The sequence below is a fragment of the Ruditapes philippinarum genome, unplaced genomic scaffold (assembly GCF_026571515.1).
Source record: "Ruditapes philippinarum isolate M1 unplaced genomic scaffold, ASM2657151v2 ctg672_1_1_1_1, whole genome shotgun sequence".
Taxonomy (NCBI): Eukaryota; Metazoa; Mollusca; class Bivalvia; order Venerida; family Veneridae; genus Ruditapes; species Ruditapes philippinarum.
In genome coordinates, this window is record NW_026866363.1 from 3,263 (window position 1) to 75,351 (window position 72,089).

A 72,089-nucleotide genomic window follows, 5' to 3' on the forward strand; every position below is an offset into this window, starting at 1 on the left:
GTTCATTGAAAAAGGGACGTTCCCATGTTAGTTCATTGAAAAAGGGACGTTCCCATGATAGTTCAATGAGAAAAGGAGGTTCCCGTGTTAGGTAAATGGAAAAGGGAATTTCCAATGATAAATCAATGAAAAAGGGAGTTTCCCATGTTAGTTCAATGAAAAAGGGAAGGATCCCATGTTAGTTCAATGGAAGAGGGAGATTCCAGTGATAGCTCAATGGAAAAGGGAGGTACCCATATAATAGATCAATAAAAACTGAAATAAATTGATAAGAATGCAGATTTGATTAAATAGCATAGATTTTTGCAAAATCATTCCCCTTTCTGACTTAGAAAGTTATGGGTTAATGCTCTGTCACTATAACCACTGAATATCAACTTTGTATTGCACATGTTATTCAGGATTAAAATTCTAGACCATAGCTTTATACCCTTAACTCTAGCATGGATATTTACAGTGGTGCCCGTGGCTGAGTGGTTAAGGTCATTGACTTCAAACCACTTTCCCCTCACCACTGTGGGTTTGAATCCCAACAGGGACTTTTGATTCTTTCATGTGAGGAAGCTATCCAGCTAGCTTACGGAACGTCGGTGGTTCTACTCAGGTGCCCGATCGTGCCTGAAATAATGCACAGAAGGGCACCTGAGGTCTTCCTCCACCAGTAAAGCTGGAATGTGCCAAATGACCTATACAGTGTTGGTGTGACATAAAAACCCAAACAAACAAACAAAAAATGGATATTTACAGAATTATTCCCCTTTTTGTGAACTGCACTATTTAAGCCTTTGTTTTGTAATCAGGCGCTGAGAAAAGTTCAATGCCCTTGATAATTTGTTGTCCCTCTTTGTGAACAAGCACTGAAAAATAGTTGAATATAATGTTTGTGTGACATTTTTGTTTGGTACCCTGTATGACAAAACCTGTTGAAGCTAGAAAACAGTTGCTGTAATTGAAAAATAAAAAAAGTTTATCATATTTGAATCATTAAAATTACCTCAATACGTGCATGTGAAAATTATATTACAACTGATCTGTTTCGAAGATACAGTAAAACTTTCATGTGAAGATCTTGCTTTTATCTGATAATCAGTTAAATTTTATTTTATGTCTGTCAAAACTGGCATACATGCAAATGACCTTAAAAGGAGAAGGTTACAATTTTCAAATTATTCATTTTTAGAGTAATGTTTATAACCAAAGTCGGGTTTGAGTAGAGTTGATATGACTAGCTCTGAAATGTCTTGGTCAAAATATTAAAGGCAAATTATGATAAATTTTTCCTTCTTTACAAAGTGCAAACAAAAGAAAATGGCATCAAATCTGAAAGTATTTGTAAAAAAATTGGCAAAATGTAAACAAAGTAGTATTTTGACTTCCATACTAAATCACTAACTGTACTAATTGCAAAAAAAGAAACAGAAGGAATAAACTGCTTAGGCAACTGGCCAATGAGTATCTTTTTGGAAACTATTACCTGACACCAAGAATCAACAGTAAAAACATTTCTTGGGCATAATGCCCTGCCCTGCCCCCCCCCCCCCCTCCTTTAAAAAAAATAAATAAAATATTATTTGGTTTTAACAAGCAATTTTTTATTACATATATATATTCAAAAAGCATAATGATGGAGTATGGAGTATAATGCATGAGACATCATTACTTCTGGCTAACCAAGTGTTAAGCAATAACTGTGTAAATGTACTTTGTAGCTCATTTATTTGATTATGTTTTATTGTAGGTGAATATAGAGTTTGGTTTTCTAAAACATGTGTTGTCATAAATATGAGAAAAATTTTTCATAAAAAAGTGTTAAATATACATGTATCTATTCAAAATAAAAACATTACCCACTATTTTTTAAAATGCTATATATGTGTTTAAAAGGCCTTGCTTAAATTGTTTAAGATGAGAAGAATTGTTTCTACTGTAGAGGTATCATATTAGTGTTAGATTAACTTAAAAGTACTTTTCTGATTCGTATTTCAAAGAAGTTTGATAAAAGGTCATTGAAGCTATGAAAATTTGTTTGAACCCCATGATTATATGGGAAATTACCTTTGCTGGGTTCTAGTTAATTTATTTAATATGACTGTTTCTGTTCACAAAACAGACCTACCAGTAAACATGATTTCCGGTATAATCATGGGGTACAAATAAATTTTTATAGCTTCCTGGTGCACGACTGATTACATTGGAATGGTCAACTTAAGATTGTTTGTACATCAGAAAAAAATCTGCTTTGCTGGGTTCTGGAGAACCAGACTGCAAACTTTGATAATATGAATGAATAAAGACTTTTTATTTTAAAATATTTCAGGTTATAGATGCCACAAACACTACGAGAGAGCGAAGGAAGTTGTTATCTGAAATTATCTGTGATAAAAATGGCTTCCGTCTATTCTTTGTCGAGTCGATATGTGACGATATCAATATTATAGAGGCTAATATACTCGTAAGATTTTATATTAATTTTGATAGTTATAGAAAAAAATATAATCACATTTTGTATGGGACTTATTTTTTCTGTGGATTGTTTTTTCTGTGATTTCTTTTCACTAAGGCAAAAGTTCCTGTCTAACAGTTTTTCATAAAAAAGTGTACATGAGGAATTCACAAAGCATAACTTCTTTATGTACAAAATGAATAACAATGAAAATTAAGGCTGTCATTTCATCACATTCTTGCAAGCCTAACTGCATTTATATTGTTAAAATACTATGAATGCTTCGGCATAAAATTTATACTTTACTACTTTTGTATATCCATAGAAATGACATGTGTTAAATTTATATGTTATACATCTGTTTGAAAGACAGGTTGTATTGCTGGATCACTCCTGGTTTTGGGGTCCAGTTTTGTCCACAGCTATAATGCTTCTTTCATGCATTGGATTATAGTAATACCTGATATACAAATGTTCACAACATAATTATAACTCAGTACAAATGTTAAGTTCACCATTGTAAGGCAAAGTGTAGCAAGCAAAATTCTGGTCCCTGTGTAGAAGGTCAAAAACATAGAGGTCAAAGGGCAGATAAAAATGTATTAACAGATGTCTAGAATTTAGGGATTATAATCAAACATGTTCATTCATAATCATAAGACTGAGTCATACCTGGTAACCTGGTTGAAACAAGTATTAACCACTATGAGATGAAGTGAGGCACACATGTACCAGGTGTCTTGGATAAAATATCAGATCTTAGTCAAGGTGTGGTTGACCTAATATCATAAATTTAAAGTTGGATTTCCCAACAGATTTACATCATGTCTAACTTTCAAATACATTTTATACAAACTAAAGCATTTTGAAACAGTACTAACTACTAAGTGAATAAGAGTGTAGTAACTCAATGCAGTCCAAATATCACAAAAGAAAAAAAAGATTAACATTTTTTTGTTTGCTAGTTTGCTTTCTTCTACAATTTCTATTGATATTCTAAGAACTCAAAGGTCCTGTAACTCAAATTTTTTATGGTTTCATATCATAAATATGATGCTCAAATGAAGGTTCATCAATATTGTAAGTTCCAAAAAGCATTATTTGTAAAGATATTACTGAATTTACATTTCATGTAAATAAAGGGAGATAATTAGAACTTTATTTTCTATAATGTCTAAGCCAAATTTTTCAATAAGAAATGAATGCATTTATTTAAATGCATTACTATAATGCACATAACCATTTGCAGTACATATTTAACATATTCTTGGATGTTGTGGAAATTGTTTTAGAAGAATAATTATATACATATTTCGCTTAAGTGCTGTTTCATCTTTAATTACAACATACAGGATCTTTAAGAAATAATAAGAGTAACATTTAAAAATAAATATTTTTTGCCTTTTCTGTAAATTTAACTTACACACAGTTACTACAGTCTTTTGCTTAAACCATCAATATGATAATTTGATTATCTTACAGGAAGTGAAAGTTTGCAGTCCAGATTATCTAGGTATGGATAAGAATGAGGCTGTGGAAGACTTTATGCAGCGTATAGAACATTATAGACAGAACTACCAGTCCATGGACTATACCCACGATAAAGATCTATCCTTTATACAAATCTTCAACCAGGGCGAAAGATTCCTCGTCAATAAATTAGCTGGTAAGTAAATGATTCTTTAGCCTGCTGATAGCAACTGAATTTACCTGTGATTAACCAGTACAGACCAAAATCTGCCTGCATGTGGTGGTGGTGTTTGTAGATTTCACTTAGATCACAGCATTAAGCCACATTGAATTTACCAGAGCACAGTTCAGCCACTGCATCGTTACTGGGTAGACTGTCAAGCAATTTACCTGTACTAGTTGCCTTCACTTCCGCAAGGAACTGAAACTTTTGTACATACCAGAGCAGAGGTACAGTGCGAATGACTGTAGAAAAGATTTCATGATAAATCACAACGAAATTGACCTGTGCCGTCCAGGAATCGAACCTGAGTTGCCTGATTCACAGTCCAACGCTCTACCTATTGAGCTAACCAGACAGACTCTGCCAGCATGTCGGTTAAGAGTGTGTTCATGGTCTGCACTGTTTGATAGCAGTTAGTACAGATTTTGAAATTTTTCACCCAAAAATACTTATGAATTGTCGTCAGGATGCTTGTCTAGGTGATAGCTTGGATGAGTTCGAACATGGGTCATCCTGGATGAAAAACTAGGTCACAGGAGCTAAAAATAGAAAAATCTTGTTAACACTCTAGCGGTCACATTTTTGACACAAGTGTCATCAAACTTGATCAGGATGCTTGTCTAGGTACTTGCTCGGATGAGTTCGAACATGGGTCATCTCGGATGAAAAACTAGGTCACAGGAGCTAAAAATAGAAAAATCTTGTTAACACTCTAGTGGTCACAATTTTGACTCAATTGTCATCAAACTTGGTCAGGAAACTTGTCTAGGTAATTGCTCGGATTAGTTCGAACATGGGTCATCTCGGATGAAAAACTAGGTCACAGGAGCTAAAAATAGAAAAATCTTGTTAACACTCTAGTGGCTACTGTTTTGATCCAAATATCCTGTAAATTGGTCTGAAAGTTTGTTTTGATGATTTCTAAGTCAAGTTCGAACATGGGTCATCTCGGATGAAAAACTAGGTCACACCGCCCAAATATGGAAAAACCTTGTTAACACTCTAGTGGTCACATTTTTGACTCAATTATCATCAAACTTGGTCAGGATGCTTGTCTAGGTAATTGCTCGGATGAGTTCGAATCGCATGAAAAACTAGGTCACCGGAGCTAAAAATAGAAAAATCTTGTTAACACTCTAGTTGCTACTGTTTTGATCAAAGTATCTTGGAAATTGGTCTGAAAGTTTGTTTTGATGATTTCTAGGTCAAGTTTGAATATGGGTCACCTGGGTAAAAAACTAGGTCACACTGCTCAAATATGGATAATCCTTGTTAACACTGTAGTGGTCACATTTTTGACTCACCTGTCATGAAACTTGGTCAGAATGCTTGTCTAGGTAATTGTTTGGATGAGTTTGATGGGTCAGGTGAGCGATCTAGGGCCATCATGGCCCTCTTGTTTAATATTTTTCAACCATTGGCATTTTATGGAAAATATTATTTAAGATTTAACAATGAATACATGTAAAGGTATTTTGGTTATTTAGACAGCATGAATTAATGTTTCTTATTCACCTGTTAGTAAACCTTGAACATAAACTTCAAAGAACATTTAGTAAAGATAGGTGAATAACTGTATTTAAAAAGACACCGAAGTATAAAAATCAGGTACCCATGTAATAATAGAGCTATCTTTTTTTAACTGTTATGCATATTTAATTGCTACAAGTGTGCGTATTTTATGTATATGTTATTGTACAGGGAGAGAATTTCATGCTTTGTTATCATATGTTGCCACAATAAAACCTTCAAAATTTGATACTTTGCTTATATCAACATGTGTGTTAATGTTTCACATGACTTGTGTTGGTCTTCATAGAAACATAAATTTCATACCCCTCTCCAAATTTTATATTCTCCTACTGATACTACTTATTTTGCATAAAGTTAAAGCCAAATATAGGCTTTTTTGGTGTTTGACAAAACTGTTAATAAAATCAAACAGGATGAAACTAATATCACAAAAGGGTAAGACCATCAAACTGTTCTCTTTCATTTTTATGCCCCCACAATGTGGGAGCATATAGCGTTGCACTTCTCCGTCCGTCCGTCCGTCAATCCGTCAGTCCCGAAATCTTGTGAACGCAACTCCTCTTAAACCGGATGGCAGATTTTGCTTAAACTTACAGGGATGAACAACCTTAATGTGTAGATGGTAGTAAAGGAAGGAATTTTCGCTGCGACCAAATTTTACAGAATTATGGCCCTTTGTTGATTTTTTCACTATATACTATGTAGAAATTTTGTGAACGCAACTCCTCTTAAACCGGATGGCAGATTTTGCTTAAACTTACAGGGATGAACAACCTTAATGTGTATATGGCAGTAAAGGAAGGAATTTTTGCTGTGACCAAATTTAACAGAATTATGGCCCTTTGTTGATTTTTTCACTATATACTATGTAGAAATTTTGTGGACACAACTCCTCTTAAACCGGATGGCAGATTTTGCTTAAACTTACAGGGATGAACAACGTTAAGGTGTAGATGGTAGTAAAGGAAGGAATTTTCGCTGCGACCAAATTTTACAGAATTATGGCCCTTTGTTGATTTTTTCACTTTATACTATGTAGAAATTTTGTGAATGCAACTCCTCTTAAACCGGATGGCAGATTTTGCTTAAACTTCCAGGGATGAACAACCTTAATGTGTAGATGGCAGTAAAGGAAGGAATTTTTGCTGCAACCAAATTTAACAGAATTATGGCCCTTTGTTGATTTTTTCATTATATACTATGTAGAAATTTTGTGAACGCAACTCCTCTTAAACTGGATGGCAGATTTTGCTTAAACTTCCAGGGATTAACAACCTTAATGTGTAGATGGTAGTAAAGGAAGGAATTTTCGCTGCGACCAAATTTTACAGAATTATGGCCCTTTGTTGATTTTTAGTTTTCAACTTGTGGCACATGTAGTCCAAAAAATATTTGACCTAGAGTCATGAGATTGACAGAACAGTGGCGTGTGGGGGCATCCGTGTCCTATGGACACATTTCTAGTTATATGCCATTTGAAAAGGTCACAGTGTGTCAAACACAAAATTCAGGTTCCAATTTCCTGTGACCAAGGTCACATAATTATAGAGGTCAAAGGTCAGATATAAGTATAAGAATGCGCGAAAAGACCATTTGATGAATATGAATTGATGGATTTTAAAACAATTGTTTTATATCATGAGACTGAACATTACACACACAATCCTGGTGCAAATGTGCAAGGTCAAGGTCATTTGAGGTGATGACATGATGATTGTCCAGATTTTGTTTGCAGCATCTCCTACATGCATGGAGAGATTTAAATACGACTTGCTGGAAATTTTCAAAATTAAAGATATTTAACAATCAGGTCTAGGTCAAAGGTCAAGGTCATACATAGATGTCATACAAGTCTTTAAAGTTTTTGTAAAATTTTACTGTATGTTTTATTTGCAGGCCATTTACAAAGTAGAGTTGTGTATTATCTTATGAACATTCACGTGTTACCGCGGACCATTTACCTGACACGGGTAAGTAACTTTTGGTATGTTTAATGAATATGAGATATAAATGTGAGTGAAATTTACTTAAATACATCAGCATTGTTGAAATTTATACTGAAATGTGATAAGAAGATGTGCTTAGACGCCTTTATGACTTGAACATGTTTCATTTTTCGAATATTTTTTGTTTTTATAAATATAAGATTTTAGTTATTAAAATGTTTGATATCATCATCTTAGTTAAGTAGCAAATAAACTCCTAATATAATTTAATAGGAGTTAACCTGTTACTGCACTAAGGTAACGAACAATATGATCATTTTGAAAGATGCTTTGAAAAGGTAATAGTTATATAGCCTATATAATAGGTAAGAATAATTTAATGTGTAGTACATAATTATGTTCTTTCCTAAGCCTTTCCAGTAACAGGTTAAAAAGCATGTATTAAAGTTCTTGGACAGTTAATTATGTAACAAATTACAAGGAAATAACAAAGTTTTTATTATCAAATATCATAAAGCAATAAAATTATGGAGGAATATGGCAGTAGATGTATGATACTCCGTTTCAAGACGGTTCTTGTGGTGCCGCGGCCGAGTGGTTGACTTATAATCTAAGGATTGCTGGCAGCATGTGTTCAAACCCAGTCAGGGGCAAGCCATTGTTTCCTTGAGCACGCCTCCAGATTCATGTTAATTCTCATGAAAATTTTAAAATTTATTTAAAAGTAAAATATTGTAAGGTGAACAAATAAAGCAATTTACATATTGCACTCGGCACTTAACAATCCACGAAAATTAACAAAAAGTGGTCAACATGTGCAAAAACAGCCCTTACTGCCTTAGTAACACAGTAGAAATATGGTGATAAAATAATGCAAAATCAGTCTTTAACTGCACATAACATGCAAAATATAACTTGGATCTTGAATATCTTTACCTTTCTTAAAATTTAAGTACATTTTTCTCAAAATTGATTTTCTTGAGATATTTTGGCTCATCTGGAGGCGTGCAGCTTTAACTTAATTTTTAGCTCGACTTTTCTATGAAAAGGGGAGCTATCCTACTCGCCCCGGCGTCGGCGTCGGCGTCACACCTTGGTTAAGTTTTTCGTACCACCCCACTTTATTTCAGAAGTATTACAAGTATGGCTTTGAAACTTACCATACTTGTTCACCATCATAACCTCCATCTACAGACAAGAGTACATAACTCTGTCAAGGTTTTTGACAGAATTATGGCCCTTTTTTGACTTAGAAAGTGTATTGAGCTTGGTTAAGTTTTTTGTACCACCTCACTTTATTTCAAAACCATTGGAGGTATTGCTTTGAAACTGACCATACTTGTTTACCATCACGACCTTCATCAACAGACAAGAGGACATAACTCTGTCAAGGTTTTTGACAGAATTATGCCCCCTTTTGACTTAGAAAATACATTGAATATGGGTAAAATCCACTTATTGCCTTAACCCTTTGAGATATTGCTTTGAAACTTTTAATGCTATTTCACATCATTACCCCCATCTGTACGCAAGAGAAGGTAACTCTGTCAAGGATTTGTTTTAAAAATTAAGGCCTTTTATCGACTTAGAATCTTGGTTAAGTTTTTAGTACCAGTCCACTTTTTGACTGAACTGTTTGAGATATTAATTTGAAAGTTGGAATACTTGTTTACAATCATGATTCCCAAACATGTCCAGGAGAAGGTAATTCTGTCAAAGATTTTATTTGAATTATGGCCCTTAACTGTCAATGTTTTGACTTAAACATTTCAAACTTTGCTGCAGTGTTCAAGGGTATCACACAATTCAGTAAAATAATTCTTCACTAAATGTCTTAATGCTCATGGCCATTGTTCACTTTAAAAATACAGAGATTCTTGTATTGCCTTTTACTGCAAAAACTTTTTTTATTGGCAAGCAATAAAAAAGTCGAGCGCGCTGTCTTACGGACAGCTCTTGTTATGTCTGTAGTAGATTTTCTTATACTGTATGCAGATTATTTTTGTGCCCCCACAATAGTGGCGGGCATTTAGATTTACCCTTGTCTGTCCGTCCTTCCTTCCGTCCGTCCGTCCGTTCACTTTTGTGTCGCACGTAACTCAAAAAGTATTTGACCTAGAGTCATGAAACTTTACAGGAATGTTGATCAGCATGTGTAGTTGTGCACCTGGGTATTTTCGTCTGGATATTTTTAGTATTTTCAGAGTTATTGCCCTTGACTTAGTAAAATTTTGCAATTTTCAACTTGTGTCGCACGTAACTCAAAAAGTATTTGACCTAGAGTCATGAAACTTTACAGGAATGTTGATCAGAATGTGTAGTTGTGCACCTGGGTATTTTCGTGTGCATATTTTTAGTATTTTTAGAGTAATTGCCCTTGACTTAGTAAAATTTTGCAATTTTCAACTTGTGTCGCTCATAACTCAAAAAGTATTTGACCTAGAGTCATGAAACTTTACAGGAATGTTGATCAGCATGTGTAGTTGTGCACCTGGGTATTTTCGTCTGGATATTATTAATATTTTCAGAGTTATTGCCCTTGACTTAGTAAAATTTGGCAATTTTCAACATGTGTCGCACATAACTCAAAAAGTATTTGACCTAGAGTCATGTAACTTTACAGGAATATTGATTAGCATGTGCAGTTGTGCACCAGGTATTTTCGTCTGGATTTATTTAGTATTTTTAGAGTTATTGCCCTTCACTTAGAAAATTTTGCAATTTTCAACTTGTGTCGCAAGTTTCTCAAAAAGGATTTGACATAGTCAATAAACCTTATGGGCAGGTTGCTCAGCATATTTTAGATTTGCACCTGGGGTTTCGCTTTTGGATTTATCCAGTATTTGTAGAGTTATTTCCCTTGACTTAGTAAAAAGATTGACAGAACAGTGTTGCGGTGGGGGCACCCGTGTCCTATGGACACATTTCTAGTTTTGTAAATATTTCAGCATGGTGAAAGTATGATGAATCTTCAGGGTAGAATAGGGGGAGATAGTGAACTCTCCCCCAGGGGTATGGAGGTATGTACATCTGTTTTAGTATTCTCACCACTGTAGGTTCGAATCCTGCTAGGGACTTTGAAATCTTTCATTTGAGGCAGCTATCCAGCTAGCTTGCAGAATGTCACTCCTATAACTCAGGTGACCACTTGTGTCTGAAATAATGCAAGAAGGGGCAACCGAGGTCTGTCTTCCTCAAACAGTGACACTGAAAGTCATCTACATGACCTATACTGTGTTGGTGTGACGTTAAACCCAATAAAAAAATATTTAAAAAAAAATCTGTTTTGGTATTGTCATCAGAGTAAGTTTGAGTCCTTTCAGAAACTTTGAATTCTTCCAGCTATCTTACTGACTGACAGTGTTTCTACTTATTTATATATGTTTATGCTTTTATGTTAAGTACCATTTTACTTTTTATTTTATGATTTTGTAATATCTGACACAAATGTGTTATAACTTGGTAAAAGCTGAATTGCAAACACTGCAGGAAAGTTGGCTTAGATAGCATGGGTATAAATTGTTGTCACCAGTAGGCTTAGTGTTAATTTTGTTTTTCAGTATGCCAAAGAGCTTTCTAGGTTCGTGAAGAGTGAGAAGATACCCAATCTGAAGGTGTGGACCAGTGAGCTTACGAGAACAATACAAACAGCTCAGTTTATAGACGGCCCAAAAGCTCACTGGAAAGCTCTAAATGAGATAGATGCTGTAAGTTTTGTTATGTCATAACAGTTGTAATGTAACTAAATGAGCTGTGAAAGCTTTTAAATTTCAAAGGTTGGAAGATGTGATAAAGAAGTACATGTATCGATAATGTTTGTAAAGATGTTGGGTATTAATAGAATGAAACTTGAAGTACTTGCTTATCATGACAAGATACTGGTGTAAGACAAGGGCCATTATTTTAAAAGCTCATTTTTTAGAGTTATGCCCCTTTTAACTTAGAATTTTTGTAAAAGTTACATGTTAAGTAGAATAATTTCAAAACTAGGAAAGGTATCAAAATGAAACTTGGAACACTTGCTGAACAATTGCTTGTGACAATGGGCAGTTTTGAGATGAGGGACATTATCTAAAAAATAATATTTTTTGGTAATAATGCCCCTGTTTAACAGTCTATTTATAAAAATTGGTCATTGCCTTCAAAGAACCATGTTAATATCGCATGTAGTGCTCTTTAAACTTAATAGTATATGTGAAGGGTAAGTATTATTTTTTATAGGGTATGTTTTACTTTAAAGGTGATTGTTCAGGGTTGATATTTTATTTAAGAGTATAGTATTTGTGAAGACTTGATATTTTACTTTTAAGGGTATATGTGAAGGGTTTACGTATGAAGAAATTGCCGAGAAATATCCAGAAGAGTTTGCCAAGAGGGACCAAGATAAATACCACTATAGATATCCAACTGGAGAGGTGGGTAAATCAGGTTTATAAAGTTTTTGTAGCAATCTTTATTAAAATCGGAAGAATATTGAATGTTTGTAGCAATCTTTGTGACAAAAAGGGAAGAAAATTTAAAATTGTCCGAAAATCAAATTTTTTAAAAACAAGTGCATATGTTTTGATAAAGAGAGCTTTTACACTACAGGACTATTAGGTCATTTTATTTGTTATTTGTAAAATGATCATAAAGTTTGTTTTGACTCTTTTTTACAAATTTGTTGTTTTGAAGGTGAATCTGAAATTATATCAATGAACTAAAAAAACAAAATAAAGAATAAAGATACTGTGTGGTTTAGGAGACCTTCCTTGTTTAAAAATAAAAATTTATAATCATAATTTTTTTCATAACCTTTCTTTCAGTCATATCAAGATTTGGTTGCTAGATTGGAGCCTGTTATTATGGTAAGTCTATATTCTAATATACAAGATCAACGAATTTAAGGTTTATATTGTTACAACATAGAAGATGAAAAATACAAGTGACTTGAATTTAGCATTGATTTCCGGTAAACTCGGAAGAGACAATGATATTTTCAATTTGTCGTCATAAATTTGCATTTTAAATGAAATCTAAAAATAAAAAATATTGCAAATAGGCATTGATAATTTTTCTTATAATACTGAATGTTTGTAATGCCACTTATCACTGGATAATTGTGACCTTTATATATTTTTATATACACAACTGCTGTCATTTTATAAAAAATCTCACTTTTTTTTCTCTAAAAAAAAGATGCTTGCTGTATTATGAATTTGTTATAAACATTTTTGACTGGTTATAAGGCCCTATATAAATGTTTGTTTGCATTAATTTCTAATAAAACCGTTTATATAGGGTCATATAATCGGTCAAAAATCATTATAACTAATAATATAAATATTTGTATAGGAGTTGGAGAGACAGGAGAATGTAATGGTTGTCTGTCACCAGGCTGTGGCCCGATGTCTGCTGGCCTACTTCCAGGACAAATCCTCAGGTAATACTACATGTATAGTTTTATCACCTTTTACCATAATACTATATTAGGCTTAACACAGCCAATAAGAAAGTGACTATTTTTTTCATACACCCACTTCATAATGTGTCTGGGGTTGAACTGGAATTATATACCTGCTACATAGTGTGGCGGGGGTTAAACTGGTATTACTTTGTCAAGTTGGTCAGTCTGGACCAGTATCAAATAGGTAATGAATGAGCTTTACTCTGTCATTGACCTTAGTTTAAAAAAGGAGACCATATAGACGATCAGATTTAGTGTAGATTTTTACTGGTTTATGTAGAAAAATGGGACATAAAGATCAAAGAAAAAGTCTATAAAGTCTATATTTCCACCTATTTTCCCCATCTTGAATGAGTGAAATAATGAACAGTTATAAATTAATTTGTAAACATGGGTGAAAGATTTCAGGTTAAGAGTTTGTCATTCAAAAGCAATCTCTTTCAATATTGAATTTATTAAAGAAATACTGGATTAAGTATTTTCAAAGATTTTTAAGCTCAGTAGCTAATGGGAAGCTAAAGTTTCAAGTGTTTGGTTTTATTGGCTTTCATTGTGTTACTTTTTTCACCTCGTTACAAATTGTAATACTTCAGATAACTAAATCCTCTGTCTGTATACAAGTGTACGTGTGTCTGTTTGTTCATCAGCAGTGTATTTCTGATGATGTCTTTTTAATGTAATTATTGCAAATTTTCATAAAATCATATGTGAATGACCACATATTGGAGTGAGCAATGATGCATTATACTTAAGTTAATGAAAAGGATAGAGTTTAAATAGAGGATATTTGTTTGTTTTGCATGTAAGATCGAAATATAATTTCACTGAGTGAACACCAGATGCAATATTTTCACGAGTGGCGTAGCCACGAGTGAAAATATAATAGCTGGTGTTCACGAATGAAATATATTTTAATCTTATATGTAAAACAAATAAATTTTCTTTTTATTTCATGCTTTTCAATTGATTTTAAGTATTTTTTACTGATTTTGCCGCGTTACGTCGCGCATTCTCCTTTGTGACGTCATCACATCATGACGTCACATCATTAATTTTGAAATATAGTTCTGTTAAATTTTGTCAAATTTTGTTACATTTTTAACATGATGTATGGTGACATCGACTTTCTTTTCCTAAAGAAGCAAAATTTACGCATGACAGCATTTATTTCTGCCTGTTATTCCATTTGGTTATGATTTTCTATTCATCCGCATTCAGATATAGTCCGGCTACAGTGAAAATTATATTTTATAAATTTCACTAGTGGTTTATCAGAATATAATCATCTGATATATTACAATAAAACACTGAAAAGCATGAAATAAAAAAGTTTAATTTGTTTATTTTAGGGAATAAATCTTAGACAAAAGTTTTCTGGGGTTTTTTTGTTATTTAAAGTGTATATTATCAACAGATTATAACAGTAATTGTATTTAAATGAATGTTTACATTATCATGGACATATTTATATATTTGCAATATGTTATAGTTTGTTGTGCACATACTATATCCTTCACTTTGGGCATATTGACAACACTAGTGGGTATTGCTTGGCACTTTCAAAAATGGGATTTTTTTACCTATAATAAACAGGCTCCCATCTTTGGCATGTTTACTTCATTTTGTATTCATAAAAATATTTTGTTTGGTTGTTAAATTTCTGTAGATAATTTTTGCATTGGAAAAGATTAGATTTTTGTGTACCAGTACTGAACAAGGAGGAAAAAAAAAAAATGTTTGCATCCAAGTCCTGAGCTCAAAAAATATTTGTTTCGATCACTCACAGGCTGTCAGTTTGGCCTATTCATTTTCCTAGTACATGTGAAGTAGTATTTTCAAGGTACCTAACCATAGGAGTGCTTAGATTGTTTCTTAGATTAAAGTATTTAGTTACACTTTTTGAAGAATAATAGGAACTATCCTCATGACTGGCATTTGCAGGGTTGGTGTTGGTTAACTTTTTTGGTTAGGTTTTTGATTATGGTCTTTAACTTCAATACTTATAACATTGAAACTTTATATGCGGAAACACCTTGATTAATTGTATCTGCCACATCCATTTTCTGGTCCAAAGGTCAAGGTCACTGGGACTTCAGTCAAGGTCACTGGGACTTGTAATAACAAAACATGAAATTGCCCATTAAAGCATGTGCATTGATCTAGGAGGTTTAACATTATATTCAGGTCATAAGGTCAAAGGTCAGGGTCACTGGTACTTGTAATATGATAACATAAAACTAGCCAAAAAACCAAAGTGCATTCATAGAGGAACCTCAAACTTTGTATGAAGATGCAACTTGATGACTCAAATCCAACATAGTCATTTCTGGTCAAATGGTGAAAGGTCAATGTGCTTTACACTAAGAAAATGTGCAGTTTACTACATAGCACTTAGAAAAATGCCAGCCTCTACTCAGACAATTCTTTTTTATATTCCTTGTATGTCTGTTTGTTTGTTAAGTTCGTTTCTTTAAATCCCCATCTTTTAAGTTACATACATGTGGACAACAGCTTCATTTTGCCATAAAATTCTGCCACATAATTATAAATTGAATTTTTTTGTATATTTATAACCTTGACTCCTATGTGATTTTGACCATTAAGATCAAATTTTCAAAATTCTGCTAAAATTTCATCATATTTATTAACACATCAGGGATGCGGGCATTTTGTAATGGTTGAACACATCTTGTGTGTTAATATCTGCAAATCATGCAAAGATGTAACACTCAAAATATGAAGAGCTAAATCCGTAACAAAACTTACCAATTTTAAAGAGCTTTGCTGTTAATGTTATCAATTTAACAGATATAGATAAAGCCAGAGTTTTATCTTGAGATATTTATTATTTAAATGTGTTTGTCATGTTTTTTGACAGTAAAAATAAAAAGCACATGAATTCAGTTTTATCTGTTGCTTGGGCCAAAGTATTCATCCTTACCATTATTTGAATTGAAATGTGTTTTTCTTGTCCGCCGTGTCACTAATACCTATGTATCATTCATCCCATAACAGAGGAAATCCCCTATGTTCCTGTCCCTCAACAATCGTTAGTGAAAATGAAGTTGACGGGAAATGGTGAATGTGAAATGGAAATCGTGCCGTTACTCAGGTATTGTCCCCGGAAACGCAAGAATATCTGGATATAGATGTGTATTTATATGTACACATTCTGTCTTATCATGTTACATACATTTTAGATGCAGGCAGTGAACATGGAGTAAAGTACAGGGGACATATTTATAACAGGAAATCTGAATTTTTATGATTTTTTTTCTCCTACCAGATATTGAAATCTAGTGTACCTGAAAACGAGACTTGTTGGTTTTTTACAGAAATTTCTTTTTTTTTTTATGACAGATATTTTCTTCTGACATAAACTCTTTGATGAAAATTTGATTTCTTTATTGTTCTTGTTTATTTCCTGTTTTTTCTCGATCTCTAAAACTAAGGATGTCAAATGTTTGTGTCCTATTTTACACATAGGGCCCTGAGAAGAAAGACATATTAATAAAAAAGTGTGTTCGAACCCATTGCTGTTGTACAAATTTTGTTATTGATGTGACTTTTAATTTTTATTTCGCTTCATTTTTTTTTCTTTTGTCTGTCAGGAAAGGGAGGGCTGTAGTAAATAATCAGTATTTCCTGTCTTAATGTTCAGATGTCTGTATAAAGTTTATACTAAATACAATGAAACTTTACGGGGGCGGGGCACTTTTTACAAATGTTATGTATTAACTACCGCTTGTGGTTGAGGGGTTAGAGTCGATGACTTCTAATCCAGTTACCTCTCTGGCGTGGGTTTGATCCCCGGGAGATGATTTGGTAGTTTAGCACGGAGGAATGTAGTTAAGTACTGGTGTAACTCTCCAGGAACGATGATTAGGAAACTACCTGCCTATATGACTGAAATACTGTTGGGAAAAGGCGTATAAAAAATGAAACAAATTATGTATTAACTCTGTCTGTTTTGATTTTGTAAGTCAAAAGGTATGGCCTTTAATTATGCTTTAAAACCCACACACTATTTTTGGAAATATTTATTGCTTGTAAGAGACCTGTCTTCTAATTAACTGTAGGTATACCTATTAATACAGTTTTTTTTTTTCCAAGTTATATATAATATATATTTCACCACTTTTGATTTGATGTGAGAAGGCTATCTGGCTAGGTTAAGAAAAAAACAGAAGGCCATTGGATCTTATAATATATACGACTCATGTGTGCTTGAAATAATTCATGAAGGGGTACATTAAGTCTTCTTCCTTTTAACAGTAAAGCTAAAAAGTCACTATAATGTGACCATTTACAGTGCCCTTTTAACTTAAAGCCAAGTAAAACATATAAAAACTTTTGGTTTTACAAATTCTTGAACATGAGTGTTACAATTTTGAGTAACTATGGATGGTAAACTGTTATGGAAGAAATAGCATGCCGTTTGAAGACGATAGTTTTGTTCTGTTTTTAGTCACACCAACACTGTTAAGGTCATATGGCCTCTTTCTAGCTTTTCCTGTGGAGAAAGGCTTCAATGGTGCCCTTCTAAGCATCATATTAGGCACAAGTGGGTACCTGAGTAGAACCACCAATGTTCCATAAGCTGGTTGGATAGCTGCCTCACTTCTAAGAATCCAAAGTCCCTGAGGAGAGAGAGAGAAAGAAATGGAGGGTCTACTTCAAGAGTATATTAAGAAAACTTTGTGTAACACTAGAAAATAAATGTCCAGCTGAAATTTTGCTAGCTTTATAAAGATTTCTAAGGATTTAATTTTTATCTTTGTGAATTTATTTTTGAAGACAAATAGCTTTCTTTCTTCACAAAAGAATTTTACTCAGAAATAGAAACAATTGCTTTTCTTTTCTTCTTTGTTTTTACTGTTTTGCTTTTAAGCTCACCTGAGCACAAAGTGCTTAATCTTTCATGATGTTTAGGATTTCAGATTGATATGGGTCAAGGTCATTAAGACTTTAAATAGATTTTTTTCTTATTTTTGCATAGTAAGGTCACCGTTTCAAGCCTTGTTAAAGCAACATCCGGGAGAGTTCAATTAGGTGTTGCTGATATCCTGGTTTATCTTTGCTTTTATCTATCTATATTTAATTTTTATTTTTGCATTTTATGCCCCTACTTGGTGCATGGGGGAGGCATATACATTTACGTATACAAGTCTGTCCGTCCGGCTGTTAAAAACCAGTGGGATATATAAAAAAAATTTTGGAAATACATGTATAGTGAATAGTATGATTCTTCACTGTGCAGGTTTCTTTGTTTTCCTAATAAAACAACAAGTATTATTATATAAAACAACAAAAAGTAGCATTTTAGATGTCAAAAAAAAGAAAAATGAAAAATAAAACTTTCCTTCAGAAAAGACCAGATTATCCAGATATTCTTGTAACAAAAATAGCTATGAACATTTACCTTTCCACTAGACACCCTACCTTCTCTGCATATTTTCACAAGTTCAATAGAATGATTTGGATAATTAGTTTTGTTTGTTTTTTGTGATATTAACACCTCTTGTATTTATGAATAGTTTTTGCACTGCTTCAGTGTAGTGATATGTGTGCTTTTGTTATAGAAACGTTGTTTCAATAAGTTAGCATTTTCAGCTGGATATTTTGTTTCTATTGAACATTTTGGATAAGAATTTTTGAGAGGCAATTAAAGTTAAAAATTAAAATGCTGAATTTTGAATTGCTTACATTCTTTTTTAAACGACGCCGACTGTGTAATGGTGGTTTTTTAATCAAACTATCAAACATATATGTTTTATAGGAAAATGCCCATGCGGGTAGGTGGAGACTCATATATTCATGTTTATATCTATCTCTCTATCTGTCAATTTAATTCATTTGATGTTAATGTTAAGTGAAACCCAAGTCCAAGTCCCATTCATGGTCCATCTATACTTATAGGAACTCCACTGTGTGACTGGACTAGAAATAATTTTTTTCTAGAGTTGCTTACCATTTGATGTTTATTCAGATTTGGTGGTTTGGATATATTGGTTATATGCAATACTTTAGATCATTTGCTTACTCCATTTTCCAGAAAAATCATTTTAATTGAATGTGCAAAAAGTCTTTTTAAGTAGTTAAACCCAAATCAGGCTAAGAACCCCTCACAAGATGGATTTTCAATTTCAGTATATTTCTATCATCTTTTTCACATTTTAAGAGTCTGAGTTTATTTATGAAAGAATTTCAAAATTTTTTGTTTCTAAGTTTTTTTTATGTAAGTAGAGCTCCTTTAATGTCCCATTCCTTTTCTATTTATAGTATACCTTCTTTACTGGAAAGGATAGAATTGCCTATGAAGCAACTCTATACAGTAACTTTCTTTACATTTAGCCGATTGGCATCAATTGATTAGAATCTACCACCCAGTTCTGTCCAGATTGAAAGGTGAACAAGTCCATTTAAGATATTTATATATGGTGAAATGTCTTAATTTTAGATTTCTGTAAAAAAAAAAAAATTATTAATTTTAAATGTACGCTCTTTCTCATTATTTAGGAAATTTCAAAATATGTACTGACTGAATGGCAAACAGTAAAGCCCAAGATCAGACTGCATTGATTTGTTGCCTTATCTAGCCCTGTGTAAATTCAGTCACCAACAGTAGGCTATGGTTAAAGTGTCTATAAAAAAAACGATACAAAAACAAAGTTTTCTCCACACTAGAAAAATTTGCACTTTATAATTTTTCTAATATTTCCAAGTATCTAGACATCATTCAGAAGTAATTAGTGCGTACAAATGATAAGATGACTTGAGCATTTAATAAGGTGTTGTTTTTCTGTGCATGCATGCTTGTTATTTTAATTTCTGCTAGTTTTAAGTTGACAGGAAATATTATAAAGGAGCTGGTATTGTGGAGCTTTGCAACTTTAAAATTTTTTACACTCCTTTTCCATTCCTTTCTTGTGTGTACTTTGTTTTACTGAAAACAATATTTTAGAAAATTGGTAGGAAAAAATAAAACCTTTGATGCCCTGCATATATGTTTTATGGTATCAGGAAGGTATTTCAGCTTTGCAGATTCACGAATTGGAAAACCTAGCTAAACACTTTTCCTTCCTTTACAGCTGTACATTCCAGATTTTAGCTAAGGGGAAAATTCACCTAAATGGTGTGTACTAGTGCAAAGTATGTTTTTGGCCTTTTCCATTTTGGATTAAAATGAAATAATACAATTTTATGCAAAAATCATCTCTATTTATTATATTATGGCAAATGCCACTACGACTGTTTTAAATTTATAAATTTTCATTATAAACAATTTAAATTTTGTAAAATTTGAGACGAACATTGATAGTTTCTAACACATCAAATTTACCACCTTAAATGGTAAAATAATAATAAAAATATTTATATCACGAAATAACGCTGTGTACTTCATTAGGTAATTTTCCACAAAGCTAAATTGGTAACATACCAGAAAACAGTGTTTAGCTACTGGTCTTCAAAAAGGTCAATTTAAAAAGTCATGTATTAAGTGTATTCCCAGAAAATGATATACAGTGTATACAATATACTAGATAATGAAATGTAATGTACTTTTAGGAAATGATTTGAGCCGCGTCATGACAAAACCAACATAGTGTGTTTGCGACCAGCATGGATCCAGACCAGCCTGCACATCCCCGCAGTCTGATCAGGATCCATGCTGTTCGCTATCTCGGTTTCTATACTGGTTATAGAGTTTGTAAGCGAACAGCATGGATCCTGATCAGACTGCTCGGATGCGCAGGCTGGTCTGGATCCATGCTGGTCGCAAACCCACTTTGTTGGTTTTGTCATGACACGGCTCATTTATTGCATTAAGATGTGTTCTCTGTATATAATATATATTTTACAATGCATAGAGGATAATAAAAAGTAAACTTTATATGTTTAGTAAGAATCTTACACTGTCTGTCGGTACAGGCTAAAAGTAACTGTACTGTGTTGTACAGTTATGAGACCTCTGCCTACTTTCTGCTAAGACGTTACCCAAGAACTAGAATTGATATTTGCTTTTGTGACTTTGACTAGTGCTTGATTCTTTTTCTTGCATATTGCATATTGGTCATAATTAAAAAAGAAATGAAGAAACTTGATAATTTTAATTGGCACTTCTTTCTTACAACTATTAAATTTTCTTTAGCAGAATTATGATGTGTATTTTACAATATTATTCCAAATGGTGGAATGATGTCATCCTAAACTCCAAGTCTTTCATAAAGTGGCTGAAATTATGTTAGAATGTATTTTGAAACATGTACCTCAACTTAAAGAATGGGTGATAAAGATGACATTTTCTAGCACCAGTTCAAACACTAAAAATGTCAAGTCTGATATGAAAGAAGAAAAAAACATGTAAAAAAAAGTTTTCTGAAATGATTATTATAGGATATTGTAGTATAATAGATGTGAAAAGTATTCTCAGAAGATAATTGAATGATTATGCCCCCATTTCGAAGAAAAGGGGGTATATTGCTTTGCACTTGTCGGTCCGTCGGTCCGTCGGTCCGTAGACCAAATGGTTTCCGAGTGATAACTAAAGAACCCTTAGGCCTAGGAACTTCAAACTTGGTATGGTGATTGGTCATGACCAGTAGATGACCCCTATTGATTTTGGGGTCAAGGGGTCAAAGGTCAAGGTCACATTGACCTTGTAAGCAAAAACGGTTTCCGATCAATAACTAAAGAACCTTCAGGCCTAGGAACTTCAAACTTGATATGGTGATTGGTCATGATCAGTAGATGATCCCTATTGATTTTGGGGTCAAGGGGTCAAAGGTCAAGGTCACATTGACCTTGTAAGCAAAACCGGTTTCCGATCAATAACTAAAGAACTTTAAGGCCTAGGAACTTCAAACTTGGTATGGTGATTGGTCATGATCAGTAGATGACCCCTATTGATTTTGGGGTCAAGGGGTCAAAGGTCAAGGTCACATTGACTTTGTAAGCAAAAATGGTTTCCGATCAATAACTAAAGAACTTTAAGGCCTAGGAACTTCAAACTTGGTATGGTGATTGGTCATGATCAGTAGATGACCCCTGTTGATTTTGGGGTCAAGGGGTCAAAGGTCAAGGTCACATTGACTTTGTAAGCAATAACGGTTTCCGATCAATAACTAAAGAACTTTAAGGCCTAGGAACTTCAAACTTGGTATGGTGATTGGTCATGATCAGTAGATGACCCCTATTGATTTTAGGGTCAAGGGGTCAATGTCAAGGTCACATTGACCTCTTGGGTAAAAACGGTTTCTGATCAATAACAAAAGAACCCTTAGGCCTAGTAACTTCAAACTTGGTATGGTGATTGGTAATGACCAGCAGATGACCCCTATTGATTTTGGGGTTAAGGGGTCAAAGGTCAAGGTCACATTGACCTTGTAGGTAAAAACGATTTCCGATCAATAACGAAAGAACCCTTAGGCCTAGGAACTTCAAACTTGGTATGGTGATTGGTCATGACCAGCAGATGACTCCTATTGATTTTGGGGTTAAGGGGTCAAAGGTCAAGGTCACATTGACTTTGTAGGTAAAAACGGTTTCCAATCAATAACGAAAGAACCCTTAGGCCTAGGAACTTCAAACTTGGTATGGTGATTGGTCATCACCAGCAGATGACCCCTATTGATTTTGGGGTTAAGGGGTCAAAGGTAAAGGTCACATTGACCTTGTAGGTAAAAACGGTTTCTGATCAATAACGAAAGAACCCTTAGGCCTAGGGACTTTAAACTTGATATGGTGATTGGTCATGATCAGTAGATGACCCCTATTGATTTTGGGGTCAAGGGGTCAAAGGTAAAGGTCACATTGACCTCTTAGGTAAAAACGGTTTCCGATCAATAACTAAAGAACCCTTAGGCCTAGGAACTTCAAACTTGGTAAGATTATTGGTCATGACCAGTAGATGACCCCTATTGATATTGGGGTTAAGGGGTCAAAGGGCAAGGTCACATTGACCTTGTAGGTAAAAATGCTTTCAAATCAATAACTTAAGAACCCTTTGGCCTAGGAACTTCAAACATGGTATGGTGATTGGTCATGACCAGCAGATGACCTATTGATTTTGGGGTCAAGGGGTCAAAGGTCAAGGTCACATTGACCTTGTATGTTAAAACGGTTTCCGATCAATTAACTAAAAACGCTTAGGGTTAGGAACTTCAAACTTTGTATGATGATTGGTCGTGACCAGCAGATGACCCCTATTGAGTTTTGGGTCAAGGGGTTAAAGGTTAAGGTCATGACCAGTAGATACTTGATAACCCTTATTAATTGTTTGATCACTTGGTCAGAAGTCATAATAACCTTATCACATGACTAATTGGCTGCTGATAGGGGGCATACATGTTTTACAAACATATCTTGTTAAACAAGACTTACCGACGAAGGAGGGAAGTTGAAGTTTGATCTGGATTTTATTGACTGCAAACTCCTGAAGGGCTCACACAGAGATGACGTAGCTCATTACTTATGCAGATTCAGTTTTTAGAGTCCTAGTGTCTAGTTTTGTTTCCATAAAACAAAACTAGACATGAAAAAGCGTGTGTACAGAGAAATCAAAATTTGGGTATGGGTGGGTGGGTGTGTGAGCCCTTCAGGAGTTTGCAGTCAATAAAATCCAGATCAAACTTCAACTTCCCTCCTTCGTCGGTAAGTCTTGTTTAATCATTCAATTTTATTGACTGCATAACTCCTGATAGGGCCCCACAGAGATTTTAGAGATATTTCTCTGTCAAAGCTTCAAGTTTTTGTAAAATAAATGATTTGACAAATAACTTCCATATGGTGTTATACTTGTATTTGAAATAATAATTTTTTGAAATCATGTACATGTAAAGTATAACACTGAATACAAGGCAAAGCACATTTTAAAATTATGACAATTTACTAATCCAGTAAGCACATTTGCATAGTATGATCTTCCACAATCTGTTTATTATAAAATTTATTAAATGTTCTAGCATTTTGCCAGCCCGCAGTTTTAAGTATACAAGAAAGAGGAATGCCTCTAGAGTTTGCAGAACTTGCTGCTGCTGTCCTTATACTATGGGGAGTATAATGCTCTAGTACCCCAGCCTTATTCAAAAACATTCTTATCCACCTAGCAACAGTTGACTTAGTTACAGATTTGTGGGGTTTTTGTGTCCCAATCAAAAGTTTATTATTCATTCTTAGACTTTTCGTCCTCTCAATATATTCCTTGAATACTGTCACTATGCACAACCTTTGGTCTGCTGAATATTCGTTTAGATGTAATGGTGCGGGGTGTCTGCCTGGCTTAGACTGTTTTAACATATGGTTAAGTTTAATGATCATTTTATTATCTACAAATATGATATCTTCTAAACAAATTAAATGTAATGTTTGGCAGCGTTGTGCTGTTAGTAATAAAAACAATACTGCCAATTTTCCTGTTAATGTCATCAATGTCAACTCTGATGGTAATTGTTTAATAAAATCTAGAACTGACTGAACATCCCATATATGGTTATATTTTGGTAAAGCAGGTCTTAATTCAAACACACCCTTCATAAATTTATTTATTACAGTACAATACTTAAAATCCAGTCCCGAACACATGTGAACTAACTGATTAATAGCTGATCTCGCTGTATTAATGGCACTGTATCCCAGACCTGAATTATACATAGAGGTTAAAAATGTTATCACATTAGCAGGTTTAGGCGCCAGTGGATTAAAATTATTTTTATCAGTAAACTTAATCCAGCGGTTAATATAAACAGCATATATCTTTTTGGTAGATTTGCGCCATGATGACATTATGATATTTGCTGACTCGTCCACGATGTTTTGCTTTCGTAATGCGTCCCTGATATACGAAAAACACCTAGTCTCAGATGTTTCAGCGGATGTTTGTGCTCCGGTTTGTGCTGAAGTCGCAAGATTTTTCTGGCTGGAGGAAGTATTAGCCAATTCTGGCACAACATTTTTTGTAGATAAGGCCACCAATTCTGCGTTTTCCATATTGGTGCCACTAAGAGAGCCTCTGCCCTGTCTGTCTCTACCTTCTGTAAGATCTTTGGAATGAGACTGAAAGGAGGAAACATGTAAAGTAAAGTTCCAGTATTCCAGTTTAAACTGAAAGCATCAACAGCATAAGCCCCGTGTTCTGGATATCTTGAAATATAATATTTTAGTTTGGCATTCAGCCGTGATGCAAACATATCAATGTGCATATTTCCATAAAAACTTATAAGTTTAGAAAAGATATATTTCTTCAAGAGACCACTCTAGGTCATCTTTATATTTTCTAGATAATGTATCTGCTTCTATATTTTTGCTACCCGGAATATGAGCCGCACTTATGTGGATTTGCTTAGAAATGGCCCAAAACCAGAGTTCTCTTGCAATTTCGTTCAATTGCTTTATTTTGCCCCCAAACTTATTGATGTAAGCACAAGTTGTCGTGTTGTCACTTAAAATCCTTAAATGAATGTTTGACTTGTTTTTGGCTAATGCCATCACTGCTAGTTTACTTGCTTTTAATTCTAAAACATTAATGTGTAAAGCTTGTTCTTCAATTGACCAAACTCCCTGAGTGAAGGATTTTTCAGATATTATTTCCGCGCCCCAGCCTTGCAAGCTGCTATCACATGCTATTGTACAGTCTGGATTTCCTTCAGAGACTGGTTTGAAAGTTGTTCCTAAATTTTTTATCCACCAATCAATTTGATTTTGAATTTCGTGAGTTATTTTCATAAAAGCATTGTAATTTCCTCTTTTCCAATTAAGATTAGTTTCCTTAATGTGTCCTAAAGGTCTATAAAATAAAGGCGCATATCGAACACCAGGCTCACATGCTACAAGCATACCTATTAATTTTGCAAATTCTTTTATGGTTACAAATTTTGATGATTTAATATTTTGGCATACTTGAATGATTTTTAAGAGATTTTCCTGAGTTGGTCTTACTGTCATTGTTTTGTAACAAAAAATAAATCCTACAAATGAAATTTGCTGAGTTGGCATTAAAACAGATTTGGTTGGATTGACTGTAATTCCTAACTATCCATCAAGCTGACTGTTTCTAAAATATTATTTTGACACTCCTCAAACGACTGACCTTGTAAACATGAGTCGTCTTTATAGGCTGTACTTATGTGCCCCTTTTCTCTCAATGACGCAAAAACTGGCTTTAAAACTTTTGTAAACACCCGGGGTGCTGTAGTTAGACCCATGACTAATGCTTGAAATTCATATTTTTGGCCATTGTAATAAAATTTAAAGTATCTTCTATCTTCTGCTACTATTGGAATAGAGTAATAACTTTCTGATAAATCCACAGAACCAAAGAAACAGTCTTTCCGCATTAAGTTTATTGCATTGTGTAAAGTTTCCATCTTAAAATGAATATGCTCTATGTGATTGTTAAATACCTTTAAGTTTAGGATAACTCTTATCTTCCCCTCTTTCTTTGGTCTTATGAAAATGTTTGAGATAAACTCATTTGAATCTTGTAGAGAATTAACTTTCTGAATTATACCACAATCTAAAAACCGAATAAGTTCTTTTTCTATTTTATTATTATCTACCGAACTGAATTTTATTTGGTTAGGCACAAAAGTTTGAAATGGTTCTGTATCAAGTTCTACATGGTATCCAGTAATAGTTTGTAAAATCCATTTATCACTTGTTAATTTTTCCCATTCAGAAAGATAGTTTTTAGTTTTACCAGCTATGAAGTTGTCTATAGTATTTATTAAACAGTAAGATTGATTACCAATACTTACATGCTGATTTACATTGTTCTTTTCTTTTGGCCTGGGGGATATGTCCTTGGTTTCTTGAAATTCCCGAAGCTCTTTTCTGAATTTCTGTATTTTGTTACTGGCTGTTTCCAGTGACTGTGTGATGTTGACTGTGGATGAGAGGGAGGGAATCGGTTCTGTGTCTGTGGCCTTTGATCTGATGGTCTTTCCCCCCCTCGTTTGAATTAAAAATTCTTCTTATTTGATCCTTTAGGGGTCATCTGTACTGATTTAGATGCATCCAGATTTTTACTTTTATCAGCCAAATTATCACCAAATAACCCTGTGGCTGATATCGGTTGATCATCTGTGCAAAGAGATTTAAATCTGAGGAAAACTTCTTTTTTGATGGCTTCTCTTCTTTGTTGGTTAGTTTTATTAACCTCTCCCGTCATGATCTTAACTGCATCACTGATATACGTTTTTAATGTGTTGCTGTCTGGCGCTTTATTCCCAACTATGTGATCCATTGCTCGAAGCAGGGGCACCATTGATTGGTTCAGCACGTAGTTAAACCAGATATTCTCATAAGAATATGTAAGGTTAACCAAACATTCTCAGATCACCAGATATTCTTGTAGAAGATAATGTTAGTTGAACCAGATATTCTCAGATCACCTGATATTCTCCTTAGAAGATTATGTTTGGTGAACCAGATAGTCTTCAAAGATAATGTTAGATAAACCAGATATTCTCAGAATAAATGAGATATTCTCATAAGATAATGTAAGGTAAACCAGATATTCTCAGAAGATAATGTTAGGTAAATGAGATATTCTCACAAGATTAAATTATGGTAAACCAGATATTCTCAGAAGATTAATATAAGGCACACCAGATAATTTCAGAAGATTAATATAAGGTAGACCAGATATTCTCTGAAGATTAATATAAGGCAAACCAGATAATTTCAGAAGATTAATATAAGGTAAACCAGATATTCTCAGAAGATAAATGTTAGGTAAACAAGATATTCTCAGAAGATAATGATAAGTTAACCAGATATTCTCAAGAGATAATGTTAGGTAAATGAGATATTCTCAGAAAATAAATGTTAGGTTAATCAGGTATTCTCAGAAGATAATGTTACGTAAACCAGATATTCTCAGAAGATAGTGTTAAGTAAACCATATATACTCAAGAGATAATGTTAGGTAAATGAGATATTCTCAGAAAATAAATGTTAGGTTAATCAGATATTCTCAGAAGATAAATGTTAGGTAAACCAGATATTCTCACAGGATAATGTTATATGAGCCAGATATTCTCAGAAGTTAAAATGCATCTTCTCCGAAGAGAATAACTTTATAAGATTTCATATCTTTCATTCTAATCCATTTCAACATTGTATTATATTGAATGCATGTATATTATGTACTGTGTATGATTATGAATAAATATGTTTACACTAAAATGCACCTTTGGGATTATCCCTTTCAAAAAATGTCTATTAATTTTTTCAGGAATGAACACTCTGATTAACAATAGGTCTCCATTACTTGTTAGACCTATTACAAACTACATGTACATAAATCCAAACAAAAAAAGAAAGTGTAGTATAAATCTACTAAAAAAAAATTCTTCCATTTTATATTTTTCAGAGGACTTAGCTTACCTGAAAGTCCCGCTCCACACAGTAATAAAGCTAACGCCAGTGGCCTATGGCTGTAGGGTCGAATTTGAAAGCCTGAACATACCGGCTGTAAATACGCACAGGGAACGTCCCGCGGTAAGTTAAAATTTCACGTTCGTAAACGCACAGCATACACAAACCAAATGTTCACCGTCATAAAATTTATATACTAACTTGTAGGATAGCTTAAGAATATGCACATTTAGAAAAAAAAAACTTAAGAAAAGATGCTTTAAAATGCCAAAAAATAGTTTTTTAAACCAAACTCCTATAAAACTAAGGTACTGGTATTAACCCTTTCCCTCATGAGCATATTGTGAAAAATGGCCGTTTTTCGCTGAAAAGCCTCCTGTTACAAGTTCAAACTGCTATGAAACTATGAAAAATGCTTCAATACTAATACAACTTGGCACAAATGTGGACTGGACCATTGCCTTTGTAACCACATGCTCAGTCTTAAATTTCCTGTTACCATGGCAACGAGGGGACATCTCAAAATTGCCAAAATTCACTATTTCAATGCCTCGATTTTTTCCATCAAATTTATTTTAAAGTGCTGCAACTTCTCAAGGGATTGAGATAGAGTCAAAGGCTTTCAGCGTTGGTTACACGTTACCTTATGATCGACCTGGGGTCATTTTAAGCCTCTCACAAGTCAAAATTTTCTTGGCGATGAGGGGGACTCCGCCCCCCTTCAAACCCCCCAAACAAAAGGGGGCACATCCCCCTTCTGGCAACCCCCTGATGTATCTTTTGGATTGGGGTGCCGCCGAAAAAGTGCTCATTTTTTTTAGCAACATTTCTCAAACGAAAACATGTGTTTGGGGCCCAAATAGGACATTTTTTCACTATTTCAGGCCTTAAAAAGGGGGGGGGGGGGTCGAAAGTGCGTTGTTGCGCGTATATATGGGGTTAAGGGTTAAGATTGGTTTCACTTTAAAGTTCACAATATACTTTTACTTTTAATACCAAATATGCTTAAAAAAGACATTTTTCTCCTACAAATTTATGGATGATATTATACACCATGTCTTTGAAGCGTTTCACAAAATTCCACATAATCAAAATTGCAAGTCAAAAATTAAAATTGCGTGTCAATGAGAAATATTTAAGTAAGTGGAAAATCAAAACCATCATCTTATAATGTATCAGACTTATAGGTAAATAAGTATGGAAGTATTTGTTGTAATGTTTGTATTGCGTGTCAAGAATCATTATAAAAGCAATTTATTTGAGTAATGATAATTATGTTGTTTTGTGTACATGTCTGTTGTGTGGTTTTTATGTTTGTTACTGTTTGAAAATGCATGTAACTGTAGACATTGTACATATTTTACCTGAATCTGATAAAGAGTGTCTCAATATATGTACTTGAACTAATTTTTTCAAAATTCTTCTCTATGATGCGCAATTATTTATAACAAAAGTACATGTTTAATGGTTCTTACACTAACACTTTCGTTAACCACATTTCGCGACCATTTTCATTTCAATTATTCAGTGCATGCATTTTTTGTGCGTGACAAAACTTTAAAAAAACAAAACAAAAGGAAACCCAATCAGCGTTTTTCCATTATAGCCAAATATGATAAAAAAATGCCATTAAAAAAAAGGACCAATTTCCATTGTATAAAAAACAGGCTTGAAAATGAAAAAGAAATCTATGCTTTTTATGTATTAATTTATTTTATTTATTATATTATGTGATAAAAAAATTAACATTTTTTTTTAGATGGAAAAGTTTTATTCTCGTAAAAAGAAGTGAATAGTTTTATTCTCATAAAAAGAAATGAATAGTTAAACATGAATTTCTTCAGTTTAATCTGTGATGAAATAGAAAAAAAGGCATTATGGGTAAATATAATGATTGGGTTTGCTTTTGTTTTCAGAAACCAGGGACTGTGGAGGAAGCATTAGTAGACGAGGATATGAGCAAAAAGTGCATGAAATCCCGTGCAATGTCCGTGAATTAGTATTCTTCCATAAAATATGTATGCAAGACTTTCATATGTATATGTTAATCATTCAAAGAATTTAATGATGAATATCAGCTTTAGTCAATAACAAGGTCAGTGATGTACATAAGGTTTTTGAAGTATGGAACATGTTTTGAAAGTCGTGTAACCTGGAAAACACCATAACCTATTACTTTAACAGCATTGAAAACAAAACTGCAAAGCCTTCTCCACTAGAAATGAGCCTAACTAGCTGGCACCTCTATGCAGATTGACCTGAGGATCTATAGTGTGGACAGACCAATATCCAAAATTTTCATCCTGATATCCCTTGAATAGATAATGGACTTTTTCAAAATGGAAGTTGGACAAGTCCATTCTGGAAATTTGGGGATTTATATCAGGATATCTCTTGAATTGACTTTTTCAAAAAGGATGTTGGAGGAGCCCATTCAGAAAATTTAGAAGAGTTAAATTTAGGTTTATCTTTGGAAAACAAGGAAATAATGTTGATTCATGGACATGGAGTGTTTGGGAAGGTTGTTGAAGATGTTAGTTTACCTAGTGTAAATAGTTAGGAATCACATCATACATCATTAAATTGAATAGATCATGAATGAGTGACGATGGACTTTTGATTCAAGTTGAAAGGAAGTTTGAGATGGATTGAGGAGAGAGGTATGCTGGTAGGAAGAGTGTGCTTGATTTATACATGAGTATGAGTACTTCATATGCTGTAGAACATAGGAAAAAGTGCTGTAAGAATTTAGATGTACTAAGATATAGATGTAGATTGTTTAGTGGAAAGTTGAAAGGAGAGAGAATTTAGAAATTTGAAATTGTGTGAAATCTTTTTTATTTGAATATTTTTCTTTATTTCATTGCAATTATCATAAAACTAATTGTGGTTAAAGAGATCTTAAATAAAATGAAATTGTAAAAATGTTGTAAATATAAGTTACATGTTAAAGGAACTCCACTGAGGTTGAAAAGCTTTCATGTAACATAAAATTTTAATTTCTTACATAGATCAGCTGGGGTACTTAAAACAGAAAGATTTGCAAAAGATATACAGGATATATACTCGGATATAAATTGAAAATCGTATTTTTGTACTATTTTTGTCCCAATTTGAGTGAAAAGCATTGCAACTATTTTCATTTATGGGTTGTTTTTTCACAATTTTAATCATTATTCTGGAAGAAAAGAGTGAACAAATGATCTGAAATTTGTGCACAGAAGTTATTGGTCTAGACCAATTGGATCATTAATCTCAAAAAAAAAAATATTACCAGTCTTGTCATGTCAAAAAAACCTCCCTTTAAAATATGTCTTAAAAAAAGTCAATTTATTTTTTTGGAAAATATAGTCAACATTTCATATTTTTGCATCATGATTGCATAATTGGGCTATAAAACTATCATATATATCAATTAACCCTTTACCTGCTGAATTTGTGTAATGGATTGGCCCAAATGGAACGATCCATTCAATGTTTTAGGGATTTTAATTTCAATTACAAAAAATTGAGCTACCAACAGTATAGAGCCTGGTCAAGACTGCACGAAAGAACAAGCTGGTCTGGCTCTACACTGGTGGCAAAGACTAATCACATATTTCAAGGTTAAGGATTAAGAAAATGTTATAATACTGCATAATATTAATTTCGCTTTTCATTGGATAATCATGGTGTTTATATTATTTATATACACGACTACTGTCAATTCATGAAGAAATTTCATTTTTGTCTCAAAGAAGGAAGTTTAATGTCTTATAGATCATTTGTAATAAAGATTCTAGACAGGCTATATGATAGAATTTTAAATAATTATTTGCAATATATATAACCAGTCAAAAATCTTTATAATTCACTATACAAATGACCTTTAGAAAGTTTAATGCTCATACTGTTGAAGTCTCCTTTAGAATAGAGAGTAGAGAGAGCTAAATTGACCTCACCCTGGCCTCAGCTTCACGGTCACATTTTGATACATTTTTGCATTTAAGTTGGTATCTTCAAAACTACTGAAAGAAATGGATTGAAACTTCATACGCCTGATCTCTGTTATTATCTTACATGATGGAAACGGGTCCTATAACTCTTAAGTTACTTTTTTACAGAGTTATGCCCCTTTTTCTTACTTTCAAGCACTGAGAATAGTCAACTGAGCTGTATTACGGACAGATCTTGTTGTATTTTGATATTTAAGTCCCTTAAACTTCATTTGGACTGTTCCAAATTTAAAACAAGGTGAATCCATAACAGAAATTCAGCAGTTAAAGGGGAAGTTTGGTTATTGGAAAATTTGAAAGGTTGCATTAATGACCAAAAGTATCTATTTTGTATATCACATAAGTATTGGTATAAATACCTTTAAATGTTCAGCATTATATATATATGGTTATGATTTTTATCAAAACCTTTGTTTATATATATATTTGTACAATATATATTAAAATTTTATAGTTGTAATTTTTGTCCTATATATTGTTTTGAGGTTCTCATTGTCATTTTATACTTTTGTATTACCAGAGATTGACTACTTAAACAAGAGTTATTTTAAGGAGCTTAAGAACGCTAGAGGTATATGAAGCTTAACAAAAGAATATTTAAGGGGCGTATGTGGCCAAGTAGTTGACTTCAAACCACTTGCCCCTCTCGACAGGGACTTTGAAAAACTGTGTATTTCTTAATTTTAAAGTCAGGTTGTTTTCTTTTGGCATATCAACTTTTGGGGGCATTACACTATTTTTGTTGAGAATTTTGAGAGAATAATTGCACAAGATTTTAAGTTGATAATATAATGCTTGTAGCGTTTTACGCTCTAGATGAAGTTGGAATGACTGCAAAAAATGTTATATTGTTTTTAGACAATTTAACTGAAGAAAATCTTACATTAAAGTATGTTCTAATCATGGTTAAATTTTAAACACAAATAAATAAATTTGCTTTATAACAATTTTACTTACTCATTGGAAATAAAAAAGAAAAATTGTAAAGTTCAGTGCTCTAGGGGCGCTAATTGCAAGTGATAAGGTATTATAAAAGGCCGTGCCCTCGGGGGCATTTATTGGAAATAATACAGTATGTGTGCTACTTAATCGGCTTTAAGCTTATGTGTTTCTTTCCTTGCATGTTAAATATATATTTATGCAAGTTTAATAATATATTTTTTTAATCAACTTAATGCTTGTCATAATATAAAATTCCATCAAGATCTGAAATTATGATCTTCTAGTTACCTCACAACCAGATGAGGCTTATACTGGAATCATTTTGAGACACAAATTGTAGCTTTTTTCTAATATCTGATATTTTTTGTACATAATAATCTTTGAGACTCTGTTTTGAATGTAAATAACCATTTGCTTTTCTACAAATAGCTGACATAATATATAAATATTCTCCTATTTCTTGATGAATTTTTTGTTTCTGCAAGAGAAATATTTTTTTCACCTCTTGCAGAAGCAAAAATAGAAATTAAAAGAAAATTTATTGACATCAATATAGTATATACTTTATTCAGGGCACAGACAAGAAATGTTTTATTGTTATATAGATTTACATATTACCATTTTCTGTCAGGGATTTTTAAGATGACATGTTGTTTATAGTCGTATATATTACCTATGTTAGGTTTCACCTTCATAGAAATATGACACTAACAGGGCTTGTTTTTGCTTAATGTTAAGTAAATCTGTATTTAGCAAAAGTCACCTTTTGTGATTTTTGTTTTAGCTTGAAACCACTTGATTTATTTAAGCATAAAGAAAGCATAATGTAAGTGGATTAATATTACGTAGTTTTTTCCCATCCATGATAAAAACTGCTTTAAATACTTGTGTCCTTTGTCTTATTGGTTTGTCATAAGTTAAGTAGGTCAAGGTCACTTGGTAGTAGGTCAATGTCTTTTGGTATTGAATTAGGTTAAGATCAGAGGTTGTACAGTTTTTAAGACCCAGTGTAATCAACAGAGCAGATAGTCATACTATAGCATGAACCTAGCACTTGTGAAATTGAAATATATGCACAGCATAGGGCTTGTTCACAATCATGATTTGGTTTTTAAGCTACTCTAATTTCTGCATAAGTTCAGCTTGTAAATTTGCAATCGTTTCATCTACTGTGTTCAAATCATAAGTACATCACATTATGTTGTATTTTCAAGCACTTTATTAGGACATACTGAAATATGGCCTTGACCTCAAAATGACATTGACCTTTCAAGGTCAAATTTTCAAAGAGTCAATCAATTTTGCACATGGATTATGGGTATAAGTTTTTGTTATTGTGCAAACAGTTTCTTTATTCTGTTACATTGTTTATAATTTATAGAAAGAGTGCCAGATGCCATATTTATAGAGTGTCATATTAAGATGTAATATGCTTCCAACATATTTTTTTGTTACTGATTAAAAAAAAGACACACTTGTAATGTTTCTTAAACAATAACAATCTGACCATATCAAAACAGTTGAAGGGTATATGTTTCATTGTGCATTATTTTAATAGACAAGCATTAACACCACATGCAGTGCTCTTGTTCCAAGATTTTTAGGGCAAGTGACTTTTAATTTATTTTCTTCCTTTTTTTTAACAGTGAAATTAACTTTATTCTTGGAATTTTGAAATTCTGTTCACTACAATTACATGTATATAACTTATCTTTGGTGAAGGTGAAATTCATGTTTTTCAAATTTTGGTTCAAGGTAGATAATACTGGCATTAGATTATTCCCCTTGCTGTAAGGAATATTATACCAATATATGAAGTTATTCCCCTTGGTTCAATGTAGAAAATACTGGTATAAAATTATTCCCCTTGCTTTAAGGAAGATATACTACAAATATTAAGTAATTCCCCTTCCCCTCCTCAAGGCAGATAGTACTGATATTCGTTATTCCCCTTGATTAAAGGAACATATACAAATATTCAGCTATTTCTTTTAAAGAAGATACATTTGTATTAGATTAATCCCCTTGATACAAGTTTGATATACAGGTATTGGGTTATTCCCCTTTGTTCAACAAGTTTGATATACAGGTAGTTTAATATACAGGTATTGGGTTATTCCCCTTGGTTCACCTTAAAGGTACGGGTATAAGGTTGTTTTCATTAAATATTTATAATGATTTGTCATTTGAAACTGTGTTAAATCTGCCATAGCTAGGTATTTGATAACATTTATACATGTATCAATAGAATTTGTAAACACAAAAAGTGTTTTTGAAAATTTGTTCAGGAATTATTGGATTATATTAAAGAAAACAGTATTGGTTTTATATTTTAGAACATATGCACACTAGTCAGGACAGGGGTTGTAACTCTTCAGGTCCTTGTAGTGTCTCAGATTTATATTATAAACAGATTTACGGAAGTTGTTAAATTGTTGTTGAAATTTTTTTTATTTCTCAATAAAAGTGGTAGAAAATAATTGTAGTTGTTATTTTATTGTTTATTTAGGAAAAAGATAACAATTTTGAGTGCATTGTTGTAGAATAATGCACAGTTTGAGATCAAATGTGCATGACTAGTATAATCTTAAAGGCCTTAAGGCTTGAGTGATTAATCACAAAGCATTTGAACGATAAACCATGCATTATTATACCAGAATACAATAAAAATTGTTTAGCACGGAGAAAGGTAGTCTATTACTGGTGTAACTCTCCAGGAACAGTGGTTAGGAAACTACCCGCCTATATGACTGAAATACTGTTGGGAAGAGGCGTAAAATGAAACAAACAAACAAAACAAAACAAGAAAAATTAATTTCTATTTCCATTCTAACATGCCAATAAAAATGAGAATCGATAAAAATATGCTGAACAACATTGAGCGTATAGGTAACTTTCCTGGTATCATTTGGTTGATTGACATCATATTTGACGTCATATGGGCGTGTAAACATACGTTTTATATGCTGTGTATATATTGTATAATAATGCACTTGACAGGACAATAGTGTGAAATATGTTAGAACTTGTGACGAAGCTACCTTTTAAACCGAGTGATGTTTCAATAATTATGAAGAAATGCTTAGAAACCTATATCTTACTAAGTCTACAAGTATGAAGTAAAAGTAAGTTTAACCTTAACCTGCAACTTTTAGGAACAAAGCCTAATTCCTAGCACTGGAAATACACTGCTTGTGTAGGGCATCCTTTAAAAAAAATATTTAAGCCCACCTTTTCATTTAAGAAACAGTCACACCTGAACTGAAGCCATGCACTGATTTTAATATTATACTGAAATCTTAACACTATAGGTAACCATTTTTATACCGAAAGGGCATATTATGTTATACCCCCTGGCGTCCGTCTGTCTGTCTGTCCGCACTCACAGGACAGTAATTATGTGGCTAGAGGGACAATAGGTAACTGTTCTTTCTCTTTGATGTCATTCATTCCGTAATGCTTTTATGTGGCTATTTTCTTTTGTGTGGCTAAAAAGAACAATAGAGAGAACAATAGAGTAGCCACCTAATTACTGTCCTGTGAGAACATCCGTCCATCCGTCCGTCAGTTAGCAATTTGGTTTCGGGAGCATAACTTAAGTTGCATTTGACCCACAATGTTCAAACTTCATAGGATGATTGTCCATATTGGGTAGAAGACCCCTATTGATTTTGGGGTCAAAAGGTCAAAGTCACTATTACCTTAAAACTGAAAACAGTTTCCGGAGCATAACTTAAGTTCCATTCGACCCACAATGTTCAAACTTCATAGGATGATTGTCCATATTGGGTAGAAGACCCCTATTGATTTTGGGGTCAAAAGGTCAAGGGTCAAGGTCACTATATCCTTAAAACTGAAAACAGTTTCCGGAGCATAACTTAAGTTCCATTTGGCCCACAATATTCAAACTTCATAGGATGATTGTCCATATTGGGCAAAAGACCCCTATTGATTTTGGGGTCACTAGGTCAAAGGTCAAGGTCACAATTACCTTAAAACCAAAAACAGTTTCCGGAGCATAACGTAAGTTCCATTTGGCCCACTATATTCAAACTTCATAGGATGATTGTCCATATTGGGTAGAAGACCCCTATTGATTTTGGGGTCACAAGGTCAAAGTCACTTTTACCTTAATACTGAAAACAGTTTCTAGAGCATAATTAAAGTTCCAATTGGCCCACAATATTCAAACTTCTTAGGATGATTGTCCATATAAGGTAGAAGACCCCTATTGATTTTGGGGTCACAAGGTCAAAGGTTAAGGTCATTATTAATAACTTAAGTATTAATCAACCTACAGCTGTAAAATTTTATAGGATGAACAGCTAATTCCCATGTCTTACAAAAAAAAAACATTTTCGGGCATATAATGCTCCGACTAGCGGTGCTCTTGTTAGCTTTTATTTTTCCATGAAGAGTTTAGCTTTGTTTGTGTATCAGTGGTTGTCATAACAACTTGTTATGGTTTAGTGTGCAGCCTCATATCTTATTAAAACACTAAGAATAAGAACGGTAATAACTTCACACATGACGATATGATAGTAGATTGTTAACTAAAACACTTTATTCTTATTCTAGCATGGCTTATTACTGAATTATTCACCATTATGAATCTGGAAAATGTCTGATAAAGGTTTTGTGTGTTTCTCCTCTAGAGGTATTCACTAACAGATCTTTCGAGTCACTAACTAGGACACATAACTCTAGCAGGAATTTTTACTGGATTAATGCCCTTAATTTGAGCTATAAAAAGAATTCTTGAATGACTTGGTTTATTACAAGCACTGAGAGTTGTCCACATGTCTGTTTAAAAGCTCCTGTTATTATCTTTATTTAAAAACTTTTTTATGCAAAAAATAACTTTCTTGTAGAAAATGACTGACATTTATAGACCAAGTCAATAAAACCTATATTTGATCTTTCTCAAAGACTTTGCTATGCATAAAAACTTCACAAGACATACACTTTGAAATTATATTATACAAAAGCAATAAATTGTGTATTTCGGTCAATATTTTCTTTATTTTATGTTTAAGGAAGGAATGTTAGTGATTATCAATAAGGAAATCAAATTTATGAAATTCTTTATGAATTAGTTACTTGCAGATCAGATTTTTATGCCCCCCTTCAAAGAACTTTGCATTTGTCTGTCTGTCGGTCGGTCTGTCGGTCCGTTGACCAAAAGGTTTCCAAGTGATAACTAGAGAACGCTTAGGTCTAGGAACTTCAAACTTGGTATGATGATTGTTCATGACTAGTAGATGACCCCTATTTATTTTGGGGTCAAGGAGTCAGAGGTCGAGGTCACATTGACCTTGAAGATAAAAACAGTTTCCGATCAATAACTAAAAAACGCTTAGGCCTAGGAACTTCAAACTTGGTATGCTAATTTTTCATGACCAGTTGATGACCCCTATTGATTTTGGGGTCAAAGGTCAAGGTTACATTGACCTTGTAGGTAAAACCGGTTTCAATAACTAAAGAACACTAAGGCCTAGGAACTTCAAACTTGGTATGATGATTGCTCATGACCAGTAGATGACCTTTTTTGATTTTGGGGTCAAGGGGTCAAGGTCACATTGACCTTGTAGGTGAAAATAGTTTTCTATCAATAACTGGACAACCCATAGACCCTTGACCTTCAAGCTTCACAGATGCATTGCTTTTGGTCAGAAGATGACCTCAATGGATTTTTGGGGTTAAAGGTCAGAGGTCAAGATCACATTGACCTTATAGGTAAAAACGCTTTCTGATCAATATCCCAACAACTCATGGCCCCTTTACCTTCAAACTTCACAGGTGCTTTGGTCTTGGCTAGTAGATAACCCTATTGATTTAAAGGTCAAAGGTCAATGTCATATTGACCTTGTAAGTAAAGACGGTTTCTGACCAATAACTCAACAAATCAAGTTACCTTGGTTGATTTTTTTAAAACTAAAAATGCTTTTGGTATACACCTTTCAAGGTCTTATGAAATATAACAACTTGGCTGTCATTAATGAGACCTACATGATTCATAAAATTTATGCATACATTATTTAGTAAGATTTGTTATAACTTTGTCATAAAATTGCTGCACACTACCTTTGCGGTCACAATTACCTAGTGCCTATTCATAACCAGTAGATAACCTTTATAAATTTTTTGGTCACTAGGTCAAAAGTCAGTCATAATAACCTGATCACATGACAAATAGGCTGCCAATAGGGGGCATAGTTATAACATGTTTTACAATTATATCTTGTTTCCTTTAAATCAAGACATTTTATTGAATAATAAACATGCAAAATACATGTATATTACTTTATTCCACTCATAAATGCAACTAAAGAAATATAAATTCAACATTGAGAGAATGGAAAGCTATGATTGACTCTGAAAATAAAAAATATATGTCCATACTTAAATTATGTAGACAAAAATTCCTTATCAGATTCCATTTTAAATGGTAGAGTGTGTGCTAGTTCTATGCTCTGTGTTAATTAAGACTGAAAGGGGCTGATAAGCAAAAAGGTTTAGATTGCTTTATGTCTATGATTCTGTGATTTGATAGATTTAGTAATACAATTTTAATTTATGGTTCATCGGTGGAACTTGTATGGATGTGTGGGTTTAAACCCCATCAGGGGAAAGCTGTTGAATCAAAAAGCAAGAAACTTTACACTCATTGCTCGGTACTTATTGGTTCCAGGAACAGATTAAAAAATGTAATCAAACTAAAAATTAGTTCAGTATAAGCTAAACAAAAATATAACTGGGCCAGCCTACATATCAATCCCTTTGGGTTTTATATTGTTGCACTATTTTATAAGTTTTATATTGAAACCCCCTATTATGATAATGGACAGTTCCATTTTCAATGCAGGACGAGTCCACTTTATAAGAGCAGAAGAGAAATGGAGAGAATGGGTAACTGATGTTGTCATAATTATATATATTTTCAGAATACTGATCTCAACAGATCAAAGGATGACGCCATGGCAACAGTGCCACCTGTAGACCAGTTAGAAGGGGAGACAACTACTTTACAGAACCCGGCAGAGGAGCCATTTATAGAATAGTCATCAATTAAACCACGCCCAACAAATGTCCGGCCCACATTGTTTCTGCATGGATAGGAAACTTCATGCTTGGTTGGTTATGGGCGTAATCTGCATTTGATGATCTTTAGATGTTTGTCATCTATGTTAAGAGATATGATTAGAAATGATCTGCTTGATGTTTTGGCATAACTCAGATATTTGTAAATTTTTGAAAATTTGGTAACATCTTTCAAAGCTAACTAACTTTCATTTGATGTTTGAAATTTAATTATAATTATGGTTATAAGGGAAAGATATCTGTGGTTGCTTAATTATTTTTTCCTGATTTATAATGCATTTCTTGTTCCACTTGCTTCTCACTGCTGTAGGTTCTACATTGTGTTTGTAACGTTGAATGCAGAATGATGTTCTTTGTGTATTCACTAGTCTTGTGACTCAAGAAGAATACTTAGCATTGAATACTAAGCATTTGATGTAAGTGTGAATAAATGGTAAAAATATTTAATTATAAACTAACTTCTGGATTTAATATACAAAATCAAACCACCAAGATACTATGGCTTAATGTAAATACAGCTGGTACTTAATCAAAACACAAAACCACCATTATTATTTTAATATTAATGCAGACAATAAAATAATATTTTATCTAAATTTCTGAAATTGTATTATATTAGTTACTGACTGATTTATACTAAATACTACTTTCATTGATTGTCTATAAGACTATAATTATTTACTTGTTTTGTTGTTGTATTGGGCATTTAGTAAAGTAGTGTAGTATAGGCTGATTAAAACATTTGTTCAATGTTTCTTATGTAATATCTGTTACAGAATACTCGGAGAAAACTGGTTAATAGAGAAATCAGTTAGAAGTTGTAAAATTATTTCTGGTACACAACAGTACATAGGAAATATTGCACGAGTTGCATAGCTCACAAACCCTCAGGGGATATTCCCACAAACCCACAGGGGATATTACAAACCCACAGGGGATATTCCCACAAACCCACAAGGGATATTCCCACAAACCCATAGAGGACATTCCCACAAATCCACCAGGGATATTCAGACAAACCCACAATTTTCCCACAAACTCGCTGAGGATATTCCCACAAACCCACAGGACATTTCACACAAGCCTGCAGAGATATTCCCACAAACTAACGGGTATTCCCACAAAATCTCATAGTTATTCCCACAAACCCTCAGGGGTATTCCCACAAGTAAGCAGCATTATTTAAACTAGCCCATAGGGGTTTTACACAAACCTGCATGAATTACCATATTATCATCAAATTTCTTATAGATATTTATTCAACAAAAAAATCATATCACTGAACAAATGTGTGACCTGGCTAGTTGTATACTGTAATAATTGTTGTGATGCATCTATGAGACCTTGTTGATCAAATACAATATTTTCAGGTATTTACTTTATTTTTTGTGATTTTTTTCTTCCATTGTTAACCTGTTTATTAAATAAACCCTAAGGTGATCGACTGCAATGACTTAAATATGTACTATACAGTCGGACTGGTGTTTAAAACCACCTCTGAAAAAGATCATCCTTTGAATAAAGATCAGTTGTCTGCAAAGCTTCATTGATAAAATAAAACATAGGTTTACCTCCAAATATAGACCATTTGTCTTTAAAGGCCATGTTCAGTCTCTCCCTTAGATGGACTTTGTTCACAGATTTGACTGTACTCTACAATGCATTTTGAACAAATACTGTTTCACCTACTTAAAATAGTAGTTGTATTATATTGTTTGTAAATTAAAGAGACACATTTTGGTAAACCTCTGTCTAGATACATGTATTTCAGCAAATTTGCATTGGCATTGAGTCCCATGGATTTTTTTAAAATCTGCACTGAGCACACTGTATTACCAAAGGAATAGAGAAAATAAGGTGATTGTACAATTTTTGAAATTTTATAATTATAGTGCTAGCTATAGCATAATAGGCTGCATGCGATATAAAGATATCATCACCTTAGTGCAGTAACATGTCAACTCCTTTTGAATTATTGATCTATAAGGAGTTAACCTGTTACTGCACTAAGGTGGCCATATGCAAAATTGTACATTGTAAAACATTGACAAAATGTTTTTTAATTAGGGTAAATAACTGTTGTAGGAGATATACTTTACTGTTATAAGGAAGTCAAACTTTCATATGTTTTTTGTATACAAACTGTAATCATTTTAAAACATAATACCATGGTGTTGACCTCAAAATTCAATACATAATATTATGTGCGCAAGTCTGTTATAGATGTTTTATGTATTATGTGTTAAATAATTATAGGGTATAGTTTTTTATTCCCCTTATGTTTTTTTCTCCCCCTTCTGTGTCATAATATATCTATAATGTTATTTCTTTGTTTGACTGCAATTACTATATAATGTGTTGTTGAGAAAAAATAAAACAATATCAGGGATTATTGTATAACTATCAGAGTGTTATTAAAGGTTGTATTTTATGTACTCTAAATAATGTTATTAATTTTAAAATAACCCATAAAATCACTGAGGTTTATTGTCATGATGAAACTGGAAATATCTTTCTAAGATTTGTGTACCAGTTGTTGTAGGTCTGGACCAGTAAATTGTTTGCACATTTTCGGATCCTTCCTTCACCCGGATTTTCCAGAAGAATCATTTTTATTGTGCAAAATGACCCCAAAATGAAAAGGGGTGCAATGCTTTTTACAAATCACTGAAAAATTGATTTTTATATGCCCGAAAAAATTTCAGGCATATTATGTTATACCCCCGGCGTCCGTCTGTTAGCAATTTGGTTTTCGGAGCATAACTTAAGTTCCATTTGGCCCACAATATTCAAACTTCATAGGATGATTGTCAATATTGAGTAGAAGACCCCTTGTAATTTTTTGGTCACAAGGTCAAAGGTCACTATTTCCTTTAAACCGAAAACGGTTTTCGCTCAGTAACTGAAGTATTAATCAACCTACAGCTGTAAAATTTTATAGGATGAACAGCCATGTCAAATACATGACCCCTTTTGATTTTAAGGTCAAAGGTCAGGGCCACAATGACCTTAACACTGAAAATTGTGGTTTATGGAGCATAACACAAGTTCTTTTTACAGTGTTCAAACTTAACATGATTGCCTTTATCGAATAAAAGATCCATATCTATGTTGGGGTCACAAGGTCAAAGGTCAATATCAAATGACCTTTATATATTTACTTTAAGGGCATATAATGCTCCGCCTAGCGGTGCTCTTGTTAAATAAACATTTTTGGTTCAAGTATTATATACAATTACTGTCTGTAACTGTCTTCTGATAGAAATAAGAAAATTTGTGGTAAAGGTTCTTGCCTTTTCAGTTCTTATCCACTGAAACTTTAAACACTGTACAGGCACATATGTATTTGTAAATCACTGACTAATGCCTGAATTTTTTTACAGGCGTTTTAATACCTACTGGTAAATTAAATGTTCTTAAAAAATTCTTGGTTAAAGTATGATGAATCACCACAACCACTTGAGGTACTCATATGAAAATGCACTTGTGTCTTTTAGGTTGTCTGTAATTGCAGGTCTCCTATTAATCTAGCTCAGATTTTAACAAATCTTTCAATATTCACCTTTGCGAATGTAGAAAATTCTTACACAGCTCTTATTTTATGATCAAACACTGAAAATATTAGTTTCCTGTCATGTGACAGTAAGTGTGGTGTTGTTGTTTTGGGAAGCAGATTTTCATGTTTGACAATTTGTTTTTTAAAACATCTATTACTTGGAAATGGCAATATATTTGTAATATGCATTTAAACTTGTTGGAATGTCAAATTGTATGTTAATGTTTTGTTCAAATTTTTTGGAACAAAGTGAAAAAATTAAATGTAATATATAATTGTGAAATTATTACAGAAACAATCATAAAACTTTATATTTAAATGTGTTGTTGGTTTTACAGTATAGTGAAATAAAATTGTTGACCTTAAAAACATTGTGTTATCTTTTCTCATGAAAATTAGCATTTATTTTGAGGCATGCTGCTTAAAAGTAACATACCGGTAGTCAATGGCATTGCATATACGGTAATTCAATAACAAGATTCTGAAGTTATAAGTATGAGCATACAGATTTCAATTTGCTAATAGTCAGACAAATGGGAATAAATTAAACATGCAACCAAAATATCAGGGTGCCAATTACATGTATGCTATATGCACTTTTTGCTTTGACACTCTCTCATAAGAGGGTTGAACTTTCTACAAAAATATATTTGTGAAAAATGGCAAAAAACACGAGCAAAGAAATATTTTAAAAGTTTATTTTCATTCATTCATGTTAAAATTTGTGTGAGTTCTCTATCTATACAATAATATAACCTGACTTACAAACACATAAAATAATTACTCTCAGGTTATATAACATCAATGTGCCATTCACTCCATAAGAAAAAGGTTCATAGAAAACTACCTGATGATGCAAATAACCCCCTTTATCAGATTTTAAGTGACTAATTTACACAAATTTCATCTTGTCAACATCTCCTTTAACAATACAATTTAACATGAAAATTTTATAATATAACTAAACATTGGAATACTGATATCCTTCAAAGATAGATGATTTATTATTAACTAAAATGCATTATATTTTCAAATTAAATTAAGAAACACAGGGAACACCCACTCTTTGTATGTTTTCCCTCCATTTTTATATAATTTTCATTTTTATATAAATCATAATGAACTAATAGAATGACAACAATATTTTTTCTTCAATTCCTATAACTAAAAATTTATGCACCTTAGACCATCAATTTTTTTTCTTAAGTATAATCATTTCAAACTTTAATCCTTCTTTAGAAAATTTAAAAGATTTTTCCCCAGACATTGTATAAATTAGTATATTTATACCATATATAGTTTTTCATTTTTATGTAAAAAGCATTTAGAAAGAGGTTTGTTCAAAAGTATTTTGCAATTCTTGCAAACTATGAAAATGAACTAATTTTGAAACATAATTTAATAAACACACACATAAAAATATCTATTTTTAGATGTATACAATTAAAACACTCAATAAAACAAAAACACTCACACTGTATTCACAAATGTTGAAATAACAATAAATATTTCATTGAGCGTCCCAAAGGACTCGCTGAACTGGCGGCCAACTGTACATGTATATACACCATATGACTATAATGGATTGTTAAATATTGCACGAACAAATAAACAAACAAAATATGAAAAGTCATTTAAACACTCCCTGTTTAAACTTTTGTCAAACTTTTTTAAGAGTGATCGAAATTCAAATCATTCTCCTTTCCTTCACTTTTTGTTAATTAAAAAACAAAAAGGAAAAACAAAAACCTTTAATTATGTATTATATGAGTAAAATATCAAAACACATTATACTGCAATTAGAATACTAGAATTTTGAATTACAGGAATTATTATAGTAATCTTACAGAAAATAATGTAAATATATTAAAGTAAATATATTCTGAATCTTTTGTAAAAATGTCAAAAAAATTGAAAATGAATAATTATTAAAATTTTATATGTACATAACCTTAAGTATTTATGGGAAAAGTATATTTTAAAGAATACAAACAATTTGATTTTTTAGAAGGTTAAAAAGTACTAAAATCTTATGATAGTTGAAATGAGAAGAATATATTACATAATTTGTAGGATAGAATGTACTAAATTTAAAGGATTATAATAATGTACTAAAATGTTTTTCATAATGCAAAATGTAGTTTGTATGAAGCAGAAAAATGCATTTTATTTCATGAAGGATTTAATTACATGAAGGATTTAATTTCATAACAATATTTCATGAAAGATTAAATTTCATGAAGGATTTAATTTCATAACAATATTTCATGAAAGATTTAATTTCATGAAGGATTTAATTTCATGAAGGATTTAATTTCATAACAATATTTCATGAAAGATTTAATTTCATGAAGGATTTAATTTCATGAAGGATTTAATTTCATAACAATATTTCATGAAAGATTTAATTTCATGAAGGATTTAATTTCATGAAGGATTTAATTTCATAACAATATTTCATGAAAGATTTAATTTCATGAAGGATTTAATTTCATGAAGGATTTAATTTCATAACAATATTTCATGAAAGATTTAATTTCATGAAGGATTTAATTTCATAACAATATTTCATGAAAGATTAAATTTCATGTAGGATTTAATTTTATGAATTATATATTAAATTTCACAAATAGCACAATTTTAATGAAAGAATGGGTAGAATATACTAATACAGAACAAAATGTATTCTCTTTTTTAAAAGGAAATAATGAATAAAAAAAATTTTGACGGCCAGAATGTACTGAAAGCATGCAAAGAAAGAATGCACTAAATCTTAGGATTAAATATTAGAAGGGGTACTAGGTTTTAGGAAATACCAAATCTAACAACTTTAAAAAAAAATCCCTCACAAAATCTTTCTTATCAAGGAATAAAAAAATCTTCTCTTGGTAAACATAATTATTACCAAGGAAAAATTGGTTTAACATTATTAAACTAACGAAACCAGAACTTTTTTAACAAGTGATAATCAACTCTGTTTGGAAGAACCATATAAAAAATACATAATATAAATATAATATTATATACTATTACAATGTAACAATCTTATTAAATAAACAAAATCAAGCAGTTTTTTTAAAGTTATTAAAATTTTAAATGTTGCGGGCATTAAATAGATCAAACAATTATTGAAATTGGTCCCTCGGTGCTGTGGCATGAAGGTAGGAAATGATTACACAAAAATGTGAACTTACCATCAAAGTATACAAGGAAAAAAACATGCAATATTTCATATATACACTTCTAAGCTTAATATAGGTAACTCTGTTAAATATTTTCAAAACTAGTATTCAATCATGTTTTCTTTTGCATTGTTTATGTTGTTAAATTAACTTTACATTGGACTGGTAAGGTCATGGACTTTAATAAATCAAAGTATAAACAGATCACATTTGCTGGCACAGGACATGTGAGTCAAACTATCGGATCAGCTGATCTGAGCTTTATCCTGGTCCTTAAATCTTGGTGAACACGGGGCTAGGTGTCTACAGACTGGCCAGCATTTATGCTTGTGGCAAACACATCATTTATACCCAGCACCCAGAAATGAATTAGGAAAAGGATAACATGCACAGCATGGTTTTTGTACAAAGTACATGTACCGGTACATCAAATAGCATGTGAATTAACTTCATGTATATCAAAACATTCAATGGCCTTATTAATTTTAAAGGCACAAACCCACACACATAATATATTGGTTGGCACACTGTTAAATAGTAGCAGAATAAAATTGTTGAAATGTTGTTAAATAATAGCAGAATAGAAATGTCAGATTTTTCACTCTTACCATGCTAAATTTCTTAAATGTAATCTGGACAATACATTCATCTGTTTCAAAATATGTACTGACTGACAAGCAAACAGTGCAGACCATAATAAGATGGCACAGATGTGCCAATTGAGTCTGCACTAGTTGCTTTAGGCAAAGGGTTAATCAGTCTGCAAAGGTTGCTTAGGGAAATGGTTAATCAGTCTGCACTGGTTACTTGGGGGAAATGGTTAATCAGTCTGCACTGGTTACTTGGGGGAAATGGTTAATCAGTCTGCACTGGTTACTTGGGGGAAATGGTTAATCAGTCTGCACTGGTTACTTGGGGAAATGGTTAATCAGTCTGCAAAGGTTGCTTAGGCAAAGGGTTAATCAGTCTGCACTGGTTACTTGGGGGAAATGGTTAATCAGTCTGCACTGGTTACTGAGGCAAATGGTTAATCAGTCTGCAACGGTTGCTTAGGCAAATGGTTAATCAGTCTGCAATGGTTGCTTCGGCAAATGGTTTATCCGTCTGCAATGGTTTATTAGGCAAATGGTTAATCAGTCTGCAATGGTTGCTTAGGCAAAGGGTTAATCATATAAATGTTTATACTTGTGGTGTAATTTTATCATTTTAATAACATTCACTTTTTCAACAACAAAAAAGAAGGTCAAACCATTATGTGTGTGGGTTAGTAGCTTTAATATATCACAACAAAAAAACAAAACAAACACACATACATTTATTTCATTTCTAAAAAATAAACAGAACGTAATAAAACTTAACGTGTTTTGATTTCTGCCCTAAATAAAAAAGTACAGAATATATACAATAATTTCACATTTATTAACATATCACAAAATAACTAAAATAAAAACCTGATTAAAAAAATCTTTGACACAATAAAAATGAATGAAAAGAACCACTGGAATTCAACATGAAAATTATGCATTCTTGTCTGAGATTATAAAATCATCTGCAACAATTTTAATACTACATGTAGTTAGTTTAGTTTGGTTTAATTAAATGCTTGAAAATAAGTAAATAGAAATCGGAACACTTGAATGAAAATTGAGCCGCGTCATGACAAAACCAACATAATGGGTTTGCATCCGCGCAGTCTGATCAGGATCCATACTTTTCGCTATCAGATTGTTAACTTGTTATAGGGTCTGTAAGCGAACAGCATGGATCCTGATCAGACTGCGCGGATGCGCAGGCTGGTCTGGATCCATGCTGGTCGCAAACGCACTATGTTGGTTTTGTCATGACGCGGCTCAAATGTTCTACAAATCCATGCAGAAACACCTTTGTTTCTCATTACATATACTGGCATATTCACTAAAGCTTTTAAAATGACAAATGTCTATTCTTTGAGATTGTTTCCATGTTTTAATGTATTTATTTGATGCCATAGAAAACTACTTTTTACTCTTTAAAAATGTCAAGGCCAGATTTATTTTAGATGGGTTGTAAGTCACACATGACAGCCTGAAGGCTGTATGGCAAGTTTCTACTTTTACCAGTAGAGGAAGGCCTCGTGTCCTAATATTATGCATTATTTCAAGAACGATCGGGCACTGGAGAATAAAAAAATATTTTGCTGGACAGCTACCACTCAGAAATGAAAGAATTTAAAGTCTCACGCCTGATTCAAAGGCAGATAATTTTTATGCCATTTTTTGTTGGGTTTTACGTCGCACCAATACAGTATAGGTCATATGGTGACTTTCCAGCTTTACTGGGAGAGGAATACCTAAGGTGTCATTTTGTCCATTATTTCAGGCACCTGAGAGTAGAACCACCAATGTTCTGTAAGCTAGCTGAATAGCTTTCTCACATGAAAGAATTCGAAGATGCAGGCGCAGATCAAAAAAGAACTTAACTTAACACAACACCACTACAATGTACGATAAAAAGACTTCAAAGCAGGCAGACTACTCCATTTATAGCTACCTAGGGAATAAAACAACATATTTCAATGGAAGCACAGTACAGCTATTTAAAAATGAAGGTGAAAAGGCGCTCTACTCTTGACATATATGGATTTCAAAACTGAAATTATCTCCCCTTACAAGCATTTCAAAAATTTCTTAATTTTCCTTTTTTTTCATTCAAAGATCATGCAATGTGAAGAAATACTGATATTTTTCCTTGGGTAAATAAAATTTGCATGTTACAAACTATAACTGAAAATTGTACTTTTTTAGTTTTCCATGCTCTCCCATTTTTTTCCAGTATTATCAGCTATTTATTTTTGGTTGGTTTTTATGTCGCACCAATACAGTATAGGTCATATGGTGACTTTCGATCTTTACTGGTGGAGGAAGACCTCAGGTACCCTTCAGTGCACTAGAGGGCAAGGTTTTGTCAATTTGTAATCATATCAACCCTCAACTTCTCCAATACTTTGGTAATCATACCACAAATTATGGCCAAAAACGTATCAAATTTACTGTAAATAATTGTAAATAAACTTGCATCATTAGAATAAAACTAAACATTTTCTTTTCCAATATTCAACAAAGGAAGACATGGTTTCACTAATTGCAAGCAGACATTACTAGAAGACTTCTATGATATTAAGATGTTATTGTTACTTTGTTCTTCAAAAGCACGTTTTAATATAAAGTTTGTTATTTACATAAATTTTTTTAAAAACCTTTGCGAAATAAAATACATTTCATTTAAAACCAGACCTTTTTATTTTTTGGACAAATGAGGAACAAAGTGTCAGTTTCTATTACCTAAATTAATTTTAAATATACAATGTAGTTACTGATGCCTAAAAGTTATCATATTTGGGATAAGTGATATCGGATGATAAATAAATTGTTAAAACCTTGAACCTGTGAAACCTTTATTTTGTGGAAGAACCTTGATATTTTGAAACCTTTATACCATGAAAGCTTGATAGTATGGAACCTTGAAATTCACTGTGACATCTAGATATCAAGAAACCTTGATAGTGTGGAACCTTGATATTTTAAAACCTTGATAGTGCAGAACCTTAATAGTTTGAAATCTTAATTGAAAGAAACCATGATAATGATATGATAGAAATTTAATATTGTGAAAACTTGATATCATAGACACTTAATATTGTGAAACCTTTGTACCATAGAAACTTAATATTGTGAAACCTTGGTACCATAGAAAATTGATATTGTGAAACCTTGGTACCATAGAAACTTAATATTGTGAAACCTTGGTACCATAGAAACTTAATATTGTGAAACCTTGGTACCACAGAAAATTGATATTGTGAAACCTTGATACCATAGAAACTTAATATTGTGAAATATTGATATGTGGAAACTTAATATTGTGTAACTTTGATTCTATAGAAACTTAATATTGTGTAACTTTGATTCTATAGAAACTTAATATTGTGAAACCTTGACATCATAGAAATTTAATATTGTGGAACCTTGATACCATAGCATAGAAATTTAAATTTAACATTGTGGAACCTAATTTATAGTGTTAAAACCTTAACAGTGTGGAAACTTGATAGTATGAAACACTAATAGTGTGGAGCCAATGTATCTAAGAACAAAAAGATTGACATATAAAGAAACCAATGTAAAAACTAGACAAACATGGAACCAATGTAAAAACATTCAAAAATGGAACCAATGTAAAAAAATCTAACACACAAATGGCACCTATGTCAAAACTAGACAATCGTGGAACCAATGTTTATAGCTATTTAAGTATGGAACCATTGTAAAACAATCTAGCACATAGAATTGGAGCCAATGTTAAAACTAGACAAAATGTGGAACCAATGTAATAGCTATTCAAATATGGAACCAATGTAGAAAATATCTAGCACACAGAAGGAACCAATGCAAATCTACTGTATTTGAGATTCCATGAAAACTGATTTTTACTTTTTCACAACAAATGAGATCATTTAAACACACAAAACACTTCTAATATAAGCTAAACTTTTTCAAAGCACAAAAGCTAGAGTTAGTAAATGTCAACTGAATACCAATTTGAATGAAAATCACTTGATGCTAATTACCTTAATACCAAGTTTAATCTGTTACATGTAATTGATATATAACTATCATTTTATGCAAATTTTTACTATTTACCATCAACTTGAATTAATAAACTTTAGCTCCATTCTTGAATAGAATGAAAATATTGAAAATATCTCACCTCTACAAAGGATATAGCCCATAATTCATAAAAACAATTATCCTCGCAAAATTTTCCCAGAATTTTAGTAGAAAAGGCCCATGCAACCCATTCAATGTTGCAATATTGTTGCAGCATATTTTAACTTTATACAATACTTTAGTCATGATCAAGAGCAAGTAATCATAATGAAAATACCAGCTTACTATAATACTTGTCATATTTTTTTTTAAAAAATAGATAAAAAAGTTAAAAATTGCAGAATAATATAATATAATGAAAAAAGGTCTTTGACATGAAAAGTTTTGTCAGATCTTGATTTCAAACAGATGATATTTTTTTTGGTTATAAATGTTCTCAGGACATACAGAAAATAAAGAGTGCATAATAATTCTACTTATTTAGCTTGATATACCATTTTTTTACTGAATTATTCAAAAAGTTTAGTGGCTTTGTACATGGTGCATAAAAGAAATAACCAACTGAAGTTTACTTTCATATATGAAAAATAAAATGTACAGTGAAAACTTTGGAAATACATGTACTAAATTCTTTTTTATTTAGATAGAACACTGATTCCAGATGAATGTGACATGCATACAAATAATATCGCAGAGCTCAAATCTCATTGGGCTAAATGGCAAGATGGGGGGAAATGTACGTCCTTATAGATCTCTACTTACATTATACTATATGGCACATGAAAAATATACTGTACATACAATTTGTAGAGTCTTAAACATGATTCAGATTTTTTAAAAAGAAAAAAAAAAGATATGAGTATTTATGACAACAAATTATGCATACAAAATGTTTCAATCTCATTTACACAATACAAGATGTTATTTTGTAAATACTACACAACTATGAACATTTTCTCAAAAACAAAATGTAGATGATTCAGAGCATTGTCATTTAAGAATGAGTACCAGTCTAGACCAGACATCTTTTCATAGGTCAATTTTTCAATCAAAAGCTGAAACAGCCAATCAAGTGCCAAGTTTTTCAGACTGGTTTACAAATTTATTTTCCTCCCAATTAAACAGATTTGATCAAAATATAAACAAAAGGTATTAATTGTAAATTTTGTTTTCTGATCTAATCAAAATAATTACTGAAAGTATGTTAAAAATACATAAAGGAAAGTAACGTTTCATTATAGGTCAACATTTTATGTATTAACTGAGAACAACAAGTTGCATGTAATTTCAAATAAGTGATAAATTTGAAGACATCTTGACTGATAATAAAGAAACACTGCTGGATTGTAATAAAGTTGTTAGTGCTACTTGAATTACATTATTTTGAACTATTGTTACTAAATAGAAAACTTGTCTATAGATATATACCAATTTGTTCATTTACGCATACATTCATCAATAGTAACTTCATGCTTAAAAAAGAACAAAATATAAAATTCCATTCACAGCACAATATGTTCAACAAAATTTTTTTTGACAAAAATAGGGAATCTTTAGTTTCACAACCTTTATGTATGATAAAAATGTTTTCTATTCATCTACATGTCACAACCTTGGTTTTTATTAAAATCTCAAGGTTTCTTTGAGTATTTCCAGTTCAACGCCCACTCAAGTTTAATTTTTCGATGAATTTCATCTTCAACACCATCTGCACAAAGATGTCCTTTTTTGATTCATAGGAAATATGTATTGGAATTCCTCTTTTGTAGTTGAATATATATGGAATGATTATTTAATATACAATTATAAAAAAGTATGTGTGCTGGCAAAAAATTTCAACTTAATTTAGTACATAGTGATATCAATTTTGCCGTCTGCAAAAGAAAATGGCCGCTTTTCTTTGAAAAAGATGTGTCATTCTGAGTAAGCACTTTGTTTTCAGATCACATCAGTTAAATTTGACAACCTTTTATGTCATAAGCACTATATATCTAGAGTTAACAAGGAAACTAATGTACTCTCTTAGTTGGAATGTACCATCTCAAATGAATTTTTACAACACTTTCCTCTGTATGAATCACCGAGTCAATTTTCTCAGCTCCCTCTACATATTTGACTCTATTCAAGGGAGGGTAATCACAATATCACCATCATATAACTGTATCTGAGTTACCTCCCTTAGTCTAACATATACACCCCTTAATCCCAGCACTCATATTTTAATAATTAAATTTTTATTTATTTTTGGCATCAACTTAATTTAATGTAACAAGAATTTTACAATGACTAGAGACAGGATTGTTTGTAACATAATAGTTCTTGCTATAAAGTTTGATACAGATGTATAAATTTGGTGATTAAATGTTGAGGCCCCGCTATAAGCACTGTCAGCATCATGTGGCTGATCCTGTTGGTAAAGGTGGGCATCACGACCTGAAATAATATAAATATAATTAATATACAAAATAGACACTGTATTCTAGAGAATGTGTCCTCTAAAAGACTTATACTGTAGTAACAATCTTTCAAAGGGATAGATTCTTGAAAACCAAAATTATTTTAAAAAGATTTTTATATATATGCTTATGAATTATGAATTAAATATAAATCAGTTTTGTTCATCACAATGGCACTGTAAGTCATAATCATGGCAGTTCTGAGGACATCCTCCATGCAAGTTTTCAGACACAAGCCAACATCTGAGTAGAACCACTAAGATTTTTGCGTAGCTTCCTCGTGTGAAAGCATCAATTAAGTCCAGGATATGAACCCATAGTGGCAATGGGTTTGTAATCTTAAGCCACTGGGCCACTTTTATTTCTCAACATACATGTAATTTAAGCTTTAATGACATACAGACATTATCAGGTTAAAGCTTAAAAAATATATAAATTTTCTGTCATACGAACAGAACCTCCTCGCCTCCAAGGTAACAGGAAATTTCAACTAATAATACAGACTATGGTCAGACAGAAAAAAGCCCAACGAAATGTGATAAAAGTTTTATTAACAGAGTAGCTTAGCAATTAATTTTGTATTTGTCCATTTTAGTCTGACTGGATCCTTGATATTAAGAAACTGTCACCTCAGCACCAGACAATTGCCCGTCCTTTGCTAAAATTTTAACATTCTTGTGTAACTTTCCAGACTAGTCCCCAGCTTTAAGCATACAGAGTCCCGTGGAGGCGGGCATTAAGAAGATTTAGAGGGGCCGGGTTGAGAGGCTTTAGGGAGTGTTCAGCAGATGTGTATCTACCTTGTCCATATTATTAGTCCCATTACTGGCCATGTGGAGTTAAGGACTTTAGAGGGGCAGGGTTTTTAAGGCTTTGGAGGTTGTATGGACAACAGATATGTATCTACCTTGTCCTTGTGTCTCGCTACTGAGAAGGCGGGGTTAAGAAGCTTTCAACAGGTTGGGTTTAGAGGTTTTTGAGGGTGTATGTACAACAGATATGTACCTACCTTGTCCTAGTGTCGCATTATTAAGAAGGTGGGGTTAAGAGGCAATTAGAGAGAGAGGCGAGGTTTAGAGGCTCTGGAGGGTGTATGTACTACAGAATATATACCAACCTTGTCCTTGTGTCTTGTTATTGGGAAGGTGGGGTTAAGAGGCGAGAGGCGGGGTTTAGAGGCTTTGGAGGATGTATTTACAACAGATGTGTTATCTACCTTGTCTGGGTTGTGTTTTCACCCTGTATAAGGTACTTGATGCTGTGTCACCATATTTATTTTTGGCAATAAGTCTCACTTCATATTCCATGTCAGGTAATAAATCATTTATCACCATCCAAGACCGCCCCCATTCAGAATTAGCAATGCTCCAATCAGCTTGCCCTTAAAGTCCAAGCGTGTGATAAGAGGTTAAGTAGTGCATATAATAATAAAAGCAATAGGTTATTGAATCCAGACAGCATGTTACTATTTTTAGCACAATAAAAAAGGAGGAGAAAAAAACGGTAAAATGTAACATGCTATCTGGTTGTGATTTCTGTTTTAAGCGAAGGTTTTTTACCCAGAAAGCATGATATTGTTGCAACCCCAAAAGATGGGGTCGTTAAAACAGTATCATGCAATCTGTGACGCAAATGCTGGAAAGTGCCCAGGGTTACATAGTGAATGCTGATATTTTCATTGGCTAGCTAATTTTCAGGATAAATGATTGGCAAGGAAAGCTGATGATAAAGCATTTTAAAGCATGATTAAGTAAGTACCTGTACCAATATATTTTTGAAATGTAAACATCAGTCATGGCCAAGAACATTTTACAAATGACCTTTAACCCTTACTATGCTAAAAACTTGAAATGGACTTGCCCACATTCAATTCAGACAAAACCATTCACTATTACATGGAAAATTTCAAAATAAGTACTGACTGACTAGCAAACAGAGCAGACCAAGATCAGACGGCACGGATGTTCCGGAAGATCTCGGTCTGCACTGGTTGCATTGGTAAACTCAGTTTCTGCCAGCAGGCTAAAGTTTTAAGCCAAGAAATAAAAAGCAATAAGAAAAATGCTTATATGAATAGAGGCTATATACTAATATTTTCAGCATTAAGAAACTGCCAAGGTTTCCTTTAAACTCGTTAATCTTTTGTTTCATAATGTTCTCCTGTTTACCATCAGTTTGTATAAAGTATATTTTTTTTGCTATATTGCATGTTAGTTAAATATTGGTATTTATATTACGGCATTATCGAGCCTAGACATCGCAATTGCTTCGGCTACAAACTGCTTTTTAATAAAGATCTGACTTTGTATGATGTCATTGGTGGCTATTACATACCAAGAAGACTCATTCTATGAGTGTATCGCAAATTGATCTTTAATTCAATAATTATATCATTATTCGCCTATATCTCCGAAGGGAATTCGAGCAAAAAAGCGCCAGCTTTTTCATTTTATACACGATCATAATGAAAATGAAAAAACTATTCTTTTGCCTGTTTTCTTCGACTCACTTAGACCATAAAGATGAACGTCATGGAATAAATGGAAAAAAAAACAACCTGGCTGATATTGTATGACAGGTTACATTCAATTCTTAACAAGCTATTATTTGTCAGTATCAGAAAAGTATCGATAGAATTTTCCGTACCTACAAACTCTCCTGAGATATGCTGCAGAATTTTACATTTTACCGATGACGTATCAGTTTTTGATTTTCTATGGTTTAAAGTTTTACATTTTAAAAGGTGTATCAATTGCAATATTTTTTTTAAACAATCTAATATGCATAAAAAACATTTAAGGAGCCTCTAAATATACGAAGTAAAAAATCTAGACAAAATCAACGCAATTTTTCTTACTGCTTTTAAATCCTGGACACTTTCCATCAAAGCTATTTACATGATGAAACTTGAAAAAGCCTATAGAGCACAAATATTTCCTATTTACTTATGAAAACAAAATAGACTTTTCTTTAATCAAAAATATTAACTGTTGGAAAAAAAATTAAAAAAAAATTAGTGGTGTCACACTTAAAAATATCATGATTTTTTTTCATAATTTAGTGCTGTTGTACCTGCAAGTCTATATTCAAGTACATAGTCAACATCTATGAGCCGATATGGTGTCCAAGTTATATTTACACTCGTTTGATCCAGTGTCATAAACTTTGGTTGAGGGGTATCTGGTGCTATGAATAAAATAATAAATAACAATACAGTTTCCAGTTTTTATAAGGAAATGCCTGTTTCAGAGATAATGACAAATTTGCCAGTGGCAATAAAAGATTGCCAGTTGCACAGATGAGAACAGTTTAATTCATTTTATTAAAGTTCTATTCATACAGACAATGTTCATGTCATGGGTGGTTTCTCTACTGTTACGATAAAGGATGGCTGAAGCAAACCAGCCCTATGAGCTGCGTATTTTTAATGTCTTTATTCAGGCACCCGAGCTGGGCCATTTCAGGGACTAGCGACTTTACAGCTTACACCTTGGTACGAACCACTGACCTTCCATAAGCAACGTGGATTTAACTTAGCTTCCTAACATAAAAGAAGCTATAGCGATGAAGGCCTTTCAATTCAAAGTAGGCAACTTTAACAATCCTACCAGTGCAAACATGAAGCTTCAATATTAAACTGTTTTACCATGTTGCTTCTTTTACAAAAATTATAACTGTATGCATGTTTTAAAAGCAACAAATGTTGCCCATTTCAATGAAATTTTATAGATTCTGAAAATGCTTCCAAAACATGAGAAAAAAAAATGTACGTATCCTTAAATGAAAGAGAATAATTGATAAAATTAGAGGAATGTTTTCCTAACTGATTGAATCCTTGAGCAGAAATTTTCAAAACGCCTTATATTCATAAATGTCAAGGGCTTAAAAGTGCCGTGATATCAAATCGTAACGGAAATTTATGTGTCCCTAAGTTACAATTCATACATATTATATAGTCCGTAACAAACAGAATTGGAAAACTGTCGGAATGCAACACACCACTCGAGGCATGCTCTCCTATCCAAATATTTCTACATAATATATGTTCAAATGAGACGGTTATAAAAAAGCATAAAAAAAGAAAGAACAAAATAAGCGAACTTGCACGGAAAACTATTCATTGGACTACAAGACAAGACCCGTGTGAGCTCCATTGCATGACAAAAAATAATTGTATATGTTGGCATATGGAAAAAAGCGGGAAAAAAATACGGAATAAAAGCGGAAAATACATGGAAATGAGTAAGGAGCGGAAAAAAAAAGATGAAGAAAAAAACAGAAATGAGAAAAATAGAGACATAAATGATAGATTAATTGTCTATCTGGCAGAAATTCATTAGGGAATCGATTAAAACTGATAACAAGAATGGTTTATTTCACATTTTTCAATAGATAAGAAATTCACACATGAATATCAAAACATCAAGATAAATCTTGGAAAAAAAGTAAGGCGAAATACATTTCTTCAATTAATAATGAGCTGTCGATTGTTACTTCTAATATGTCTGTAAAAATCAAACATTTTCTTCCATCATTAATTTTTATTAATTAATAAATTTTTAAGATGTGAGAATTTCACATGTGTATTCCATCATCCCCATAGTGAAAAAATATAGGATCATGGCAATGGTGACCTTGACCTTTGATATTTAAAATTCTTCCTTGAAGGAAGTTATAAAATATGAGGTCATCATAATATATTTTACATAGATTTCTGTCTGAAATAAATTCATAAATTCATCATAAACCATGGAAATATTTTCCGGAATATAATACCTATTATTCATGTCTCACCATTTTCCTTTAAATTTCACCTGAAAGCATTTATCACTCTTGTTAAACTCTCAACAAATGTGTGCAAAGCTCAACTTTTTAGAGGAGAAAAAAAAAATCTCGTTTTTCATATTTAACTGTATCCATATATTATAGAAATTGCACCTCAAAAGATAAAATGTGTTACGGATGTTTGTTTTTTTCCTTTTAGACTGTTTTCGAGAGAAAATGATTTACTAAGGAAATCAAGTTAATGTCACAAAAATTGATGTCATCTGATACAAGCTCATGTAAAATAAAGTTTTAATACGGGAAAAAAATAAAAATTCAAAAAACTGATTTTTGACAGAATTTTTTTTTTTATCATTAACGTTATACAGGTTTTTTAAAATCTGTTTCTTTTTTAATCAGATGTAGATATTTCAAGGCTGGCAAATGTTATGGTTAGTAAATTGCTCATAACAGTAGTTAATAATATAAATTTTTTATAATCAGTATTAATGCATGTGAAATTAATAACAGAAAATATCTGGTAAATAACAATATAGGGATGAGCGCAATTCAACGACCATCATGGCCTTCGTCTATTATTAAAAGTAGTTCCAGTCTAAAAATAAACCACAATGTGACACAGCATCATGTACAAAACACAGAAAGCAAATTCTTCAAACACATGCACTAATATTTTTACCCTTCTGGAAGAATTTTTTCGTGATATGTAATTTCTCAATTCTATTCTCACCTCTAAAATTCAAAAGCAGTATATATATAGTAAAATCATGCAAACTGAAAAATAAAAAGAATCCCGCAGGTACGGAAAAATTCTTACGTTCCCCATCTTTTGTTTTCACATCAATATACGATTCCTCTCCTCTGCCCATCTTAGTACGGGCATAAACGTAGAACCGATAGTCATGGTTCGATGATAAACCGGTTATTCTCGCACCTAACGTATCCGGATTGTCAATCTGAGGTCGTAACTGACGTTTTGGCCCTTTCACTTCTTGGTTTACTGAAAATGTAATGAGAAATATAGAAACATATGTTCATTCTTACCAATAATAATAAAATAAATTTAATATCGCAACGTCTTTGACTGAATTTTATTTGTGAGCTGCATAAATTCACATTTCTAGTTCAACGAAAAAAGTCAGAACTATCTAATAGCAGTGACTCAAGCCATGCACAGTAAGCTGAAAGAGTCGATTTCTCATTTTCTTAACATTTGAGTATGAGTGCTTTGTATCGAAATCTTCTGCTTTTTTCACTGATTACTTGAAAAACATGTATTTAATGCATTTTTTGTATGATTAATGCACAACATTCTAATAAGCAACTTAATACTATCCATCTTAAGTCTTACGACAACTGAATCAAACACTTTCAATTAAGAATCGCAATAATTACATGGGTCATTCATCATGGCTGTAGTTAACACGTTAACGGGAGTCCCATTATCGGGCCGTAACAACTGTTTGACTGATACCTCAACAACCACCTGTCATTGGCATAAATGACAATTTCAGAAACTATGGAGTAATTCTCGATATCTTAAAGAAGTTTCACTACTGTTTTAGTAAAGCTCGTTTGTACAAATATTTCCACGACATTAAATCAATTACAAAGGAATGAGATCATTTCATTGCGACGTTGAGTCAATTCCTAAAACTCCCTATTAAAAACATCACTTAAACACGATTTTGGTAAAAGGCCTGTAGCATTTTTTGTCAGTTTTAAATTGTCTGTAATCCACCATAATCAATAACCTCTTCCATGTCATTCTGTGAAAATCTAGGAAATAATATGTTCAACCAGTACAAGCAAGTGGAATTAAGATTAAAAAGACTGAGCTAATTATTTGAAATTTTCAAATGTGAATAGCTCAGTCTTCCTTTCAGTGACACTCCAATTTAGAGGAATTTCGCCAATTATCGTCCGAAATTGCTCAACAAATTGTAACAGCTCAGCGGCTAAAGAGCGACTGTTTGAATGCGGAAACAGATCGACTTAAAACCTATGAGTCATTTGTCTTTACCAAATCAGGAATGCAAAAAAACGAGCACATGCCCTTTTCATAAAAAGCTATTCCACAAATGGGAGAGAGGGGACCCCTGTTTACCATGACATTCATGCTAAATGTTTCTAATTCATTAGTTTTCACAGAGACATTTTGTTCGGATATTAAAACACTCGCTTCCGTTTGAATCCTGACAACTTCATTAGGCTTACGATAAAAAAAAAAAAAGATCCCGAAAAAATTCTTAGTCATGCATGTACCATCGGCCATAAAAAACGTCAATTACTGAAATACTTCCTCTGGCTTCATTTTATTTCGTACTCAACTTTTTATTTTTATTTCAAACGCCAAATTAAACTATGGACCAACATTAGTTCCATGACTCAAGCATTTGTTTGTCTTCTGAGTAAAATACGGGGCGGTATATATTGGATACTCAGCATGGAAGAAAGTCAAAGCGACGAGAAAATAATTAATTCTTAAGTGACAAATTATTACTCATAACCCATGTACATGTTTTTTTTTCCTATTGAAAGACTTCTGTCACAAAATTAAACAAGCTACGTTTAGGCATAACATGATATATTTATTACATGAATAAAGATGAAAAATGTTCGTTTTTTTTTCCCCCTCTTGCATCAATAAATAAGTACAATGACTAAGAAATCATCATATGCTACGCACATTTCTGCAAGTTTTATTCAAAGGACAGTAACACTATAAAACAGTTTTTTATGACATGATGAATGTATGAGAATGGTCCCTGCAATAATTAAACTTGTACCTTTATTGTCAGCACAGTTGCATAGGAGTGTCTGCCAGTGTCCCTTTCTTTTCAAGTTTGTGTTTTAATAGTTGTTTTTTATATATATATCAACTTTAAGCAACACAGACACTTACAAAATGAACCACATATAACTATAATTACATATATACTCGCCTTTAGGTCAGATTATTTATAAGATGGGTCTAAATAGCACAGCAATGTCTGCTTTGACCCTCATATAAGATAAAATGGTGGGGCTGGGACGGGGAGGCAGATTGGATTTTAAATCATGTAAAGGTCATAATAATGGCAAGTTTCAAAGTTACCAGCTTTTCAGTGGTGGAGGAAGAACTCGGGTGCCCCTCTGTGCATTATTTTAGCCAAAAACGGTCACCTAAGTAGAACTACAAACTTTCCGTAAGCTTGCTAAATAGCTTTTTCACAAGAAAATATCCAAAGGTCCTGGATGGATTCTAATAAACAGAGAGACAGGTGTTTCAAGTCAGTGGCTAAATTAACCACAAACCCATGGAGGCCCCTCAATCCAAACAAAACCATCATATTCAGTGAAAATCTTAAAATATATATGAGTCGCATCACAACAAAACCAATATAGTGGGTTTGCGACCAGCATGGATCCAGACCAGCCTGTGCATCCGTGCAGTCTTATCAGGATCCATGCTGTTCACTATCAGTTTCTCTACTTGTAATAGAACAGCATGGATCCTGATCAGACTGCGCGGATGCACAGGCTGGTCTGGATCCATGCTGGTCGCAATCACACTATGTTGGTTTTGTCGTGATGCAGCTCATATATACAATTATGTATTGAGTGTAAGTGAACACTGCAAAACATGATCAGATGCCTTGCATGTAAGGGTTTTAATTTTAATTGTTATTTTGATGCAGACAAGAAGTAGGTTTTACATGCACATTCTGCACACTCCTCTTTATTTTACTTTGTTTAAGTAATTTATCACTCCATAAAGGGTGTTGTAATAAATCACCATATAATTTTATTAACAGACATCAATCTGCCAAAGCAGGTGTTAATTTTTACACCATTTTACGACATCAAATCCTCTTAAAACAAGCCTGACAACTGTGTGGCTAAATTTAGATTGCCATTTTGATGAATCTTCCATGACCATAAATTTTAAGTTAGATCATAAGTCACGCTATAATGATAGTTATGTTCAGAATATTTTCTTGCCTTACTCTTGGCTTACTTGTCTTCCTATTTTGTTGTTTATTAGGGCTAAAAAAATAGTGTGGTGTATGGTACTTTAAAAGAATACCTATCCCTGTGAAAAATAAGAAAGGAGTGCCAAATTAGATCACTAGTGACAGTGTTACGTCCTTAGACTTTAATTGAAGAGGTACATATTAAAATTTGTCATTGTCAGTTTGCCATTTGTCCTCCACTGCTGTTTTAGAATTATTTATATTAGAAGTTGTTATTATCTTGTGGAAAAAAAACAGATTAGAGCTTCTTTTTTTGTTCGGTTCTATGTTGCACAAATGCAGTAAAGGTCATATGGCATTTTTCCAGCTTTACTGGTGGAGGAAGACCTCAAGTGGCCTTTCGTGTATCATTTCAGGCATAAAAAACAGCCACCTGAAAGATTGCAAAGTCCCTGTCAGGATTCGAACCCCACAGCAGTAAGGGGCAACTGTTTTCAAGTCAATGACCTTAACCACTCTGCCATGGATGCTCCTATTGGCACATAATTTTATGATAGTCATTAGTTAAAAGTCCATGACAATACTGGCTGTAGCAGTTACAGAAGCAAAATATTAATTCACTTTTGCTGCTTTTGTAACAAAAATATAATACATATTTCTACTGCTATTCTTCAAATTATGTTTTTGGTTGTGTTTGGGGTGCTTTGTTTTTTTTGGGCAATAACACAAAAATTCATTTCAAAATTTATTTCTCATTTTTCAAAATTATTCAAAATAGTCCCATGCTAAAAGTCAACAGCAATTTAAGCTTTCTTGACTTTTCTAAACTTTATTGATTGTGAAAATGGAGAAAAAATGTTGCACAAATTGTATGAATGTCATTTATTTCTACTCAATGCCTATTAATCATTAACAGTTTAGAAACATTGACAGAAGGATAAACTTCTGTATGTGATAAACGTTTATCAGTGATTAATTTCCTAAAGCAGCCATGTCTTTGAAATGAATTAATGTCTCCTATAAATCTAACTGATAGGACATTACACAAGTGAGATATGATATTTTCACTGTGAAACCAAAAGTATGGAAGATCTTTTCAGTATTTGTTACATTTTGTAATTTTTTTTTCTCCGCATTTCTGACTAACAGAATATCTGTTATGATTTTGTATTACGAATACAAATGTGAAAAAAATTCGAATAAATAGAGGATATTTGTTTGTTTTGCATGTAAGATTGAAATATAATTTCACTGAGTGAACACCAGATGCAATATTTTCACGAGTGGCGTAGCCACGAGTGAAAATATAATAGCTGGTGTTCACGAATGAAATATATTTCAATCTTATATGTAAAACAAATAATTTTTCTTTTTATTTCATGCTTTTTTAGTGATTTTAAGTACTGTTTTACTGATTTTGCCGTGTAACGTCACGCATTCTCCTTTTTGACGTCATCACATCATGACGTCACATAATCAATTTTGAAATATAGGTCTGTTAAATTTCTCTAATTTTGTTACATTTTTAACATGATGTATGATTACATCGACTTTCTTTTCCTAAAGAAGCAAAATTTACGCATGACGGCATTTAATTCTGCCTGTTATTCCATTTAGATATGATTTTCTTTTCATCCGCATTCAGATATAGTCCGGCTACAGTGAAAATTATATTTTATAAATTTCACTAGTGGTTTATCAGAATATAATCATCTGATATATTACAATAAAACACGGGAAAGCATGAAATAAAGAAAAATTGTAATGAAAGATTTACAATAAAGATCATATCACACCTTTATTACATCAGAATTAGGAAATATCATCAGAAAGTGGGGAAAAAATATGTACAATACCAGGGAAAAGAATAAAATTGGAATATGGAAAATATCAATGTTCTGATAGCAAAAACTTTTTGCTAGAAAAAAGGAAATGATTCCTAGTACCATTAAGATATTTAGGAAATTCCTGAAAGAATAGTATAAGGGAACATTAATGTATTCTAAAATAATTATTAAATTTGTATAGCAAAAGAATAAACATGTATAGTACCAAAAGAATAATTAAATATATATACCAAGTGAATAAGTAAGGAAAATACAAATGGAATAAGGAAATCAACATAAAATGGAACAATAGAAGCTTACTCTGCTGATAACCAATGTCATATCCCAGTAAAAGTCCATTAGGCTCTTCTGGTGGCAGCCATTTTAAAAGAGCATACGTTGTCCCATGTGCTTCAATACGTAAATCCCTCACAGGGTCTGGAACTGTAAACAAAAATATCACGTTAAGCACAAATTATCTGCAAAATGTTTAGGAAAATCAAACTATAAGAGCACAAGATGATCTTTATCATTTCTATCATGTTTTAAAGTTTTTGCATACATATTTTTCATAATAGCTGAATCAGAAATTTGAATCTTTACTATCCTTTAAACATTTTTACTTATTACATACTTGCATTGTGTAGCAATTAGTGACACCCCAATGTTTTGCAAAAGTTGAAGTACATGACTGTTGTATGTGTTGCATTTAGAACATTATTTACAGCAGTGTTGCACTAAGTCAATCCATTTCTACGGGAAATTGTTGTATTTTAACAGCATGTTTAGTACATGAGTGTTGTACATGGTCAACATGTTTTGTACATGAGTGTTGTACATGGTCAACATGTTTTGTACATGAGTGTTGTACATGGTCAACATGTTTTGTACACGAGTGTTGTACTTTGTCAGCATGTTTTTGACATAATTGTTGTACATGGTCAGCATGTTTTGTACATGAGTGTTGTACTTAAAATTTATCAGCATCTTTTGTGCATGAGTGTTGTACTTAAAATTTGTCAGCATGTTTTGTACATGAGTGTTGTACTTTGTCAACATGTTTTGTACATGTCAGTGTTGTACTTGAACAACATGTTTTGTACATGAGTGTTATACTTGGTCAACATAATTTGTTCATGAGTGTTGTACTTGCTCAACATGTTATGTACATGATTGTTGTACATGGTCAACATGATCTGCACTTCTTCATCATGTTTTGTACATTATTTACAGACGTGTCACACTGAATCAACCCATCTTTGTACATTAGTATCATACTTATTGAACACAATTTGTACATTATTTAAAGGAGTGTTGCATTTGTATATCATTTACAGTATTCATGACACTTACAGTCAGCATGTTTTGTACATCATTTATTCAACCTACACAACAAGAGTCATCCACGTAAAGAGAAGAAAACACGCTCACTGCTATACCAGATCATATTATGCTTTTTCTACCTTTGCCTGTAAAGGCCCCATATATCACCCTCGTGTAAAATTGCTATTGTATAGTTGATTCAGTGATTGCATGATAGTGAAATTACTTCAGGATGGGAATTGTCTCTCCGTGGTCTTTACTATTCAAAGTTAAAACCCAAAGATAAAACTGACTGCCTCGCAAACACAAGAAACGCTGATAATTATATCCATTTATATCGGGGAGAAAACACATATTTTACACAACTGATCACTTGTCCTCATTTTTTTCGCATAAGATGCAATGACATTTCTCATGCGATCCCGTCTTTAATTCGAAACTGTGTGCGCTTAACCAATCATATGACGAAGAAAAATAAGATATATATTTCTGCTTTGAACATTACAAGAAAAAAAGTCTAATGTGTTCTGTTTATATGACTTTCTTTGAAATTTCGCTATTTTAAAATCTGAGTGGGTATTTATATATTTTATGATAAATTGACTGATGGAAAATAACTTTTTTTAATATATTTATTACAGAGCAAAGACTATTGTCTATAAGATACACAAATTTTAGTTTTAGAAATAACTATGCAATATCATAGTTTATGCACATATTATTGTGTGACACTAAATGAAGCAACCAAAAGTATTTATCTTTGCAGTCAGACCCGAGGCTCGTTCTGTTGGACGCATTTTTAAATTTTTTTGGTATTTTGATATAGAAATCCCTTAAACATTTGATTGGACTATGCAGATTCACAGCAGTGTAAATCCATTACTAAAATATGGCAGGTTAAAGGTTAAATGAACAAAATTCAATAAAAAAAATATAACATGTTTTTACAAAGGATTTTGATATTTCTGATAATATGACATCATAAATTATTAAAGCAGACAGGGTGCTGTCAGTTTATTATAGACAATATTTTAAAACAGTAATTTCACACTGCTTTAAGTTTTAAAAGTCTGCCTATTTTCCTCCCTAATATTCATAACAGAAAAAATCTGTCCTTCTTGTCTCTAGAATTTGTGTAAGTTTATAAAGCAAGATATGGTAATTTCACTTAATTGAAAACAAACTGTGAGAGAACATTTTTAGACTGTGCTTTCTAAAAATAAAAGCCATCATTTACAAAATCTGTCTGAAGGACTTCACAAATCTAAACCAGTCTGTCTGAAAACATTTTTTTTATTCCTAAGTTGCCTGCTGGTGAATACAGAATCTACCTCATACGACCAGTGCAGTCCAAGATTTGCTGGCACAAGAATTTCATCCCCGCATTGTTCCCTTTTCAGTCAGTACACAATTTGTTTATTTCCCAAAACATAATGACTAGTCTTGTTTGACCAGTTCATTTAATATATTTAGCTTCCTGAGGATTAAAATGTGTAAATGCTGGTCATTCGAGCTAGTTTAAACATATTTTTTTAATTTTGGAAGAAATTACATCAAGGTATTATGCCTACATCTGTTTATGACCCCAGCTGAGCTCTAAGCCATGATCCATGGTTTGAAATGCAGACACCTTTAACCACTAGGCTACATGTACCACTGAATCTTGGCCTTGACCAATGCAAAAGCAGAATCTTTTCATCCAGCTTTCTTATTCTATAATTTTAATGCTGAAATCCCTTGAAATAACAATGGACAGTTTGAAACTAAAAGCATGGTAAGTCCATTTTAGAATTAAAGAGAGTTACAGTTGTAATAAATTGAAAATGAGGACCAATAGAGATGGTTTCTTTAGAATCTACATTGTAGCTAAGCCGAAATAATAATAAAAGTAATAGTACATTTTGAGGCTGATTAAAATAGCAATTTCGATCTTAATATTATATCAGATTCTAATATTTGCGTACCTATTGTTTGGTGGGAAAAGAAAATCTCATTGAATATTCTAAGAAATTATTAATTCTTAGCGTAAAATTGATAAGGTAATAAAACCCGACCTGTAATATCTACTTCTAAGTACAAAAAATGTCAAGCGAAGCTTTTCATGACTTCGATCTTATAATTTCCCCGAGCACTAGAAGGGCATAAAGTTAAATCAGGTGTCACTTTTATATTCATTTTGCTTCGGAAAAAATACATAAGTTTCTCATATAATGCCCTTATGTTCACACCAGCGTTTTATTGGATTTCGAGCTCGAAAGGTTTTATGTAATTCACACGCCATCAGAATCCCAAAAGAATGGTAATAAGTTTTGAAATGGTACGCTACATAGTGTTTGTGTTGGAATGTCTCGGGGGCCAATCAATATGAGAAAATGAATGGAAAATGGAGCGACGTCTCTTAACTTTTAAAATGGTGAATAAATAAGGACAAGCAAGAAATTTTATCGGCCGCTTTTTAAGTTTAACATGCCTAAAGAAGACAGTGCAAACATAATTTCAAAAATTATAATATCAGGAGAGTTTAGGAATTTATAACTTCCGTATTTGCAATCAATATGAAGCGATATTGCCACCAGTTAGAGACAGGCCAGTCAGCACATCTCTGTGACCGCTGCTCTATATTGTTGGTAGCTCAATTTTTGTACTTTTGAATCTTAGGAGGCATTCTGCTTTGATTCTTATTATGAAAACAGCCCCAAGAATACTGTGTTTTCATATTTAAAATGACAAAAATGTATTACTTTAGAAAATCAAATTTGTGATTTAGGAGCTTTAATATATGTAAGAAGTATTGACAAGGGTCAGAACAGTTAACTTTAATGATACTATACCAAATTCGCTTAGAATACTGGAAATACACTTCCGTTTCCAAATTATGACGCACTTACTTTCAATACATCACTTTATTGGATTTTAAGCAGGCAGAGTTTTATGTAATAATTCACACGCAACTTGTCTCCCAAAAGAATGCGATCAGGACTGAAAACGCATGTGAACACGAGGCCTGTATCTGTCAAAATCAATAGTTAATTTCAAGTGACCTATAAGTTGCATGTGAAGAAATCATTCTCAGGCATTTTGTTTAACCCTAATCTACTCTGCTTAATTTTTATGTAATGGAATTGCCCTGCTTTGAATATGGAGCAAACCATTGTAGATTAAAGGGATATCAATATTCGAAATACTAAAAATATACCATCATTCTGCTCTGAATACAATGCAGACCTGACTTTATATTGAATGAATAGGAAACTTCTCACTGTAAATTTAATCGGGAATTTTTTTATTTTTGTCAGTTATAAAGTCTGTTTTCCACATACTTATTTATTGTTATTTTTTTCTCTTATTAGAAATTTATATGAAAGATTAATTGTCCAGAAATAAAACAAATTCTATGTAAAAAAAAATATAACAATAATAATAATTAGAAAAATGAAAAAATTTGCGAACTTCTCATAATTCTTTCACCAGATATGAGTCTATAAAAAATATATATATAATTACGTTGGAAAAAAGCTAATAGTAAAATGTCACCAGAAATATTATATATTTCCGTCTGTATTTAGATAAATTATTTTCATCTACATTTCAATATACAAAATTGTATACGAAAAAAATCGTATTTTTCCTTTCAAATCGCAAGACACTTGGTTCTTAGCTCAAGACAAATCATTATCTACGTAGAGTATATCTATTTACGTTTATGTCAGACCTATATTTATTACCACTGTGTCGAAACTCCATATTCTCCGCATGTCAGAAAAAAAACTTACGTAAAAATACATTAGGAAAAGCTTTTACCGTTTATGAATTACTATCGGAAAGATTTTTGACATTTTGGTGAACATTTGGACGTTAAAAACAAGGGAGGACGGGAACAGTTAGAATAAACGCGTCTGTTAAATGTACAAGATGTCTACTCCGAAATTACTGTAATTTACCAAAAGGTTTTAGTGTTAACTTTGAAATAACAGGCAGGGTTCTTAAGTAATAGCTATTTATTGGTAAACCATCGATCCCTGTATCTCGAGAGAATTACAGCCTTAATTATTTCCTTCAATTTTCTCCATATTTTCTGTTTTCAGCAGTTCAACTTAAATGTTAAGAATTAAGTTAAAAAGTTTCCACTTTCTTCTCAAGGATTGGTAAAAAAACCTTTTTATCTTTTTGTACATAATTTGCTAAAAAGTATCTGAAGATATTATATCACCAAAGAGGCTTTCAAAATAAACAGGTATGTCATGAAAATATTTCAATTTCCACAGAATTACTTATTGTTTGGTTTGAATGTTCTACAATTGTACAACATGCTTCGTGCAATGGTATTTTAGTTTTTCAATTTGTCTAGTTTAACTAGTTCTAGTCCAGCAGTGATTACTCCCTACACCCCCACCCCTGTCCCCCAAAGCAGAACGATTGCCTTTGATCATCTTCATTTAGTAACCGATCCAAACATGGTATAGTAACTATCTATCTCCTGTTCTTATCGAGGATTTACAACTTACCTCCTTCAGGTGTTGTGAAGTCTATGGTTTGACTTGGCGGTCCAGTATAATGGGTGTTCATAACTGACACCTGTGCCCTGAGGGCCGTGTAAGCGGGCAAATTATCTATTGCTGCGCGCACATTCAGTCTCCCATGATCTGCCTTTGTTATAAGTATGTCAACTTCCTGCCATTTGTGCCGACCCTCACTAGACTTCCAATATCGTAACTGAAAAATTAACAATATTAATTCTTACAAACCAAATTAACCTAAAGACTGCTTGTGGCAGTACAGATTCAACCCATGCCAACAGTGCAAGGAACATTAGTGCTAACATATCTTGGTCTGAAAATTAAGGTTTTGTCCTCAGAGTGTAGTATGGATATGTTTACAAGCCACTGGCAGCTTTAAAAAACGGATACTTTTTTAAAATATTGGATGTTATATAATATTGCTATATCAGAACATTTCAGCCTCGCTACAGTATTTTTTTCGAGACACCATGTGTGATATTTACTTCACAAGACACTTTTAAAATTCAATTAACGTTGGTGTTGGACTATGGTTGTTTGTCAATTAACGTTCAAAGTTAATTTCTATCAAAAGCAAAACTGATAATGCTCCGACTTAAATACTGAATTATTAGACTGAACTTTAGAGAACACGCAACGATCACAAAATTATGAAGAAATATTGTCTAAATATTATCGTGTAATAACTTGATAACCGAGGAAAATGTATCGTGTATTTTCGCACAACCACGCAAAAATGTACAAAGCTACATGATACCACTTTGAAAACCCCAAGTGTGTTATAAACAGGATATAGTTTTGTATAGAAATGTTCACAATTTCATAACATGAATTTTCAGGCACATTTTACGAACAAAATTCAATCACAGATATATAGAGAGACAAAGCTATTGATCGAAAGCCACGCCACTCGTCTCCAAGTCGTTGAGTCAATGAATTTTTTCATCCAACTGTAAAACATTGTCTTTAATTTACAACTGAGAATTCCGAGATTGAAAACATATTCTGTAGAGTGTAATAACAAACAAACCAGACAAGATATAACTCTATAAGCACTTTGGCGTCCTACATATTTTTAAGTAAAATATTTCATCTCGGGAAATCTACGAGGAAAACCATTAATGTTCTCAGGTGATACATTGACAGTTATAGAAGAAAAGATGTTTTGTAAAAATAATTTAGAAGCCTGCCTTTAAATTTGTATACATGTATCATTAATAGTCTAGGAAATATTGGAAAACATAGAAAAATAAGGTCAACAATGGAAATTCAAATATCCAGTACATACATTGTAAATCTAATAATAATTTACCGAGGTTAGCTAGCGTTATAACAGGGCGCGTTATAATGGGTTGGCAGGGTAAT

At 32.6% G+C, this 72,089-nt stretch overlaps 3 protein-coding genes and 1 long non-coding RNA gene across 10 annotated transcripts in view; 2 read left to right on the plus strand and 2 right to left on the minus strand.

Moving 5' to 3' along the window:
• The first annotated feature begins 2,297 nt into the window (after positions 1-2,297).
• Positions 2,298-40,533, plus strand: LOC132732278 (6-phosphofructo-2-kinase/fructose-2,6-bisphosphatase 4-like). 2 transcript variants are annotated; one of them, XM_060718669.1, is made up of 10 exons: positions 2,298-2,452; positions 3,926-4,109; positions 7,566-7,639; positions 10,564-10,635; positions 11,176-11,322; positions 11,926-12,030; positions 12,421-12,462; positions 12,950-13,037; positions 28,435-28,562; positions 40,321-40,533. In XM_060718669.1, exons 2-10 carry the CDS (start codon positions 3,959-3,961, stop codon positions 40,435-40,437), a joined length of 924 nt encoding a protein of 307 aa, XP_060574652.1. In that variant the 5' UTR covers positions 2,298-2,452; positions 3,926-3,958; the 3' UTR covers positions 40,438-40,533. The 2 variants fall into 2 exon arrangements, with proteins under 2 accessions (XP_060574652.1, XP_060574651.1); XM_060718668.1 differs by lacking the exon at positions 40,321-40,533 and adding an exon at positions 30,356-30,916 and having other exon boundaries at positions 2,323-2,452.
• On the minus strand, positions 23,810-27,250 carry LOC132732277 (uncharacterized). The gene is made up of 2 exons (XM_060718666.1): positions 26,816-27,250; positions 23,810-25,115 (listed from the first exon to the last, which is right to left on the minus strand). Exon 2 carries the CDS (start codon positions 25,047-25,049, stop codon positions 23,952-23,954), a length of 1,098 nt encoding a protein of 365 aa, XP_060574649.1. The 5' UTR covers positions 25,050-25,115; positions 26,816-27,250; the 3' UTR covers positions 23,810-23,951.
• Positions 33,583-35,857, plus strand: LOC132732279 (uncharacterized). The gene is made up of 2 exons (XR_009626005.1): positions 33,583-35,423; positions 35,482-35,857. It is a non-coding gene; the product is annotated as an uncharacterized LOC132732279 (long non-coding RNA).
• Positions 40,534-49,157: 8,624 nt separating the features above from the next.
• Positions 49,158-72,089, minus strand: part of LOC132732280 (neuroglian-like) — a 119,910-nt gene continuing 96,978 nt past the window's right edge. For 4 of the 6 annotated variants that reach the window (XM_060718672.1, XM_060718670.1, XM_060718671.1 and 1 more), the window contains 6 exons: positions 70,713-70,920; positions 65,206-65,328; positions 59,920-60,102; positions 57,390-57,503; positions 55,534-55,698; positions 53,269-54,294 (listed from right to left, as the gene is read on the minus strand). In XM_060718672.1, coding sequence (XP_060574655.1) covers positions 54,122-54,294; positions 55,534-55,698; positions 57,390-57,503; positions 59,920-60,102; positions 65,206-65,328; positions 70,713-70,920 — 966 coding nt within the window. In that variant the 3' untranslated portion in view covers positions 53,269-54,121. Of the gene's footprint in view, positions 51,219-51,261; positions 54,295-55,533; positions 55,699-57,389; positions 57,504-59,919; positions 60,103-65,205; positions 65,329-70,712; positions 70,921-72,089 lie in introns of those variants that run through there. The other 2 variants (XR_009626006.1, XM_060718674.1) reach the window with 2 other exon arrangements.

Bases quoted from the DNA above. Each gene is read 5' to 3' on its own strand.
- LOC132732278 (XM_060718669.1), top strand. From the start codon at position 3,959: ATGGATAAGAATGAGGCTGTGGAAGACTTTATGCAGCGTATAGAACAT. The intron at 7,640-10,563 runs GTAAGTAACTTT...TAAATATTTCAG, and splicing joins GGACCATTTACCTGACACGG to CATGGTGAAAGTATGATGAA. The intron at 13,038-28,434 runs GTAATACTACAT...TATATTTTTCAG, and splicing joins CTTCCAGGACAAATCCTCAG to AGGACTTAGCTTACCTGAAA.
- LOC132732277 (XM_060718666.1), bottom strand. From the start codon at position 25,049: ATGGAAAACGCAGAATTGGTGGCCTTATCTACAAAAAATGTTGTGCCA.